At 43.1% G+C, this 72089-nt stretch overlaps 3 protein-coding genes across 5 annotated transcripts in view; 2 read left to right on the forward strand and 1 right to left on the reverse strand.

Annotated features, from left to right (window-relative positions):
- Nucleotides 1-1989: 1989 nt before the first annotated feature.
- On the forward strand, nucleotides 1990-24035 carry LOC124121713. Of its 2 annotated transcripts, none has more exons than XM_046484768.2 (7): nucleotides 1990-2221; nucleotides 2963-3139; nucleotides 3896-4070; nucleotides 5244-5526; nucleotides 8787-8891; nucleotides 9998-10237; nucleotides 23638-24035. In XM_046484768.2, exons 1-7 carry the CDS (start codon nucleotides 2068-2070, stop codon nucleotides 23947-23949), a joined length of 1446 nt encoding a protein of 481 aa, XP_046340724.2. In that variant the 5' UTR covers nucleotides 1990-2067; the 3' UTR covers nucleotides 23950-24035. The 2 variants fall into 2 exon arrangements, with proteins under 2 accessions (XP_046340724.2, XP_046340723.1); XM_046484767.2 differs by lacking the exon at nucleotides 23638-24035 and adding an exon at nucleotides 16672-17081 and having other exon boundaries at nucleotides 1992-2221.
- A 15-nt stretch (nucleotides 24036-24050) lies between these two features.
- Nucleotides 24051-40932, reverse strand: LOC124137987. 2 transcript variants are annotated; one of them, XM_048386204.1, is made up of 8 exons: nucleotides 40701-40932; nucleotides 37465-37533; nucleotides 33790-33888; nucleotides 32415-32485; nucleotides 29340-29480; nucleotides 28882-28996; nucleotides 28026-28098; nucleotides 24051-26719 (listed from the first exon to the last, which is right to left on the reverse strand). In XM_048386204.1, exons 1-8 carry the CDS (start codon nucleotides 40716-40718, stop codon nucleotides 26565-26567), a joined length of 741 nt encoding a protein of 246 aa, XP_048242161.1. In that variant the 5' UTR covers nucleotides 40719-40932; the 3' UTR covers nucleotides 24051-26564. The 2 variants fall into 2 exon arrangements, with proteins under 2 accessions (XP_048242161.1, XP_048242162.1); XM_048386205.1 differs by lacking the exon at nucleotides 40701-40932 and having other exon boundaries at nucleotides 37380-37533.
- Nucleotides 40933-45528: 4596 nt separating this feature from the next.
- Nucleotides 45529-72089, forward strand: part of LOC124121700 (prolyl 4-hydroxylase 1-like) — a 27651-nt gene continuing 1090 nt past the window's right edge. The window contains exons 1-6 of the mRNA XM_046484751.2: nucleotides 45529-45650; nucleotides 52349-52453; nucleotides 53750-53823; nucleotides 59208-59345; nucleotides 65383-65497; nucleotides 71041-71113. Of these exons, the coding sequence (XP_046340707.2) occupies nucleotides 52355-52453; nucleotides 53750-53823; nucleotides 59208-59345; nucleotides 65383-65497; nucleotides 71041-71113 (499 nt within the window). The 5' untranslated portion in view covers nucleotides 45529-45650; nucleotides 52349-52354. The remainder of the gene's footprint in view (nucleotides 45651-52348; nucleotides 52454-53749; nucleotides 53824-59207; nucleotides 59346-65382; nucleotides 65498-71040; nucleotides 71114-72089) is intronic.

Below are 72089 nucleotides of genomic sequence, written 5' to 3' on the forward strand. Positions count from 1 at the left end.
TGTATCATAGTCTCGTGTGTATCATAGTCTCATGTGTGTCATAGTCTCGTGTGTGTCATAGTCTCGTGTGTTTCATAGTCTCATGTGTGTCATAGTCTCGTGTGTGTCATAGTCTCGTGTGTATCATAGTCTCCTGAGTGTCATAGTCTCGTGTGTATCATAGTCTCGTGTGTATCATAGTCTCGTGTGTGTCATAGTCTCGTGTGTTTCATAGTCTCATGTGTATCATAGTCTCGTGTGTATCATAGTCAAGTGTGTATCATAGTATCGTGTGTATTGAGAAGCACGCCGGGATCCAGGTATGTAGATGAGACAAGCCGATATTGTTCGACTGGTTCTACGTGTCAATGACCACAGCGTATCTGGTGTCAGCATCTAGAACGATGTCCTTGCAACACCCACGTTCATGAGGCCACACTTTCACAATACACTTGTGTAATGGTGATCTTGCACTCCTAGTTTTGGTCTAGACTTACCTGTCACCTCTGAAATGCAAATAGCTTGTTGAAATATGTTTTGGTTAAAAGTTGTTTATTATTTCGTGCCGCTTATTAATATACCACTTATATTAATAACCACGTATTGCGCATATACCGTACCACAGGTTTATTCTTGTGTACGATGTAACCAATTAATTGATATACATGAACGTATAATATACATATACTTTACAGGTTAATACTGGTTTGATTTGTAACATTAATATACCATGAACGTTTAATATACATATTGCTTGATAGGTTAATACAGGTGTCCACTTAAATATACCATGAACGTATAGTGCATATACCTGACGCAGGGTAATACGAGTGTGCGATGTAACGCATAATATTCATATAGCTGTCACGGATTAATATAACCATCAACATATACAGTAGTGCATATATTTGACGCAGGTTAATACAGGTGTACGATGTAACCCTTAATATACCCTGAACGTATAGTGCATATACTTGACGCAGGTTAATACAGGTGTACGATGTAACCCTTAATATACCCTGAACGTATAGTGCATATACTTGACGCAGGTTAATACAGGTGTACGATGTAACCCTTAATATACCCTGAACGTATAGTGCATATACTTGACGCAGGTTATTACAGGTGTACGATGTAACCCTTAATATACCCTGAACGTATAGTGCATATACTTGACGCAGGTTAATACAGGTGTACGATGTAACCCTTAATATACCCTGAACGTATAGTGCATATACCTGACGCAGGTTAATACAGGTGTACGATATAACACTTTAATATACCCTGAACTTATAGTACATATACCTGGCGCAGGTTCATACAGGTGTACGATGTAACCCTTAATATACCCTGAACGTATAGTGCATATACCTGACGCAGGTTGAGACAGGTGTACGATGTGACACTTTGATATACCCTGAACGTATAGTGCATATACCTGACGCAGGTTAATACAGGTGTACGATATAACACTTTAATATACCCTGAACTTATAGTACATATACCTGGCGCAGGTTCATACAGGTGTACGATGTAACCCTTAATATACCCTGAACGTATAGTGCATATACCTGACGCAGGTTGAGACAGGTGTACGATGTGACACTTTGATATACCCTGAACGTATAGTGCATATACCTGACGCAGGTTAATACAGGTGTACAATATAACACTTTAATATACCCTGAACTTATAGTACATATACCTGGCGCAGGTTCATACAGGTGTACGATGTGACACTTTGATATACCCTGAACGTATAGTGCATATACCTGACGCAGGTTGAGACAGGTGTACGATGTGACACTTTGATATACCCTGAACGTATAGTGCATATACCTGACAACTGATTATTTTGACATGTAGTATATCATGTGACATATAAAAGTGCCGTTTTAAAAGAAATGGGTGTTTTAACCTTTACGCTATCGGATGTTTTCGACAATCTCAGACGACTAGGGAAACTAGGACGAATGTCCTCCGACAGATGTCTAATTACCCAGCCTTATCAGTTTACATAAGTAACACCTTCAAAAACATTGTGGCAAGCTCTTTCCGCTTCCCACATTGACTGGATCAGTTCCCAAGATGACGGCCTCTCTGTTGCTGCTGACTTCCGTCCTGGGCGTGGCCCTAGCCGTCACCCCTCACATCCTGACCCCCCAGGCCAAACCAGGCCCCGAGGCTGCCTTGATCATCGTGCCCGGGGCCTACGTGAAGGGAGAACAGTATATCCCACTAGGTAGGTCGCTAGCTGGGTCAGAAGACTAGTCTCTCATGGAAGGTCCCTCGAGGTGCCGTGAGCAGATGTAAAAAGGATGTAGATATATGTTATATATAATACCGAGGTCAGATATACAGATGTAGATATATGTTATATATAATACCGAGGTCAGACATACAGATGTAGATATATGTTATATATAATACCGAGGTCAGATATACAGATGTAGATATATGTTATATATAACACCGAGGTCAGATATATACATGTAGATATATGTTATATATAACACCGAGGACAGAATTACACATGTAGATATATGTTATATATAATACCGAGGACAGAATTACACATGTAGATATATGTTATATATAACACCGAGGTCAGAATTACACCTGAGATATATGTTATATATAACACCGAGGACAGAATTACACATGTAGATATATGTTATATATAATACCGAGGACAGAATTACACATGTAGATATATGTTATATATAACACCGAGGTCAGAATTACACATGTAGATATATGTTATATATAACACCGAGGACAGAATTACACGTGTAGATATATGTTATATATAAGACCGAGGACAGAATTGCACATGTAGATATATGTTATATATAACACCGAGGACAGAATTACACATGTAGATATATGGTATATATAACAACAAGGAAACATGTACTTGGGGCTGCATAAAATACTAATGCTAAGATCAACAACGTGTTTTAACATTCTTTGTCCAACACAGGGCAGGAAATACAGACGTCGTCTCCTCTGAAACTCTGGGTAGTTGTTCTGGCGGAGTTTATCGCCGATCTCCCAAACCCCCTACAACTGTCGGGGGCTGTCACGGACGCCATTGCGCAGCTCCGGAAGAAAGGAATGACTTCCGACAACGTCTTCCTGGCAGGACACAGTCTCGGAGGTATTTGGGTGGTCAACTTTTGCAGAATCACATATGTACATATTTGTTACAATAGTAATCACTCGCTCGTTAAACCAATTTTATTTGATAATCTTGAGTGATGTTGCGTTAAAACTAAAACACAGAGGCCAACTAAGGATTTGCAGAGAACTGAATTAGGCAATCAGTAAAATTGACAATACATGACTGAGTGAGTGAGTTGGGTTTAACGCCGCTTTTAACATTATTCCAGTTATATCACGGCGTGTCAACTTAATGTGGGAGGAAAGCCCGAAGTGATGCAGGTCTCAGACATTTACCACTTCGGTGAAACCCACGAGCACGGTTATGGTGCTGACAAACCTAGAAAAGTAGTCGGGGAGAATTTTGTCGGAATGTCTTGAAAGAAGCCTTCTTGAATCAAGAATGGCTTTGGAAGCTGGTAGGAATGCGATGCTTCCAAACAGTAATACAAACCACACGTAGCAAGTAGATTAGAAATAAGTGAGGTCGAAAAAGATCTCGAATCTCTCTCTTGCCGCTGCTTTAATGGTTCAGCCAGCCTTCGAGAAACTGTACATTACAGAAACTTCTCGAACGATTAAAACCATTATGGAAAGTTGACAGTTGTTCAAATTTGGCCACGACATCACTCGACGTCTCTTTTACGAGCAAGTCAATCATTTGCTGCCACGGACACTTTCTGCATTCATATTTACAACTGTTCTACTGAATGTAAAATCACTTTCAAATAAGAGTATCTCTCTCTCTCAACAGGCGTCTTCGTTGGGAACCATGGGAAATCTCATGCCAAACAGTTAAAGGGCATCCTGCTGTTGGCGTCCTACATCACCAAGGGGAATCCCCTGTCCCAGTACCCTCTTCCTGTCCTCACTATCTCCGGCGACCTGGACGGCAACACACGCATCACCAGGATCGCAGACACCTTCCAGTGAGTTCCATGCACTACGTCAACACCGTCTGCACTGATGATCTTTTTAACGACGAGTACTACAAACATGAAAATGCGACCAAAATCCCGCCCTGCTCTTTATCCTTTTCACATATGTACTTTTAATTTCTCGTCCTTTTCGTACCATTAATTGCTCCCCAATCTAGAACGTTTACAAATCATTGCAACAGACGTATACGTTACTAGCCCCAATGTGAGAATTTGCTTTATTTAGAGATTACGTCCTATGTTTAAAATCCCGTCATGTCAACCTGTTTATGTTTGTTGAGCCCCTCGTCACGTCATCCTGTGTATGTCTCTTTAACCTCTCGTCACGTCATCCTGTGTATGTCTCTTTAACCTCTCGTCACGTCATCCTGTGTATGTCTCTTTAACCTCTCGTCACGTCAACCTGTGTATGTCTCTTTAACCTCTCGTCACGTCAACCTGTGTATGTCTCTTTAACATCTCGACACGTCAACCTGTGTATGTCTCTTTAACCTCTCGTCACGTCAACCTGTGTATGTCTCTTTAACCTCTCGTCACGTCAACCTGTGTATGTCTCTATAACCTCTCGTCACGTCAACCTGTGTATGTCTCTTTAACCTCTCGTCACGTCAACGTGTGTATGTCTCTTTAACCTCTCGTCACGTCAACCTGTGTATGTCTCTTTAACCTCTCGTCACGTCAACCTGTGTATGTCTCTTTAACCTCTCGTCACGTCATCCTGTGTGTGTCTCTTTTTAACCTCTCGTCACGTCAACCTGTGTATGTCTTTAAACCTCTCGTCACGTCACCCTGTGTATGTCTCTTTAACCTCTGGTCACGTCAACCTGTGTATGTCTTTTAACCTCTCGTCACGTCACCCTGTGTATGCTTGTTTTACCACACACATACACACACACACACACACACGCACACACACACGCACACACACGCACGCACGCACGCACGCACACACACACGCACACACGCGCGCACGCACGCGCGCGCGCACGCACACACACACAAACACACCCGCCGCGTCACCCTGTGTAAGTTTCTTTAAACCCCCGTCACGTCACCCTGTGTATGTTTGCTTAAACCCCCGTCACGTCACCCTGTGTAAGTTTGTTTAACCCCTATCACCAGCCGGGTACTGTATGCACGACGTGCACGTAAAACTGATTCCAGGGAGTTGCAGAGCGACGTTGCTAAGGACGCCAACGCTATGTACCGCACCCCTGTCGTCATCATGTCTGGCATCAACCACGCCCAGTTCGCGTCAGGCACCATGCCCTCGGGGGTCGTCAAGGAGGACCTGGCCGCAGAGGTCACTGAATCAAGTGCGCACAAAGTGATTGCGCAGCACTGCAATAACTTCCTGGTAGCAACGCTTCAACAGCCGCAGACCGACGTCTCGAAGGCCAAGGTCGCGCTCAAGCAGGCGTATGCGGCTACAAGTCGCATCATGAAAGTAAACATTTAATGGTTCAGTCTTGTTGGACAAAGCAGTGGTCAAGGTATTTATTGTATGACGACACTGTGTTAGACACTGCTGTACATGGCGACACTGTGTTCGACAATACTGTACATGGCGACACTGTGTATGACACTACTGTACATGACGACACTGTGTTCGACACTACTGTACATGGGGACACTGTGTATGACACTACTGTACATGGCGACACTGTGTTCGACACTACTGTACATGGCGACACTCAGTACATGGCGACACTGTGTTCGACACTACTGTACATGGCGACACTGTGTTCGACACTACTGTACATGGCGACACTGTGTTCGACAATACTGTACATGACGACAGTGTGTTCAACACTACTGTACATGACGACAGTGTGTTCGACACTACTGTACATGACGACACTACTGTACATGGCGACACTGTGTTCGACACTACTGTACATGACGACACTACTGTACATGACGACACTACTGTACATGACGACACTACTGTACATGGCTACACTGTGTTCGACACTGCTGTACATGACGACAGTGTGTTCGACACTGCTGTACATGGCGACAGTGTGTTCGACACTACTGTACATGACGACAGTGTGTTCGACACTACTGTATAGGACAACACTGTGTTCGACACTGCTGTACATGACGACAGTGTGTTCGACACTACTGTATAGGACAACACTGTGTTCGACACTGCTGTACATGACGACAGTGTGTTCGACACTACTGTATAGGACAACACTGTGTTCGACACTGCTGTACATGACGACAGTGTGTTCGACACTACTGTATAGGACAACACTGTGTTCGACACTACTGTACATGGCGACACTGTGTTCGACACTGCTGTACATGACGACACTGTGTTCGACACTGCTGTACATGACGACAGTGTGTTCGACACTGCTGTACATGACGACAGTGTGTTCGACACTACTGTACATGAAGACAGTGTGTTCGACACTACTGCACATGACGACACTGTGTTCGACACTACTGTACATGGCGACACTGTGTTCGACACTACTGTACATGGCGACACTACTGTACAACACTTCTGTACAGGGCGACACTGTGTTCGACACTACTGTACATGACGACACTGTGTTCGACACTACTGCACATGACGACACTGTGTTCGACACTACTGCACATGACGACACTGTGTTCGACACTACTGTACATGGCGACACTGTGTTCGACACTACTGCACATGACGACACTGTGTTCGACACTACTGTACATGACGACAGTGTGTTCGACACTACTGCACATGACGACACTGTGTTCGACACTACTGCACATGACGATACTGTGTTCGACACTACTGCACATGACGACACTGTGTTCGACACTACTGTACATGGCGACACTACTGTACAACACTACTGTACATGACGACACTGTGTTCGACACTACTGTACATGACGACACTGTGTTCGACACTACTGTACATGACGACACTGTGTACAACACTACTGTACAGGGCGTCACTGTGTTCAACACTACTGTACATGACGACACTGTGTTCGACACTTCTGTACATGACGACACTGTGTTCGACACTACTGTACATGGCGACACTACTGTACATGGCGTTACTGTGTTCGACACTACTGTACATGATGACACTACTGTACATGGCGACACTGTGTTCGACACTGCTGTACATGACGACAGTGTGTTCGACACTGCTGTACATGACGACACTACTGTACATGGCGACACTGTGTTCGACACTACTGTACATGACGACACTGTGTTCGACACTACTGTACATGAAGACAGTGTGTTCGACACTACTGTACATGGCGACACTGTGTATGACAATACTGTACATGACGACACTGTGTTCGACACTACTGTACATGACGACACTGTGTTCGACACTACTGTACATAACGACAGTGTGTTCGACACTACTGTACATGACGACAGTGTGTTCGACACTAATGTACATGGCGACACTGTGTTCAACACTACTGTATAGGACAACACTGTGTACAACACTTCTGTACATGGCGACACTGTGTACAACACTACTGAACATGACGACACTGTAAACAACACTACTGTACATGACAACACTGTGTACAACACTACTGTACATGCCGACACTGTGTACAACACTACTGTACATGACGACACTGTGTACAACACTACTGTACATGACAACAATGTGTACAACACTATTGTACATGACGACACTGTGTACAACACTACTGTACACGACAACATTTTGTACAACACTACTGTACATGACAACACTGTGTTCGGCCCTACTGTACATGATGACACTACTGTACATGGCGACACTGTGTTCGACACTACTGAACATGACAACACTGTGTTCGACACTACTGTACAAGACGACACTATGTTCGGCCCTACTGTACATGATGACACTACTGTACATGGCGACACTGTGTTCGACACTACTGTACATGGCCACACTGTGTTTGACACTACTGTACATGATGACACTGTGTACAACACTACTGTACATGACGACACTGTGTTCGACACTACTGTACATGACGACACTACTGTACATGGCGACACTACTGTACATGGCGACACTGTGTTCGACACTACTGTACATGACGACACTGTGTTCGACACAACTGTACATGACGACACTCTGTTCGACACTACTGTACATGGCGACAATGCTTTACATGGCGACACTGTGTTCGACACTACTGTACATGACGACACTACTGTACATGGCGACACTGTGTTCGACACTACTGTACATGGCGACACTGTGTTTGATACTCAGTACATGACGACATTGTGTTCGACACTGTTGTACATGGCGACACTGTGTATGACACTACTGTCCATGACGACACAGTGTTCGACACTACTGTACATGACGACACTGTGTTCGACAATGCTTTACATGGCGACACTGTGTTCGACACTACTGTACATGGCGACACTGTGTTTGATACTCAGTACATGACGACACTGTGTTCGACACTGCTGTACATGATGATACAGTATTCAGCACTAATGTACATGATGGCCCATAAAGATCCCCGTACGAATTGGTCTTCAGCAACTCCTTGTCGTAAGAGGCGGGTGGTCAGGCTCGCTGACTTGATTGATGCATGTCATCGTATCTCATTTGCGTAGATCGATGTTTATGATGTCAATCAGTGGATGCTCTGGTCCAGACTCTATTTATAACAACAAACTAACTAACAAACAAGACTAACCCCACTCTCCTCCCGGCCACAGCCACTGCTGGACCTCAAGACCCTCGACGTGAATGACCAGAAGGTGTCCGGCTGGACCATCCGCGCCCAGCAACTGTTGCTAGGCGACATCGCCAAGACGCTGAAGGTAGGCGAGCAGTCAGAGAGTATATCAACTGGTTGTCTCTGTCTACTTTAACGAGATTGCTACAATTAGTAAGCTCCATACAGTTCAACTAGAGTGGTTTTACTGGTGTATATCCACGTGTATCACACTGAAGACGTTTTGCTGATGTATATCCATGTATATCATATGGGAGAGATTTACTGATGTATATCCATGTATATCATATGGGAGAGGTTTACTGATGTATATCCATGTATATCATGATGTACTTCTATGAAGTAGAAGAGGTTCCAATACTTGCACAATCTTTGCACATACTGATGAAATGAATGTCAGAAATCTTTAATTTCCTGAACGCGAGTAAGTGTAATGCATGAATTCTTGCTTGAGTTTCGTAGAATCAGTTTGACACACATGCGAGTGTTTTGATGTCATTATTAGCCATTATTTTTTAATCCTTTTGAACTCCATTTTGAGGTCATTCAGACATCATGTCACAATAAGGCTCGAATGACGTCAACGATGCCGTTCGGATGACGTAAGGAATACACTGGTGCGCGTGAAGTCATTCTTTGCACAACTGCAAATGCCATTTTTATTAAATCGGTTATTTCTAAAACTATGGGTATTAAACATGTACATCGTGTGATAAATGTTCACTCCCCCATATAATTTTATGTCTGTATCACACAAGTATACTGTGGTATGCTGTTGTATATCTGTGTATATCACACATATGTCAACTGTAGTATATCTGTGTATATCACACACAGGTTAACTGTGGTTTGCTGCAGTATAACTGTGTATATTTTACACATAGGTCAACTGTAGTATATCTGTGTATATCACACACAGGTCAACTGTGGTATAACTGTGTATATCACACACATATCAACTGTACTATATCTGTGTATATCACACAGGTCAGGTGTAGTAAATCGGTGTATTCCACACACAGGTCAACTGTAGTATATCTGTGTATATCACACACAGGTCAACTGTAGTATATCTGTGTATATCACACACAGGTCAACTGTAGTATATCTGCGTATATCACACACAGGTCAACTGTTGTATATCTGTGTATATCACACACAGGTCAACTGTAGTATATCTGTGTATATCAGATCACGAACAAGGAGGACGGCGAGGCTCAGTTTGTGCTGGCCAAGGCACAGACGGGCACCAACAACGTCGATACCGTCACCCACGTGGCCTTGCCCTTCAACCCCCTGGATGTCTCCACAAACAAAGCATCCCCAGACCAACTCGAGGCCAAGATGAAGACACGTGAAGCTGTCGTGAAATCTTTGTCGGGGGTCAAGGCCGGGTCCGCCCCTTCTATCACGTGCAAAGACATCAACGAGGTGAGAGATATACGTGTTCCTGTTTGAATGTGATCACGTGGGCCGCCCAGTTGACTTGTGGTAACAACTGTCTGTGAAAATCAGGACCCAAACCCGTCTTCTTCATGCTCATTGTGCGTGTCTCAACAATGTGCGTGTCTCTGTATGGAGATTGTTGTACATGGTGTGTCTCCGTGTGGAGATTGTTGTACATGGTGTGTCTCTGTATGGAGATTGTTGTACATGGTGTGTCTCTGTATGGAGATTGTTGTACATGGCGTGTCTCTGTATGGAGATTGTTGTACATGGTGTGTCTCTGTATGGAGATTGTTGTACATGGTGTGTCTCTGTATGGAGATTGTTGTACATGGTGTGTCTCTGTATGGAGATTGTTGTACATGGTGTGTCTCTGTATGGAGATTGTTGTACATGGTGTGTCTCTGTATGGAGATTGTTGTACATGGTGTGTCTCTGTATGGAGATTGTTGTACATGGTGTGTCTCTGTATGGAGATTGTTGTACATGGTGTGTCTCTGTATGGAGATTGTTGTACATGGTGTGTCTCTGTATGGAGATTGTTGTACATGGTGTGTCTCTGTATGGAGATTGTTGTACATGGTGTGTCTCTGTATGGAGATTGTTGTACATGGTGTGTCTCTGTATGGAGATTGTTGTACATGGTGTGTCTCTGTATGGAGATTGTTGTACATGGCGTGTCTCTGTATGGAGATTGTTGTACATGGTGTGTCTCTGTCTGGAGATTGTTGTACATGGTGTTTCTCTGTATGGAGATTGTTGTACATGGTGTGTCTCTGTATGGAGATTGTTGTACATGGTGTGTCTCTGTATGGAGATTGTCGTACACGGTGTGTCTCTGTATGGAGATTGTTGTACATGGTGTGTCTCTGTCTGGAGATTGTTGTACATGGTGTGTCTCTGTCTGGAGATTGTTGTACATGGTGTGTCTCTGTATGGAGATTGTTGTACATGGTGTGTCTCTGTATGGAGATTGTTGTACATGGTGTGTCTCTGTCTGGAGATTGTTGTACATGGTGTTTCTCTGTATGGAGATTGTTGTACATGGTGTGTCTCTGTATGGAGATTGTTGTACATGGTGTGTCTCTGTATGGAGATTGTTGTACATGGTGTGTCTCTGTATGGAGATTGTTGTACATGGTGTGACGCTGTATGGAGATTGTTGTACATGGTGTGTCTCTGTATGGAGATTGTTGTACATGGTGTGTCTCTGTATGGAGATTGTTGTACATGGTGTGTCTCTGTATGGAGATTGTTGTACATGGCGTGTCTCTGTATGGAGATTGTTGTACATGGTGTGACGCTGTATGGAGATTGTTGTACATGGTGTGACGCTGTATGGAGATTGTGTACATGGTGTGTCTCTGTGTGGAGATTGTTGTACATGGTGTGACGCTGTATGGAGATTGTTGTACATGGTGTGTCTCTGTATGGAGATTGTTGTACATGGTGTGTCTCTGTATGGAGATTGTTGTACATGGTGTGTCTCTGTATGGAGATTGTTGTACATGGTGTGTCTCTGTATGGAGATTGTCGTACACGGTGTGTCTCTGTATGGAGATTGTTGTACATGGTGTGACGCTGTATGGAGATTGTTGTACATGGTGTGTCTGTATGGAGATTGTTGTACATGGTGTGACGTTGTATGGAGATTGTTGTACATGGTGTGACGCTGTATGGAGATTGTTGTACATGGTGTGACGCTGTATGGAGATTGTTGTACATGGTGTGTCTGTATGGAGATTGTTGTACATGGTGTGACGCTGTATGGAGATTGTTGTACATGGTGTGACGCTGTATGGAGATTGTGTACATGGTGTGTCTCTGTGTGGAGATTGTTGTACATGGTGTGACGCTGTATGGAGATTGTGTACATGGTGTGTCTCTGTATGGAGATTGTTGTACATGGTGTGTCTGTATGGAGATTGTTGTACATGGTGTGACGCTGTATGGAGATTGTTGTACATGGTGTGACGCTGTATGGAGATTGTGTACATGGTGTGTCTCTGTGTGGAGATTGTTGTACATGGTGTGACGCTGTATGGAGATTGTTGTACATGGTGTGTCTCTGTATGGAGATTGTTGTACATGGTGTGTCTCTGTATGGAGATTGTTGTACATGGTGTGTCTCTGTATGGAGATTGTTGTACATGGTGTGTCTCTGTATGGAGATTGTTGTACATGGTGTGTCTCTGTATGGAGATTGTCGTACACGGTGTGTCTCTGTATGGAGATTGTTGTACATGGTGTGACGCTGTATGGAGATTGTTGTACATGGCGTGACGCTGTATGGAGATTGTCGTACACGGTGTGACGCTGTATGGAGATTGTTGTACATGGTGTGTCTCTGTGTGGAGATTGTTGTACATGGCGTGTCTCTGTGTGGAGATTGTTGTACATGGTGTGACGCTGTACGGAGATTGTTGTACATGGTGTGTCTCTGTGTGGAGATTGTTGTACATGGCGTGACGCTGTATGGAGATTGTTGTACATGGCGTGACGCTGTATGGAGATTGTTGTACATGGTGTGACGCTGTATGGAGATTGTTGTACATGGTGTGACGCTGTATGGAGATTGTTGTACATGGTGTGTCTCTGTGTGGAGATTGCTGTACATGGTGTGACGCTGTATGGAGATTGTTGTACATGGCGTGTCTCTGTATGGAGATTGTTGTACATGGCGTGACGCTGTATGGAGATTGTCGTACATGGTGTGACGCTGTATGGAGATTGTTGTACATGGTGTGTCTCTGTATGGAGATTGTTGTACATGGTGTGTCTCTGTATGGAGATTGTTGTACATGGTGTGTCTCTGTATGGAGATTGTTGTACGTGGTGTGTCTCTGTATGGAGATTGTTGTACATGGCGTGACGCTGTATGGAGATTGTTGTACATGGTGTGTCTCTGTATGGAGATTGTTGTACATGGTGTGTCTCTGTATGGAGATTGTTGTACATGGTGTGTCTCTGTATCGAGATTGTTGTACATGGTGTGTCTCTGTATGGAGATTGTTGTACATGGTGTGTCTCTGTATGGAGATTGTTGTACATGGTGTGTCTCTGTATGGAGATTGTTGTACATGGCGTGTCGTTGTATGTAGATTGTTGTACATGGTGTGTCTCTGTATCGAGATTGTTGTACATGGTGTGTCTCTGTATGGAGATTGTTGTACATGGTGTGTCTCTGTATGGAGATTGTTGTACATGGTGTGTCTCTGTATGGAGATTGTTGTACATGGCGTGACGTTGTATGTAGATTGTTGTACATGGTGTGTCTCTGTATCGAGATTGTTGTACATGGTGTGTCTCTGTATGGAGATTGTTGTACATGGTGTGACGCTGTATGGAGATTGTTGTACATGGTGTGTCTCTGTATGGATATTGTTGTACATGGTGTGACGCTGTATGGAGATTGTTGTACATGGTGTTTCTCTGTATGGAGATTGTTGTACATGGTGTGTCTCTGTATGGAGATTGTTGTACATGGTGTGACGCTGTATGGAGATTGTTGTACATGGCGTGACGCTGTATGGAGATTGTTGTATATGGCGTGACGCTGTATGGAGATTGTTGTACATGGTGTGTCTCTGTATGGAGATTGTTGTACATGGTGTGTCTCTGTATGGAGATTGTTGTACATGGTGTTTCTCTGTATGGAGATTGTTGTACACGGTGTGTCTCTGTGTGGAGATTGTTGTACATGGCGTGACGCTGTATGGAGATTGTTGTACATGGTGTGTCTGTATTGAGATTGCTGTACATGGTGTGTCTCTGTATGGAGATTGTTGTACATGGTGTGACGATGTATTGAGATTGTTGTACATGGTGTGACGATGTATTGAGATTGTTGTACATGGTGTGTCTCTGTATGGAGATTGTTGTACATGGTGTGTCTCTGTATGGAGATTGTTGTACATGGCGTGACGCTGTATGGAGATTGTTGTACATGGTGTGTCTCTGTATGGAGATTGTTGTACATGGAGTGTCTCTGTATGGAGATTGTTGTACACGGTGTGTCTGTATGGAGATTGTTGTACATGGTGTGTCTCTGTGTGGAGATTGTTGTACATGGTGTGTCTCTGTATGGAGATTGTTGTACATGGTGTGTCTCTGTATGGAGATTGTCGTACATGGTGTGACGCTGTATGGAGATTGTTGTACATGGTGTGTCTCTGTATGGAGATTGTTGTACATGGAGTGTCTCTGTATGGAGATTGTTGTACATGGTGTGTCTGTGTATGGAGATTGTTGTACATGGTGTGTCTCTGTCTGGAGATTGTTGTACATGGTGTGTCTCTGTATCGAGATTGTTGTACATGGTGTGTCTCTGTGTGGAGATTGTTGTACATGGCGTGTCTGTGTATGGAGATTGTTGTACATGGTGTGTCTGTGTATGGAGATTGTTGTACATGGCGCGTCTGTGTATGGAGATTGTTGTACATGGTGTGTCTGTGTATGGAGATTGTTGTACATGGTGTGTCTCCGTCTGGAGATTGTTGTACATGGTGTGTCTCTGTATGGAGATTGTTGTACATGGTGTGTCTCTGTATGGAGATTGTTGTACATGGTGTGTCTCTGTATGGAGATTGTTGTACATGGTGTGACTCTGTATGGAGATTGTTGTACATGGCGTGACGCTGTATGGAGATTGTTGTATATGGCGTGACGCTGTATGGAGATTGTTGTACATGGTGTGTCTCTGTATGGAGATTGTTGTACATGGTGTGTCTCCGTCTGGAGATTGTTGTACATGGTGTGTCTCTGTATGGAGATTGTTGTATATGGCGTGACGCTGTATGGAGATTGTTGTACATGGTGTGTCTCTGTGTGGAGATTGTTGTACATGGTGTGTCTCTGTATGGAGATTGTCGTACATGGTGTGACGCTGTATGGAGATTGTTGTACATGGCGTGTCTCTGTATCGAGATTGTTGTACATGGTGTGTCTCTGTATGGAGATTGTTGTACATGGTGTGTCTCTGTATCGAGATTGTTGTACATGGTGTGTCTCTGTATGGAGATTGTTGTACATGGTGTGTCTCTGTATGGAGATTGTTGTACATGCTGTGTCTCTGTATGGAGATTGTTGTACAAGGTGTGTCTCTGTATGGAGATTGTTGTACATGGTGTGTCTCTGTATGGAGATTGTTGTACATGGTGTGTCTCTGTGTGGAGATTGTTGTACATGGTGTGTCTCTGTGTGGAGATTGTTGTACATGGTGTGTCTCTGTATGGAGATTGTTGTACATGGTGTGTCTCTGTATGGAGATTGTCGTACATGGTGTGACGCTGTATGGAGATTGTTGTACATGGTGTGTCTCTGTATGGAGATTGTTGTACATGGTGTGTCTCTGTATGGAGATTGTTGTACATGGTGTGTCTGTGTATGGAGATTGTTGTACATGGTGTGTCTCTGTCTGGAGATTGTTGTACATGGTGTGTCTCTGTATCGAGATTGTTGTACATGGTGTGTCTCTGTGTGGAGATTGTTGTACATGGCGTGTCTGTGTATGGAGATTGTTGTACATGGTGTGTCTGTGTATGGAGATTGTTGTACATGGCGTGTCTGTGTATGGAGATTGTTGTACATGGTGTGTCTGTGTATGGAGATTGTTGTACATGGTGTGTCTCCGTCTGGAGATTGTTGTACATGGTGTGTCTCTGTATGGAGATTGTTGTACATGGTGTGTCTCTGTATGGAGATTGTTGTACATGGTGTGTCTCTGTATGGAGATTGTTGTACATGGTGTGTCTCTGTATGGAGATTGTTGTACATGGTGTGTCTGTGTATGGAGATTGTTTTACATGGTGTGTCTCTGTATGGAGATTGTTGTACATGGTGTGTCTCCGTCTGGAGATTGTTGTACATGGTGTGTCTCTGTATGGAGATTGTTGTACATGGTGTGTCTCTGTATGGAGATTGTTGTACATGGTGTGTCTCTGTATGGAGATTGTTGTACATGGTGTGTCTCTGTATGGAGATTGTTGTACATGGCGTGTCTCTGTATGGAGATTGTTGTACATGGTGTGTCTCTGTATGGAGATTGTTGTACATGGTGTGTCTCCGTGTGGAGATTGTTGTACATGGTGTGTCTCTGTATGGAGATTGTTGTACATGGTGTGTCTCTGTGTGGAGATTGTTGTACATGGTGTGTCTGTGTATGGAGATTGTTGTACAAGGTGTGTCTCTGTATGGAGATTGTTGTACATGGCGTGACGCTGTATGGAGATTGTTGTACATGGTGTGTCTCTGTATGGAGATTGTTGTACAAGGTGTGTCTCTGTATGGAGATTGTTGTACAAGGTGTGTCTCTGTATTGAGATTGTTGTACATGGCGTGACGTTGTATGTAGATTGTTGTACATGGTGTGTCTCTGTTTGGAGATTGTTGTACATGGTGTGTTGACCCTCTACACACAGGCTGCTTTCCAACTGGCTCTCAACTCGTCCTCCAGCGTGGCTAGGACTCGCTACCAGAAACGTGCAGTGAGGAGAATGGTTTTCAAAGACGACGTTAAAATTGGCACTGGCATCCAATGGGTAGGATGGAAGTTGGAGTTAAAGGAATCTGCGACTGAGCTGGAAGTAACTTCTGCCTCCCTTGTGACGAGTCTCAACACCTTCATCTCGTCTTTTGGGGGGATGTACTACTGCAAGCTCCTGGCTCCGTACCGCGCCATGGAGTGGATCTATGTGGACTCGCTCCGGGCCGTGAGCGCAGGGAAATCCCCCAGTCTAGTGGGGTGATGGAGAATGTGTTCACATTATCTGTGAAGAGTGTTTCATTCAAATTTAGTTGTCATATGCTGAATTAAATGTGTTGTACTGTTTTGCTCGAGTTTTTTCAAAGAAATGTTTCTAGCGATGGACAAGAATTATGTGTTGACTGTTCATTTATTGAATAGATCCATGTTGGTGCCCGTAACTTCACGTGCGCCCTGATCAAGCTGGGTTTACGCCATCCTTTTCGTGTGTCCAGCTTTGGTTAACTACGTGCCTCTCGTGGCGTCATCTAAGGTTAATAACATCTTCACAGTGGAGTCAGCTAGCCTGAGGAAGACAGGCAGTATATACACTTTATATGCAGTGTATTTTGTTGTTGAACAGTGATTGTAGCTGTGTTCCATTGTTTCTGTTGAGATTCGGTAGATGCTCGTTGTATTGTGTTTGGACAGTGATTAGTTGTCAGGAATGTAGTACTGTTTAATGAAAGCAGTTTTGAGGAAGTGTCTATATTTAGATGCTAGAATCGCGTGTAAACTTCCGGTGTACCGTGGACATAGGTGGAATATTCTGTGATGTTCTAGTGCCGCTACACTGGTGATGGCACTGTGTAGAAATGTCCAGAAGCTGGTGAGACTGTACATAAGGGGACACGACTGTGCCTCTCGTCTTTCTCATACATTTCGTCCCTCACACATTTCATAACATCAAGACCCGTGAAGATCCGGGGCAGAATAGGTCTTAACGAACCCATGCTTGCTGTAAAAGGCGACTATGCTTGTAGTAAGAGGCGACTAACGGGATCGGGTGGTCAGGCTCGCTGAAGTGGTTGATGCATGTCATCGATCCCAATTGCGTAGATCGATGGTCATGATATTAATCACTGGATTTTCTGGCCCAGACTCGATTATTTACAGACCGCCATTATATAGCTGGAATATTGCTGAGTGCGGCGTTAAACAACAAACAAACAAACATCAAGACTAGCGTCCGTGAGAAGATCCCCCACCCTGATTCCCTGCCAAGGCTCATCTCTGAAGTTTGACAACTGTCGCCGCTGGGTGAATATACTATTATTACTTTTGCTATTTTTTGAGTTGATACTGAACACTGCCATCATATTATATATTTGCCATTGAATATTGTATTACCTCTCTATTGTGTGAAGCCCATTTCTGGTGTCCCCCGTCGTGATATTGCTGGAATATTGCTAAAAGCGGCGTAAAACCAAACTCACTCACTCACTCACTATTGTGTACTGCCATTGTAATTGTTGTGCAGTAATTTGTAATTATTTGTAAACCTAGTGAATTTTGTAATACATTTGTAGATTGTGTATCAATTTGGGAATCGACACGTAACAGAAATTGGGGGCTCGTCCGGGATAGAAATTAAATATATCACAAAGTATTTGTACACAAATTTGGAGAAACATTTTATTGTCTTATATTGTGAGAAGCCAACAATCACTGTGGTATTTTGTGAATAGCCAACGAAACAAGCCTGTATGCTCAAAAAGTCTGAACTGGTCGAATTGGCCAAACATTACAAACTTGATATCAAATCGGGTATGCTTAAGGATGATGGCAAGAACATCTTGATAACTTACCTTATTGGGGAAAACATTTTGAATGAAGATGCTTTTGCCTTGCTTGAACAAAAGACTGATGTTTTGGCTTTGAAGAAATTACAATTTGAAAGAGAAAATTTGGCTATTGAAATTCGTCTTAAGAAATGTAAAGAAAGGAGAAGAATCGAAGTTGAGAATAAGAAAGAATTTTGGCTTAAAGAAATTGAGGTTAAGAATGAAAAAGAAATTTTGAAATTGGAAGCCGAGAAAGAAAAAGAAGACAGTGAATTTCCGAGTAAGCAAGTAGAAATTGAAACCGATAAAGAAATTAAGCTGAAGCAAATTGAATTACAGAATGATATCTCTCCCCGTATCTCAACAGGTGATGTGATGGATCGGTTGATCTTTCCAAGCAGATTAGACTTGTTCTGCAATTCTCTGAATGTGATGTGGAGAAGGCTTTCCTACATTTTGAAAAGGCAGTATACAGTTTCAAGTGGCCACAGGATCAGTGGACCATGTTGTTGCAAAGTGTGTTTAGGGTAAATGCTCAAGACGTTTATTGTACTTTACCCATTGATAGGCGTCCTGATTATCAGGTTGTTTATTTGGCTGAAGTTTTGAAGGCTTATGAATTGGTTTCTGAAGCTTACAGGCAGGAGTTACAGGCAGGGGTTACAGATAGGAGTTACAGACAGGAGTTACAGGCAGGAGTTACAGGCAGGAGTTACAGGCAGAAGTTACAGGCAGGAGTTACAGGCAGGAGTTACAGGCAGGAGTTACAGATAGTAGTTACAGACAGGGGTTACAGGCAGGAGTTACAGGCAGGAGTTACAGATAGGAGTTACAGATAGGAGTTACAGGCAGGAGTTACAGGCAGGAGTTACAGATAGGAGTTACAGGCAGGAGTTACAGGCAGGAGTTACAGGCAGGAGTTACAGGCAGGAGTTACAGGCAGGAGTTACAGATAGGAGTTACAGGCAGGAGTTACAGGCAGGAGTTACAGACAGGAGTTACAGGAGTTGATCTAGTTCTAACAAGTCTGGTTCTGAGTTTGTTGACAAAACATCTACTCCAGTTGGTCTAACGATACCTCTAGATTTACGCCTACTTGTAGATATTACCGTAAGCCAGGGCATATAATTTCTGAGTGTATAAAGCTCGCTTTCAAAAACAGGTATTCTTCCCCGAATGCTTTTGTGAATGTCAAGTCACAGCCTTTTAGGGTTCGGCTAATGATGAGTTAGCTGATGTAGACGAGTAATCAAAGTCTGTCGTTTGAGGTGTCTGTGGTGAGAGGAGTACTTACCTTATGAAAGTAAAGGTTTGTGTCAGATAAGCTGACAGTTCCACTGTTAAGCCCGTTACCGTTTTGAGGGATACTGGTGCTCTTCAAACTCTAATTTTGGATGGTAATTTACCACTTTCTGAGGAGTCATCAGATGACCCTGAGGTTTGGTTAGAGGGTTCTATGTGGCTATACCAGTGAACCTTTCCATTTTGTGAATTTGAAGACAGGTTTGGTGTCTGGGTTGGTCAAGGTGGGTGTTGTAGAACCCCTACCTGTTAAAGGTGTAGACAAGCTCATTGGGAATTATTTGGTAGGGGGGAGGTGGTTGGGGGATCCTGTTATTTGTCCTGAGCCAAGCACTTCGGAAGGTACTGAAAATCTTGAAAAAGAAATTCCAGTAATTTTTCCTTCGGGTGATGTTACTCGTGCTATGGCTAAACAAAGCTCTTCTGAGAATGATTCCAGTTCTGAGTTGGCTGGCACTTTTATGGTTCATTCTCTTTTTAAAGGAAAGTACTAAAAATTCTGACAGTTTGGCGCTTGAGGAACCAGTTCTGGGTAGGGGGCAGTTAGTTCAATTACAGTGGATATATTGGGTAATATCTGTCCCGTTTCTTATGGCCTCATTCGCGGCATGATGGGTCTGAATTTTGCAAAACGTGCCACGTTTGTCAAATGGTTATTAAACCTTATTAGCAAATCCAAGGCACACCTTTGAACCCATTCCAGCTTTGGGGTAACCATTCAATAAAGTCATCATTGATTGTGTTGGTCCTTTTGCCTAAAACTAAGTCATGCTCACTGTTATGTGTACTTTCACAAGGATTCCAGAGGCTATTCCTTTATGGAAAACTACAGCTCAAGTTATTATGAAGGCTTTTGTATAGTTCTTCACCACTCAGATTAAGTCTGGTGTATATCATCCTGAATCTCAAGGGGTTTTAGAGAGATTTCATCAGACTCTTAAGAATATGATACGGACCTACTGTTTTGAGACTGAGAAGGAATTTGATGAAGGCATTCATTTGGTGTTGTTGCTATGATGGAGTCAGTTCAGGAGTCCCTAGGTCTTTTGACCTTGCCTTTGGCCATACCGTGGAGCTTTAAGGCATTTGAAGGAGCATTGGCTGAAAGATGTCTGAAATGAGATTGTTGGAGTATGTCTCATCATTTCGGGCTAGGCTCTCAAAAACTTGTGAAGTTGCTAGGGAAAACTTGAAGGGATCCAAGGACAAAATACATTATGACAAAAAGTCTCACGCGAGAAATGTCAGTCCTAGCGATAAAGTCATAGTGTTTTTGCCAATCCCTGGTCAATCAGTACATGCTAGGTACAACGGTCTGTATGGTTTTGACAGAAAAATCAGTGATATTGACTATGCTGTACAAACACCAGGCCGTCGTAAAAAGACACAGCTTTGTCATGTCAATATGATTAGAAAGTATCATGAAAGAAATGACATTGGACCTACTTAGTGTGTTGCCACTGTTTCTCCTATGCATATTGCATCAGGCTGTGATGCTGATGATAACTGAGAGTTTGTCAAGTTTGATGGCATTGCTGATTATGCGAGCCCTAACTTAACATTTCTGAAGTGTTAGCTAACTTAGATGCTAAGTTAAGTCATTTGTCATCTGAGCAAAACATCCAAGTGTCAGAGTTAATTCAAGAGTTTGCTCACTTGTTAATGGATGTACCTGGCCGTACAGATGTGGTGTGTAAACATATTTCATGATGTAGATGTGGGTGACGCTGTGCCTGTGAAACAACATCCCTACCGGATGAATCCAATCTAGCTTAAAGTTCTGAAGAAGGAGATTCAGTACATGCGGGACACTGACATCACAGCCAATCTTGAGGGTGCCGAAGCCAACGTTGATGATGTCATCTATCATTCCATGGAGTGGAACGAACACCTGAAGAGGATCCGTGCCTTCTTCGAGAGACTCACTGAAGCCAAGTTGACTGTTAGAATTTGTACAGGCACATGTACAATGTTAAGGTCATGTTATAGGCCAAAGATGGAAGTTATTTCAAAATTCCTAGATCTACAAAACAAAAAGGAACTTTTGAGATTTCTGGGTATGGCTGGTTACTGCTGTCGATTTTGTCCAAATCTCTCACACGTGGTGGCCCCTCTCACTGATGTGCTGGGCACAAAGGTGAAATTTGTTTGGGACAGCAATTTTCAGTCTGCTTTTGAGAAAATTAAAGCCATTCTCATGAATTTTCTTGTTCTCAGGGCACCAAACTTTAAAAAATCTTTCAAAGTAGCTGTAGATGCAGGGACATTGGTGCTTGAGCAGACATCCCATAGCAGAAAGAAGCATAAGAGTTTCATTAGCCTGTTTGTTATTATTCACGAAAATTTGACAAACATCAGAGAAATTATTCCACCATTCAAAATGAACCTCTTGCTCTGTTGTAAGCTTTGCAACAATTTGAAGTGTACTCGGGTACGACAGATGTTTCCTATACAAATGTACACTGATCATAATCCACGGACTATTCTTCATAAAATGAACAACAAAAACCAAAGTTTAATGTACTTTGAAAGAATTTGATTTAGACACCAAGCGTATAAAGTGCAAGGCAACATTATTGCTGCTGCATCTCGAGTTGGTTGAATATGATTAGTTCTGACTGCAAACATGATTCGTATTTTTGTAAACATTTCTCATAATTATCATGTATAATGTTTGTTATTTACTGTACTCAGCATCATGGTGTGTCTTTGTATGGAGATTGTTGTACATGGTGTGTCTCTGTATGGAGATTGTTGTACAAGGTGTGTCTCTGTATGGAGATTGTTGTACATGGTGTGTCTCTGTATGGAGATTGTTGTACATGGTGTGTCCCTGTATGGAGATTGTTGTACATGGTGTGTCTCTGTATGGAGATTGTTGTACAAGGTGTGTCTCTGTATGGAGATTGTTGTACATGGTGTGTCTGTGTATGGAGATTGTTGTACATGGTGTGTCTCTGTATGGAGATTGTTGTACATGGTGTGTCCCTGTATGGAGATTGTTGTACATGGTGTGTCTCTGTATGGAGATTGTTGTACAAGGTGTGTCTCTGTATGGAGATTGTTGTACATGGTGTGTCTCTGTATGGAGATTGTTGTACATGGTGTGTCTCTGTATGGAGATTGTTGTACATGGTGTGTCTCTGTATGGAGATTGTTGTACATGGTGTGTCTCTGTATGGAGATTGTTGTACATGGTGTGTCTCTGTATGGAGATTGTTGTACATGGTGTGTCTCTGTATGGAGATTGTTGTACATGGTGTGTCTCTGTATGGAGATTGTTGTACATGGTGTGTCTCTGTATGGCAATAGTTGTACACGGTGTGTCTCTGTATGGAGATTGTTGTACATGGCGTGTCTCTGTATGGAGATTGTTGTACATGGCGTGACGCTGTATGGAGATTGTTGTACATGGTGTGTCTCTGTATGGAGATTGTTGTACATGGTGTGTCTCTGTATGGAGATTGTTGTACATGGTGTGTCTCTGTATGGAGATTGTTGTACATGGGGTGTTATTGTATGGAGATTGTTGTACATGGTGTGTCTCCGTGTGGAGATTGTTGTACATGGTGTGTCTCTGTATGGAGATTGTTGTACACGGTGTGTCTCTGTATGGAGATTGTTGTACATGGTGTGTCTCTGTATGGAGATTGTTGTACATGGTGTGTCCCTGTATGGAGATTGTTGTACATGGTATGTCTCTGTATGGCAATAGTTGTACAAGGCGTGACGCTGTATGGAGATTGTTGTACATGGTGTGTTGACTCTCTACACAGGCTGCTTTACAACTGGCTCTCAGCTCTTCCTCCAGCGTGGCTAGGACTCGCTACCAGAAACGTGCAGTGAGGAGAATGGTTTTCAAAAACGACGTTAAAACCGGTAATGGCGCCCAATGGTTTGCAAGGAACTTGGAGTCGAAGGAAACTGTGAATGCACTGGAGGTAACATCCCCCTCCCTCGTGACGACTCGCGGCACCTACGGGGGCGTGTACTACTGCAAGCTATTGGCTCCGTACCGCGCCATGGAGTGGATCTATGTGGACTCGCTCCGGGCCGTGAGCGCAGGAAACCTCATTCCGGTGGGGTGATGTGGAATGTATTCTCAATATCTGTGAAGAATTTTCACTTAAATTTAGAGACATACTGTGTTCAATATATTTACTGTTTTGCTTGATTTTTTCGAAGCCAAGTTTCTAGCGATGGACAAGGAGTACTTAGTTTCAGAGTGTCTTTGTCGACGGAAGTACATTTCATTGTTGTTATATATAGTGTTTGTTCACAAAAAGTGTTAGGCCGTAGGCCTATTACACAGAACTATTTACAGAGAGAGGGAGAAAAAAGAATTACCACTATTTAACATATATATCCATATCCATACACATTCATACACATACACATGCATATATACAAATAAATATTTAGACTGTATGCAATGAACGAAGTCGAAAAGCTTTGTAAACGTAGACTGCTAGATTTCGTATGACTTTAAAAATAGTGGATGACATAAGAGCGTTAAATTTATTTTTAGAAGGGGTTGTAAAATATTTATGAGGACTATATTCAGCTCTTAAATCACTATAAGCATTGCATATAAACACAAAATGATATTCGTCCTCAATAAAATTCTGGTTACAAATCAAACACAGTCTCTGTCCTCTAATTTCCTTAATATATCGACCGGTCTCAATTCGCAGCCGATGGGAGGAGCATCTCAACTGAGCAAGTACAGCTCTGAATTTTGAAACATTTACTACATTGATATAGCTTCCTAAGCCAAATGAAATTTTGTTAAGAGAGTAACTTTGGGATTTAGTGCTAGATGAAACAGCTGCATGCTAATCTTGCTCAGACGAGGCTTTTAAACGGTTTACAAATTCCAAGATAAAACTTCTACTATTATTACTAAATTGCATCTCCCGTATGTAGCCAAAACCAAACGAACAGAGAATGTGTTTGATTTTAGAGACCCAGTTGATCTTACCATTTTTAACATTAAGTACTAATAATCTTTAACATTTCTTAACTAATCTATTTTCAGGCAAATGTAAAATTCTGTACCAATAAGTAACTACACGCTTATAAGCACATATGTACATAGGATACCTTCCGCATTCCCCCCTAACCACATGATTTGATGAAGATTGTTTAACCCCAAGAAAGCGTTTACATGCTAGTACGTGGATTTGCTCTAATTCTTTGTAAGTATCTACACCCCAAATCTCGGCACCTTATAAAAGAATTGGAGATATTTTAGAATCAAAATATTTGAAAAACAAGTCATAAGGAAGAGGTTGAAGCATTTTTAGAGATTTGATGACACCAAATAGGACCTTTTTAGCTTGTAAAGCAGCACTATTAACATGCAAAGACCAGGAGAGAGTTTTTGAAAGAAGTGTACCGAGATATTTATAAGAACTTACACACTGAAGTTTTTGACCCTCGTAATACCACTTTTCATATTTTGATAAAATACCCCCATGTTTAAATACCACTACTTTAGTTTTATCCAAGTTGACTGTTAGATGATAGTTACTACAAAAACTTTCCAGAGCTTCTATGCGTTTTTGAAGGTCATACACAGTATCAGCAATAAATGCAACATCATCAGCAAACAACAATAGAAAAATCTGTACAGTGTCAGGGTGTAGCTGTACACCTGGAGTGCATGTTGATTCTATATACAAAGCTAAGTCGTTTATAAAAATAGAAAATAAAAATGGACTCATTACGCAGCCTTGCCGAAGTCCTAGAGGGCAATCAAAACATTCTGTAAAACAATCTCTGATCTTAACACAGCTTTTAACACAGGCATAGATGGATTCTAATGCATTTAACATTTTTGGGGACACCATTGTTTTTGTTAAATATTACAAACGTGTTTACTGTTTATATAATGACGAGCATGGCCTGCTCCATGCCTGACGCTTCACGTGCGCCTCTGCTGAAGACAAACAACTGATACTGCTGTAGCTGGCTACATAACATTCACTAAACTGTCAACAGGATGCACTAAACTGTCAACAGGATGCACTAAACTGTCAACAGGATGCACTAATGATGTCAACAGGATGCACTAAACTGTCAACAGGATGCACTAAACTGTCAACAGGATGCACTAAAGATGTCAACAGGATGCACTCAAGATGTCAACAGGATGCACTAAACTGTCAACAGGATGCACTAAAGATGTCAACAGGATGCACTAAAGATGTCAACAGGATGCACTAAAGATGTCAACAGGATGCACTAAAGATGTCAACAGGATGCACTAATGATGTCAACAGGATGCACTAAAGATGTCAACAGGATGCACTAATGATGTCAACAGGATGCACTAAACTGTCAACAGGATGCACTAAAGATGTCAACAGGATGCACTAAAGATGTCAACAGGATGCACTAATGATGTCAACAGGATGCACTAAAGATGTCAACAGGATGCACTAATGATGTCAACAGGATGCACTAAACTGTCAACAGGATGCACTAAAGATGTCAACAGGATGCACTAATGATGTCAACAGGATGCACTAAACTGTCAACAGGATGCACTAAAGATGTCAACAGGATGCACTAATGATGTCAACAGGATGCACTAATGATGTCAACAAGATGCACTAAAGATGTCAACATAAACTGGTATATCATATAATCCAATGTAAACTGCCGGGGAGTACTTCATCATGTCAGGGAGTTTACTTCATCATGTCTGGGAGTTTACTTCATCCTCGGAGAACTCAGGTGAATCTGTTAGTCGCTCTGCCGAGTACATGACGTCTGTCCTGATCGCGTACTTCAGTCCCTCCATCACCTCCGACCCCTCGTGGAGGATGTCGTGTTGGAATATCAGCGCTGACCCTGCAGGGGACGGTGACAGGCGTAAGGTCAAACATCAAAAAACAGCAACACATGTCAGCTAGTAGTTTACCAGCAACTTGCATCAAAGTCCCACAATGTTTTCTCACCGGCATCAATGGGTTTTTTTCAGTCTGCAACACTATAAGGCGCACAATACTGAAGCCAGAGGTCCAAGATACCCCTACGTCACAGGGCCATATGACACAGTTGAACCAATCAACTCAACTCGAAAGGGTGCACGGGAATCACGCACTCACGAATACGGTGTTAGCGTTGGGCGTCTCAACGTGCGTGATTCCCGTGCACCCTTTCGAGTTGAGTTGATTGGTTCAACTGTGTCATATGGCCCTGTGACGCAGGGGTAGCATTATGCAGATGGCTGTTTCAATGAATGCTCGTTCCACCCGTGACGAACAGGTCTGGTTGTTGATGAAATATAGTGATAGCTAAATAGACAGATTTTTTATTCATGCACCGATTGTCGTTAAATGTAATATCCAGTTATGTATGACTGTTTAATAATCTCATACCAACTTTGACTGGAGTAGGTCTAATAGTTTTTCAGATATTGTAGTAAACGTCGGTACCTTAAATTACCTTCCAGACTATACGTTTGTGATATTTTTACAAAGACTGAAAGATGGACCTGCTTGAATGTTTCATTGTGCGATGTTCATAAACCAAAGCAACTCTTTCACACCTGCGACTATCATGTGCTTCAGGCAGAAGAAGAAGACAATTTATTGTACATAAACACCCACAGGGGGCAGGGTACAACACATGAACATGACTAGTTATAATGAAAAGTTATAAACATTGACATACACAATGGAATACAAATATTGCTGTGATTAAGGTCTGGAGGGGAGATGCAAATTTTCTTTGCATGGACATTTTGTGAATGAAACAGGAAATAATTGTAGCAAAAAATATATAGTTCATACGTGTCGAACACATTCAGATGAAGCAAATGAAATCAAACGTCATGGACCATTCTGGCGTGGTAGGGGTGGGATAAGAGACAAGGAACTTCGATCCCTCTGGCACTGCTTCAAAACACGCATATATTTTGGACTTAACACTTATGTGTCAATGTATTTGTTCTAGAACAAATTTAAAAATTAAATACCAGTTTCTTTTTATTCGGAACTGTACAACGTGTGGTGTGGTGCGGTGGTGAGTGGAGGCGAGGCGTGGCGTGGTAATTTGATATTGATAAGTGTAGTCATTATGAAGAAGAAGACGAGTTTGTAGGTTTACAGCTAACGGACGGGTGGAATATTCTGTAAATATTGTACAACTGTACCTTTCTTTGGGACAACTGGCACCTTCTGTAAAGCATCACTGGAAAAGAACGTTGTGCATCCCCCTTGGAAGCCCTGTAAATTTACAACTGCAATGCTCGAGAATAACCGGTCTCAGTTTTTAATAGTCTCAATGTTAATAGCAGTAAAGTCTCCTGGATCTGAATCTAAGCGTAGTCAACACACGCTGCCAGCTTCTTAAAAACAGTGGTTTGAGAGGAGACGTCGAAAATGATGAAGCCATCCCACTCACCTCAGTACAGCTGTACGGTGATGTAGCAAAGCCACCCTCACCTCATTCAGATACAGCTGTACAGTGATGTAGCCACCCCTGCCACCTCATTCAAGTGCAGCTGTACAGTGATGTTGCCACCTCACCTCATCCAAGTACAGCTGTACAATGGTGTAACCATCCCACCTCATTCAGGTACAGCTGTACAATGATGTAGCCACCTCACCTCATTCAAGTACAGCTGTACATTGGTGTAACCACCCCACCTCATTCAGGTACAGCTGTACAGTGATGTAGCCACCCTACCTCATTCAAGTACAGCTGTACAATGGTGTAACCACCCAACCTCATTCAAGTACAGCTGTACAGTGATGTAGCCACCTTACTTCATTCAAGTACAGCTGTACAATGGTGTAACCACCCCACCTCATTCAGATACAGCTGAACAGTGATGTAGCCACCCCACCTCATTCAGGTACAGCTGTACAGTGATGTAGCCACCTCACCTCATTCAGGTACAGCTGTACGGTGATGTAGCCACCTCACCTCATTCAGGTACAGCTGTACAGTGATGTAGCCACCTCACCTCATTCAGGTACAGCTGTACAGTGATGTAGCCACCTCACCTCATTCAGGTACATCTGTACAGTGATGTAGCTTCGCTCCATGTTTTTCCTTGTGTAGATCCCATCCTTGTGAATCCTGAAATATTCTCCAGGTTCGTAGCGGAGGAAGCGAAGCCTAGAGACAGAGATGCTTATTACTCGACAGTAGACAATGAGGGTCGGCGTATTAATCCAGGACCCTATTATAAGACTGTGATTTTTATCGGGTAAACATGAAATGGCCTGCCACAAAAATACAGTGTTGTTTTTCTTTAAAAAAATTCAGGCTCAATTTTTTAGATAAACAAATATCTGATTTTGCAGCTGCAGGTAAAACATATCGACTCTCGACACACAGTCCTTGGTTCCTCCCCCTCCCCCCTAGACTATAAAATGGTCTGTCCCTTAGTAACCAACAGAAAGACAACACTGATATAATCAAAATACCCTTATGGGGAAGACACACAACTGCAATCTACCTTTCATTCAGACCCAAAGCCCTCCTCCCTTTGAACACTTCGGGGACATATGTCTTCACCCTGCTCCAGAGCTTCTTCGACACCTTCCTCGAGTCCCACATGTATCGGGAACTATTTCTCACCTCATGGGCCACTTCTTGACTGGAAAAAGCACATAATTAACTTCCATCTAAACATTTCCGGCATATAATGTATAATGTCACCTTCAATATATCAGAAAACTTCTCCCTCATCACCACCTACAGAACAACGAATTGTCACATGTTTCCTTAGTGATGTGTATTGTATCTGATATATCTACCACCTTCAGTACAAGGGACTGTCACATGTTTCCTTAGTGATGTGTATTGTATCAGATATATCTACCACCTTCAGTACAAGGAACTGTCACATGTTTCCTTAGTGATGTGTATTGTATCTGATATATCTACCACCTTCAGTACAAGGAACTGTCACATGTTTCCTAAGTGATGTGTCTTGTATCTGATATATCTACCACATTCAGTACAAGGAATTGTCACATGTTTCCTAAGTGATGTGTCTTGTATCTGATATATCTACCACCCTTCAGTACGAGGAACTGCCACATGTTTCCTAAGTGATGTGTCTTGTATCTGATATATCTACCACCTTCAGTACAAGGAACTGTCACATGTTTCCTAAGTGATGTGTCTTGTATCTGTACAGTGATGTAGCCACCCCACCTCATTCAAGTACAGCTGTACAGTGATGTAGCCACCCCACCTCATTCAGGTACAGCTGGGCAGTGATGTAGCCACCCCACCTCATACAGGTACAGCTGTACAGTGATGTAGACACCTCACCTCATTCAGGTACAGCTGTACAGTGATGTAGCCACCTCAACTCATTCAGGTACAGCTGGACAGTGATGTAGACACCTCACCTCATTCAAGTACAGCTGGACAGTGATGTAGACACCTCACCTCATTCAGGTACAGCTGGACAGTGATGTAGACACCTCACCTCATACAGGTACAGCTGGGCAGTGATGTAGCCACCTCACCTCAGTCAAGTACAGCTGTACAGTGATGTAGCCACCTCACCTCATTCAGGTACAGTGATGTAGCCACCTCACCTCAGTCAAGTACAGCTGTACAGTGATGTAACCACCCCACCTCATTCAGGTACAGCTGTACAGTGATGTAGCCACCTCACCTCATTCAGGTACAGCTGTACAGTGATGTAGCCACCTCACCTCATTCAGGTACAGCTGTACAGTGATGTAGCCACCTCACCTCATTCAGGTACAGCTGTACAGTGATGTAGCCACCACATCTCATTCAGGTACAGCTGTACAGTGATGTAGCCACCTCACCTCATTCAGGTACAGCTGTACAGTGATGTAGCCACCTCACCACATTCAGGTACAGCTGTACAGTGATGTAGCCACCTCACCTCATTCAGGTACAGCTGTACAGTGATGTAGCCACCTCACCTCATTCAGGTACAGCTGTACAGTGATGTAGCCACCTCACCTCATTCAGGTACAGCTGTACAGTGATGTAGCCACCACATCTCATTCAGGTACAGCTGTACAGTGATGTAGCCACCTCACCTCATTCAGGTACAGCTGTACAGTGATGTAGCCACCTCACCACATTCAGGTACTGCTGTACAGTGATATAGCCACCTCACCTCATTCAGGTACAGCTGTACAGTGATGTAGCCACCTCACCTCATTCAGGTACAGCTGTACAGTGATGTAGACACCTCACCTCATTCAGGTACAGCTGTACAGTGATGTAGACACCTCACCTCAGTCAAGTACAGCTGAACAGTGATGTAGCCACCTCACCTCATTCAGGTACAGTGATGTAGACACCTCACCTCAGTCAAGTACAGCTGCACAGTGATGTAGCCACCTCACCTCAGTCAAGTACAGCTGTACAGTGATGTAGACACCTCACCTCAGTCAAGTACAGCTGTACAGTGATGTAGCCACCTCACCTCAGTCAAGTACAGCTGTACAGTGATGTAGCCACCTCACCTCAGTCAAGTACAGCTGAACAGTGATGTAGCCACCTCACCACATTCAGGTACAGCTGTACAGTGATATAGCCACCTCACCTCATTCAAGTACAGCTGTACAGTGATGTAGCCACCTCACCTCATTCAGGTACAGTGATGTAGCCACCTCACCTCAGTCAAGTACAGCTGAACAGTGATGTAGCCACCTCACCACATTCAGGTACAGCTGTACAGTGATATAGCCACCTCACCTCATTCAAGTACAGCTGTACAGTGATGTAGCCACCTCACCTCATTCAGGTACAGTGATGTAGCCACCACACCTCATTCAGGTACAGTGATGTAGCCACCTCACCTCATTCAGGTACAGCTGTACAGTGATGTAGCCACCTCACCTCATTCAGGTACAGCTGTACAGTGATGTAGCCACCTCACCTCATTCAGGTACAGCTGAACAGTGATGTAGCCACCTCACCTCATTCAGATACAGCTGTACAGTGATGTTGCCACCTCACCTCACCTTATTCAAGTACAGCTGTACAGTGATGTAGCAACCCCACATCACCTCATTCAGGTACAGCTGTACAGTGATGTAGCGAGCCCATCCTCACCTCATTCAAGTACAGCTGGACAGTGATGTAGCCACCTCACCTCATTCAGGTACAGCTGTACAGTGATGTAGACACCTCACCTCATTCAGATACAGCTGTACAGTGATGTTGCCACCTCACCTCACCTTATTCAAGTACAGCTGTACAGTGATGTAACCACTTCACCACATTCAGTACAATAAATTGCCACAAGGAATTATCACATGTTTGCTTTGTGACGTGTCTTGCATCTGATATATGTACCATCTACAGTACAAGGAATTATCACATGCTTCCTAAGTGATGTATGTGATATATCTACCACGAAACTACAAGGAACTGTCACATGTTTTCTTAGTGATGTGTCTTGTATCTGATATATGTACCACCTAGAATACAAGGAATTATCACATGTTTCCTTAGTGATGTGTCTTGTATGTGATATATTTTCCATTGATAGAACAGTACAAAAATGAACTTGCTGCATTTTACATACCCACCGCCAAGTTTGATCAGGGCTCTTTTGTACCCTTTCTTCTCGGTCTTCTCGATGAACCACTGACATTCCTGAAGAAATAATTAATCTCCGCCAGTTGAGTCGAAACGTGGAGGGGTGGAGTGCAGTGGGGAAGGGTAGAGGTGAAACAGGGAGGGGTGGAGTGCAGTGGGGAAGGGTAGAGGTGAAACAGGGAGGGGTGGAGTGTAGTGGGGAAGGGTAGAGGTGAAACAGGGAGGGATGGAGTGCAGTGGGGAAGGGTAGAGGTGAAACAGGGAGGGGTGGAGTGGAGTGGGGAAGGGTAGAGGTGAAACAGGGAGGGGTGGAGTGGAGTGGGAAGGGTAGAGGTGAAACAGGGAGGGGTGGAGTGGAGTGGGAAGGGTAGAGGTGAAACAGGGAGGGATGGAGTGTAGTGGGGAAGGGTAGAGGTGAAACAGGGAGGGGTGGAGTGTAGTGGGGAAGGGTAGAGGTGAAACAGGGAGGGGTGGAGTGTAGTGGGGAAGGGTAGAGGTGAAACAGGGAGGGGTGGAGTGTAGTGGGAAGGGTAGAGGTGAAACAGGGAGGGGTGGAGTGGAGTGGGGAAGGGTAGAGGTGAAACAGGGAGGGATGGAGTGTAGTGGGGAAGGGTAGAGGTGAAACAGGGAGGGATGGAGTGTAGTGGGGAAGGGTAGAGGTGAAACAGGGAGGGGTGGAGTGGAGTGGGAAGGGTAGAGGTGAAACAGGGAGGGATGGAGTGGAGTGGGGAAGGGTAGAGGTGAAACAGGGAGGGGTGGAGTGTAGTGGGGAAGGGTAGAGGTGAAACAGGGAGGGGTGGAGTGGGGAAGGGTAGAGGTGAAACAGGGAGGGATGGAGTGTAGTGGGGAAGGGTAGAGGTGAAACAGGGAGGGATGGAGTGTAGTGGGGAAGGGTAGAGGTGAAACAGGGAGGGATGGAGTGTAGTGGGGAAGGGTAGAGGTGAAACAGGGAGGGATGGAGTGTAGTGGGGAAGGGTAGAGGTGAAACAGGGAGAGGTGAAGTGCAGTGGATATGGATGGAGTGTTATGACGAAGGGGGGTGGGGTGGTGAATGGGGATAGATGGAGTACAGTGACGTTTGGGGTGGGGTGGATGAAACGGGGGTGATAGAGGTGTAGTGGGTGTGGTTAGAGGTGTAGTGGATTGGACAGAGATAGATTGTATCAAAAGTTGACGGAGTCACAGTAGGGAAGGGTGACAAATACTTGTCATAATTACATGAGCTTCCTGATAATGGTTGTGACAAATACTCTCTAAGTATAGGTAAGGTGGTCCTTTTTGGTTGTGGTTGTAAAAAATACTCATTATGTATTGTTTCGGTGGCCTGAATGTTATTTTCTACACTGTTGTATGTTTCTTACCTCTGGAGACAGGACATTTTCCAGGACAAACGCAAGTTTGTGTTTGGAGTCCTCAGGAAGATCGACTTTCTTGTACACTAGCTCTGGCTTGTCACTGATCTGGATATCAATAAAACATACTGTGAACTAGAAATAAAATTATTATTTAACTGTACCAATATTCTGATGTTTTTACACTTTTTAGGATTTTGAAGTTTTTGAAACGAGTAGAATTAATACCATGTAAATCTTCAAAGGAACTGCTTGATTTTTGCAATGTATGAAATGAACCACGTACAGTTATGGCTTGTGTTTTGTCAACTGTGTACACCCTTCTCCCACAAGGGAAACTTATCAACGGTGCATTTGTCCCTGAACGTGGTCTTCATCGATAACACCCATGTGTTTTTTGTGGGTTTTTTGTTCGTTTGTTTGTTTGTTTGTTGTTATTCCAGCAATATTCCAGCTATATGATGGCAGTCTGTAAATAATGGCAGTCTGTGAATGAATATAGATCTGTGGTAAAAGACGCGTGAGAGAGACCGCTGAGAAGCAGCATCTAAATAGCATTGTGTAAATATAACATTTGTTTCATTTGACCACTTTCTAAATGACATTGTGTATTCATAGCTCTCGGCCATGGGAGCCGTGCCAATTCACACTAGTCAGAGGGGTACACAAAGTACGTGATCTAGACTACCAGTTTTCGGACTTTCATTTTTGTGGAAGCCTCGGTGGCTGAGAGAGGTGATAATAACATTCCTGAAAGCTTAACAGCTGCACCAGACACCAACCTACACAATACGTAATGATCGAAGTGAAAAGTTTAATGTGCATATGCGGAAAATATATTCCATAATGCACTTGATGGTTGGTTAGTTGTTTTACGCCGCACTCAACAATATTCCAGCTATATGACGGCGGTCTGTAAATAATCGAGCCTGGACCTTACAATCCAGTGATTGATATCATGAGCATCGATCAACGCAATTGGGATCGATGACATGCATCAACCAAGTCAGCGAGCATGTCATTGTATCCCATTTGAGTGGATCGCTCTCCATGATATTAGTCACTGGATTGTCTGATTTTATATTTAATCATGTACTGGCTGGTTGACAAGGTGTAGTTAAGGAAACAGGTTGTGAAGGATTTTATATTTAATCATGTACTGGCTGGTTGACAAGGTGTAATTAAGGAAACAGGTTGTGAGGGATTTTATATTAAATCATGTACTGACTGGTTGACAAGGTGTAATTAAAGAAACAGGTTGTGGGGGATTTTATATTTAATCAGTACTGGCTGGTTGACAAGGTATAATTAAGGAAACAGGTTGTGAGGGATTTTATATTTAATCATGTACTGGCTGGTTGACAAGGTGTAATTAAGGAAACAGGTCTTGGGGGATATTATATTTAATCATGTACTGGGTGGTTGACAAGGTGTAATTAAGGAAACAGGTTGTGAAGGATTTTATATTTAATCATGTACTGGCTGGTTGACAAGGTGTAATTAAGGAAACAGGTTTTGGGGGATATTATATTTAATCATGTAGTGGCGAGCTGACAAGGTGTAATTAAGGAAACAATGTGTGAGGAATTTTATGTTTAATCATGTACTGGCTGGTTGACAAGGTGTAATTAAGGAAACAGGTTTTGGGGGATATTATATTTAATCATGTAGTGGCGAGCTGACAAGGTGTAATTAAGGAAACAGTGTGTGAGGAATTTTATGTTTAATCATGTACTGGCTGGTTGACAAGGTGTAATTAAGGAAACAGGTTGTGAGGGATTTTATATTTAATCATGTACTGACTGGTTGACAAGGTGTAATTAAAGAAACAGGTTGTGGGGGATTTTATATTTAATCATGTACTGGGTGGTTGACAAGATGTAATTAAGGAAACAGGTTTGGGGGGATTTTATATTTAATCAGTACTGGCTGGTTGACAAGGTGTAATTAAGGAAACAGGTTGTGAGGGATTTTATATTTAATCATGTACTGGCTGGTTGACAAGGTGTAATTAAGGAAACAGGTTTTGGGGGATATTATATTTAATCATGTACTGGGTGGTTGACAAGGTGTAATTAAGGAAACAGGTTGTGAAGGATTTTATATTTAATCATGTACTGGCTGGTTGACAAGGTGTAATTAAAGAAACAGGTTGTGGGGGATTTTATATTTAATCATGTACTGGGTGGTTGACAAGATGTAATTAAGGAAACAGGTTTGGGGGGATTTTATATTTAATCAGTACTGGCTGGTTGACAAGGTGTAATTAAGGAAACAGGTTGTGAGGGATTTTATATTTAATCATGTACTGGCTGGTTGACAAGGTGTAATTAAGGAAACAGGTTTTGGGGGATATTATATTTAATCATGTACTGGGTGGTTGACAAGGTGTAATTAAGGAAACAGGTTGTGAAGGATTTTATATTTAATCATGTACTGGCTGGTTGACAAGGTGTAATTAAGGAAACAGGTTTTGGGAGATATTATATTTAATCATGTAGTGGCGAGCTGACAAGGTGTAATTAAGGAAACAATGTGTGAGGAATTTTATGTTTAATCATGTACTGGCTGGTTGACAAGGTGTAATTAAGGAAACAGGTTTTGGGGGATATTATATTTAATCATGTAGTGGCGAGCTGACAAGGTGTAATTAAGGAAACAGTGTGTGAGGAACTTTATGTTTAATCATGTACTGGCTGGTTGACAAATACCTGCATCATGAAACTGCGGGGGTCACTCGCGATTTTCGCAGCACTTTCCTGCTCGCACAACTTTCCAGATTCCGATGACATCATGAGCATGTGCTTATGAATCACCACCAACTAGTGCATACCATGAAGCATTCAGATAAAGGAATTCATGTTTATTTTGAAGCATTTAGTTTAAGGGATGTGGGCACACGTTATCAATATATTACTTCGGCTATACACATCTCCATACGTTCTTGTACGTACACATGATTCTATGCATTTAGCTTATTGCTTCATATAAAAGACTTAAAGCTTCCAAATATTCATACTTCCATTTGACTAAATACTTCAGGAGATACTCTTTAACATAAATGTTTCAAGATATGGCATTAGTTAACGGATTGTAAGCATATCTTGAAGCATTAGTTAAAGGATTGTAAGCATATCTTGAAGCATTAGTTAACGGAGTGTAAGCATATCTTGAAGCATTAGTTTACGGAATGTAAGCATATCTTGAAGCATTAGTTTACGGAATGTAAGAATATCTTGAATCATTAGTTAACGGAGCGTAAGCATATCTTGAAGCATTAGTTAACGGAGCGTAAGCATATCTTGAAGCATTAGTTAATGGAGCGTAAGCATATCTTGAAGCATTAGTTAACGGAGTGTAAGCATATCTTGAAGCATTAGTTTACGGAATGTAAGAATATCTTGAAGCATTAATTAACGGAGCGTAAGCATATCTTGAAGCATTAGTTAACAGAGTGTAAGCATATCTTGAAGCATTAGTTCTCGGAATGTAAGCATATCTTGAAGAATTAGTTAACGGAGTGTAAGCATATCTTGAAACATTAGTTAACGGAGTGTAAGCATATTATGAAGTATTTAGTCAGACAAAAGTAAGTATACCTTGAAACACTTATTATATGTACCTCGAAGCATTGGGTAAAAGATATTTATGTTAACTGAATGTTTGAAGCTGTGGGGAAATTACGTGTAGCTGACGGCGGAATACGGAGAACTTGGACTGGTTGTGCCTGTAAGTCAGGCATGCTCTGCCAACCTGAAAGTCAAGTAATATAATGAACAGTCATCTATAAGTACGTCTCTCCGTCTTGTTTGTTTCATGTTGTTTAACGCCGCACACAGCAATGTTCCAGCTATATAACGTGTCTGGACCAGACAATCCTGTGATTGACATCATGAGCATCGATCCACGCAATTGAGATACGATGACATGCATCAACCAAGTCAGCGAGCCTGACCACCCGATCTCGTTAGTCGCCTCTTACGACAAGCATAGTCGCCTTTTACGGCATGCGTGGGTTGCTGAAGACTTCACGGGTCTTATGTCTCTCAGATGTATGAGACATTGTAATGAAGAACTGGAACAATGTAAACGAACATCCTCTAGACAGACTGAACCTGATGCCGAACACTCACAGACAACTAGACCTAGACAGAGGAACGCGCAACACAACCAGATCTAGACAGATGGAACTGCTGAACACTCACAGACAACTAGACCTAGACAGAGGAACACGCAACACAACCAGATCTAGACAGACGGAACTACTGAACACTCACAGACAACTAGACCTAGACAGAGGAACACGCAACACAACCACATCTAGACAGACTGAACCTGATGCCGAACACTCACAGACAACTAGACCTAGACAGAGGAACACGCAACACAACCAGATCTAGACAGATGGAACTGCTGAACACTCACAGACAACTAGACCTAGACAGAGGAACGCGCAACACAACCACATCTAGACAGACTGAACCTGATGCCGAACACTCACAGACAACTAGACCTAGACAGAGGAACACGCAACACAATCACATCTAGACAGACTGAACCTGATGCCGAACACTCACAGACAACTAGACCTAGACAGAGGAACACGCAACACAACCAGATCTAGACAGACTGAACCTGATGCCGAACACTCACAGACAACTAGACCTAGACAGAGGAACACGCAACACAACCAGATCTAGACAGACTGAACCTGATGCCGAACACTCACAGACAACTAGACCTAGACAGAGGAACACGCAACACAACCACATCTAGACAGACTGAACCTGATGCTGAACACTCACAGACAACTAGACCTAGACAGAGGAACACGCAACACAACCACATCTAGACAGACTGAACCTGATGCCGAACACTCACAGACAACTAGACCTAGACAGAGGAACACGCAACACAACCACATCTAGACAGACTGAACCTGATGCCGAACACTCACAGACAACTAGACCTAGACAGAGGAACACGCAACACAACCAGATCTAGACAGACTGAACCTGATGCTGAACACTCACAGACAACTAGACCTAGACAGAGGAACACGCAACACAACCACATCTAGACAGACTGAACCTGATGCCGAACACTCACAGACAACTAGACCTAGACAGAGGAACACGCAACACAACCAGATCTAGACAGACTGAACCTGATGCCGAACACTCACAGACAACTAGACCTAGACAGAGGAACACGCAACACAACCAGATCTAGACAGACTGAACCTGATGCCGAACACTCACAGACAACTAGACCTAGACAGAGGAACACGCAACACAACCAGATCTAGACAGATGGAACTGCTGAACACTCACAGACAACTAGACCTAGACAGAGGAACACGCAACACAACCAGATCTAGACAGACTGAACCTGATGCCGAACACTCACAGACAACTAGACCTAGACAGAGGAACACGCAACACAACCAGATCTAGACAGATGGAACTGCTGAACACTCACAGACAACTAGACCTAGACAGAGGAACGCGCAACACAACCAGATCTAGACAGACGGAACTGCTGAACACTCACAGACAACTAGACCTAGACAGAGGAACACGCAACACAACCAGATCTAGACAGATGGAACTGCTGAACACTCACAGACAACTAGACCTAGACAGAGGAACGCGCAACACAACCAGATCTAGACAGACGGAACTGCTGAACACTCACAGACAACTAGACCTAGACAGAGGAACACGCAACACAACCACATCTAGACAGATGGAACTGCTGAACACTCACAGACAACTAGACCTAGACAGAGGAACACGCAACACAACCAGATCTAGACAGACGGAACTACTGAACACTCACAGACAACTAGACCTAGACAGAGGAACACGCAACACAACCAGATCTAGACAGACGGAACTGCTGAACACTCACAGACAACTAGACCTAGACAGAGGAACACGCAACACAACCAGATCTAGACAGATGGAACTGCTGAACACTCACAGACAACTAGACCTAGACAGAGGAACACGCAACACAACCAGATCTAGACAGATGGAACTGCTGAACACTCACAGACAACTAGACCTAGACAGAGGAACACGCAACACAACCAGATCTAGACAGACGGAACTACTGAACACTCACAGACAACTAGACCTAGACAGAGGAACACGCAACACAACCAGATCTAGACAGACGGAACAGCTGAACACTCACAGACAACTAGACCTAGACAGAGGAACACGCAACACAACCAGATCTAGACAGATGGAACTGCTGAACACTCACAGACAACTAGACCTAGACAGAGGAACACGCAACACAACCAGATCTAGACAGATGGAACTGCTGAACACACAACACAACTAGACCTAGACAGAGGAACACGCAACACAACCAGATCTAGACAGACGGAACTGCTGAACACTCACAGACAACTAGACCTAGACAGAGGAACGCGCAACACAACCAGATCTAGACAGACGGAACTGCTGAACACTCACAGACAACTAGACCTAGACAGAGGAACGCGCAACACAACCAGATCTAGACAGACGGAACTGCTGAACACTCACAGACAACTAGACCTAGACAGAGGAACACGCAACACAATCAGATCTAGACAGACGGAACTGCTGAACACTCACAGACAACTAGACCTAGACAGAGGAACACGCAACACAACCAGATCTAGACAGACGGAACTGCTGAACACTCACAGACAACTAGACCTAGACAGAGGAACACGCAACACAACCAGATCTAGACAGACGGAACTGCTGAACACTCACAGACAACTAGACCTAGACAGAGGAACACGCAACACAACCAGATCTAGACAGACGGAACTGCTGAACACTCACAGACAACTAGACCTAGACAGAGGAACACGCAACACAACCAGATCTAGACAGACGGAACTGCTGAACACTCACAGACTGTTTGATGCCCATGCTGCCGCTGCCTCACCCGATGATCAGTATGTCGAAATTTCACCTCCTGTCTTTCTTCTGGGAAATCCCCTTTTCCTATTTATAGCATCAGCTGCGCAGAATATTTGCCACCATTTCACTGGCTGCCGTAGTCCTGCACCATGACCGTGGAATATATTTATTTTATGAAAAAATAATAATCTAGAAATGCATACAAAAGCAAGTCTAGCCAGCTCAAGCTAGCTCTATTCCTGAAATCAGCATAGGGATTTTTTTTATTTTTAGAGTCAAGAAGGATATTGTGTAATATAAGATTTCAGAGACTAAATGTTAGTCTATGGCTGCCGCTGTTTCGTAGAATCTGCTGATGGTTCGGGTACCTTATCGATTAGTTTGTCTCACATTCCCTGAACCCCAGTATTTCCCTCCCTCCCTGCCTCCTCTGTAATGCAAAAGCTGTAACTGAAGAAAGTCTAGATTTTCATCAGGTTCTGAATCTCACCTCACTTCCTGGGGCACCTTTTCAATTTAAATTAAAGGAGTTATTTCAAAGGCGGAACTAGAATTTTGCATCCTGCAACATACTACATTATGATTTCTCACGCCACTCCACCACTCCACCGTTCCCCTACTCGCCCCCCCCCCCCCCCCCCCCCCCCCCCCCAATCGGCTCCTTATCTTCCCGGGTATCGGCTCCTAAACTAACTGAGTATCGCCTCCTTATCTATCCGGGTATCGCATCCTTATCTACCACGCTATCGGCTCCTTATCTACCCGGGTATCGGCTCCTTATCTACCCGGTTATCGGCTCCTTATCTACCCGGGTATCGGCTCCTTATCTACCCGGGTATAGCCTCCATATCTAAATGGGTATCGCCTCCTTATCTACCCGGGTATCGCCTCCTTATCTACCCGGGCATAGCCTCCTTATCTACCCGGGTATAGCCTCCTTATCTACCCTGGTATCGCCTCCTTATCTACCCGGGTATCGCCTCCTTATCTACCCGGGCATAGCCTCCTTATCTACCCGGGTATAGCCTCCTTATCTACCCGGGTATCGCCTCCTTATCTACCCGGGTATCGGCTCTGGGTATGGGTGGGTGCACAACTGTCATGTACAGTGAGGATAATATTTTACACTCTTCAAAAAAAGAAAGTAGTATGTAGTTTATTGAACCTGACTACACAAAAAATTCGGTATATAAATTGGATATATGTTATTGGAAAATGTTGGTGGTCTGATATTCGACAAAAGGTGCGTCAAAACGCAGGCATTGTCGATTTGCAATGTCTTAAACGGCACTGTTTTCCCACTTGTTCAAAAATATCATGGAGGAAAACAGTAAAGCAAAATGCACGTGCAAGTTACGAATGCCATAACTCGTGGTAGTGGCTATAAAAAGGCAAGCACAAGCCGGTAATGTGTCATTCAATTGTCAACATTTTTGAAGTTCGAAAATGCCAAGACTCAGCGCTGCCGATCGGTACATCGCAGTAGGACGTATCCAAAGAGGTGAATCGCAGTCTTCTGTTGCACGCCACTTCAACGTCCACCACAGCACCATGTGCCGCCTTTGTGACCAGTACACACAGTTCAATTCCACTGCGGACCGTCCGAGAACCGGCCGACCAAGAGTTACCACCCCTGCACAGGATCGCTACATTCGACTGTTCCATCTACTTCATCGCAATGCCACAGCTACGGAGTCTGCAGGACGCATCCCTGGTTTGAGGAGGATATCGGACCAGACTGCCAGGAACCATCTTTGCGAGGCTGGAATCCGACCCAGAAGACCAGTTATCGTCCCTGTTTTGCAACAGATGCATCGACAGCGACGCTTGCGTTTGTGCCATACCTTACATGCAGCCTTGGAATTTGAGAAACTGGAGACGAGTGTGGTTCAGCGATGAATCACGATTTCTTCTTCACCGGTGAGATGGAAAACAATGTGTTTATTGTCGTCGGAATGAGCGTTTTGCCCCACATTGTGTACGTGAATTCGACAAATTCGGTAGCAGTAGTGTCATGGTGTGTGTGTGTGTGTGTGTGTGTGTGTGGGGGGGGGGGGGGGGGGGGGGGTCTGACTTGGTTGTGGTTCAGGAAAATTTGACAGCAAATCGCTACATGAATTAAACTCTTCAACATCATCTACTTCCAATCATTGACCGCCAGAGCGAGCTGTTTTGACAGAACAACGCTCCACACAATGCTCGCACACAGCTCGTGTCACGGTAGAGTACCTTCATAATGTCAACATCAACGTCTTGTGCTGACCGTCGAGATCTCCGGATCTCAACCCAATCGTAGATGAACGTCTACACGGTCACAGGGGATACTGAGTTCAGCGCCACCTTGTGACTTATGTGACATGACAATGAACAGTTTTCAGTGCCTTTGTACAACGACATGTGACTATCGAGCTCCAAAATGTCATATTTGTGTCTATGATATTAAATTAAATATATCGGCTTTATTAGGTACAATAAATTTTCTGAAAATCTACTGCTGCGTTTCTTTTTTTTTGAAGAGTGTAGATGGTTATTCTACCGTTGTTTCAACTGGGGCAAGAATTTACACGTAGAAACGTGGAAATTAGGGAACTCCGTGTAATCTCACCAGGGGAGTATATAGTGAGGTGAAATGGGGCTTAATGTCGGACATATATTATATATAAGATATTATTATTACATATTTATTTTTAATAGTTGACTTCAATATGTGTTGCGTTTATGGTGTTACAGACGTAAAACCAACTACACACACCTGTTTTCAACACCAACACGCACACGCACACGCACGCGCACGCACACGCACACGCACAAGCACACACAACCCCACCCCAAAAACAAATGCTGTCTGCACCACTGTAGACGTGCTTGACGGTGGTTTCCTGTCAAAATGGGACGTCTGGTGGGTCTTTTGGTGACAATCCCTGCACATCTGAGGCGACGACGTACGGTTTGTGAAGATATTCGTCGAAGGCCAGGGATGCTTCTTGCAGTCACTGTTGCTGGCTGGAATCGAGTTCGTAAGTGTGTTGTTCGAATCCAGTTGTCTTGTCGATTATTGGTTACGCGTGGCCTGCCACTCCGAGGATGGTCTCTGACTGCATTCGTCTGTTGCCAACGTTGCCATAAACACCAAATGGTGTTTCTGTGGACGTTAAATTGTCTTGCAACATCACGTTGACTCGATCCTGCTTCAAGCATACCAATGCCCCCAGACGCACATTTTCGGATAGGCGGCATTTCGTAATGTTGAATAATTGCGTAATTTTGTTGTTTTTCTGAGTGGTTGTTGTCAGCACAATGCTAAACAATGCAAATGGAAATATGGAATCCCGTTAACGCACATGTTTTTATACCCATATTTGGGTAGTGAAATGCATGGGGCTTGCATAAAAGTCAACTTTTGCATGGAATGCATGCTTTTCTGTAGCAGCTGCGTTTTTGTGACTTGATTCCATACACGTACTACAATATTGAAAACCAAACTTTACTTGTTTGAAAAATACACTAAAATATTGGTGTCACGGGAACGTTTGTTGTTGAGTATATATATACCAGTTTATAAATTCCACAGTCATAGCGAAGGACTACACTCCCTCATACAGGGGCTTAACGGATTAGATCCACTAATCCCGAAAATAATTAGTAAAATGATGATATTTGATTAGTTTCAGTTGGACATCTGCTTCATCCACGGGATTATGTTTAGCGAAATTCGAGTATCAAATTTCGCCTGGAGTGGGGAGGTTCACGAGTATGCATGATGAGCGTCCCTGGGCCTGGGGTGGAGAGGTTCAAGAGTATGCATGATGAGCGTCCCTGGGCCTGGGGTGGGGAGGTTCACGAGTATGCATGATGAGCGTCCCTGGGCCTGGGGTGGGGAGGTTCACGAGTATGCATGATGAGCGTCCCTCGGCCTGGGGTGGGGAGGTTCACGAATATGCATGATGGGCGTCCCGCGCCTCGTCTGGCTGTGACACCATGTCTAAATCTGTCGAGGACACATAGGAACAAACTGTACCAGTTCTTAGGACGGCAAGCATAAAACACTTCATCTGTCAACGTCTGTTGGCATACATATATTTTGGCATTGAACATCGTGTCCGAGACTAAAAAACGAGGCGACAAATGCTGAGATGTCATTTGACTTACATTACACGATCGTACGAAAATAAATAGTAACTCAGATGTTAGTTTGACCATTTTTATAAATTTGTTTGTTGATCTTATTTATTACATTATTTCAATTTATTTACGATTTGTTTAAAAGGTCTTTAAATTCCGCTTTAACCATTTCAGGAAATGATATTGGAAAAATATCACAACGGGTATGTATGAAACATGTCAATCTTTTTCAAATTTATCGATAAAATAATTAATTTGAAATAAAATACGTATTTTCAGACATTTAGAAAAGCGAAACATTTAATATTTGAATGATATGACAGGTAGGTTCATGAACCTATATATATTATTTTGACCCGGCTACGGTGTGGCCGAGGTACAACCTGTATCAGTTCTGAGGACGGCCAACACCAAAACGCTTCATCTGTCATCGTCTGTTGGTGTCACGTGCCGAACAACGTATGTATGCAGTCCCACCCCATGATACTATTATTCATATTATCACTCGCAACCGAAAAATATTTATCAATTTGTGTTTCGGCGTAATAATGTTCTATTTTGTTTCAAAAATAGATATGTATTATTATTTGCTTCGCACCCTTCCCGTGACGTTTTATACCACACTCCGGCGTAGTGGTGACTCAGCATGGCTGGCTGACTGGCTGCCGGCCACATGGACCAATCAAATGGTCTAAAATATTTTGTGCGTATTATACTAAAAATAGGTTTTGGGATTTCCTCAGCAAATAGGAAGTAATGACAGGCACACATTGACGGTGGACGTATTTTACCGTCTCAGAAGGCAGTGACACACAACTGGTGAGTATGTGTTTGTATGCTCTGCGGCAAATTGACACAAACATGACAAGGCATGACACAATCCCCAGGTTGAGATATCATGTCATGTTTCGCGTCCTGACTTGTCAACATTGGAGGTTCCGCGCCCGTTTGACTGTTTGGTTATGTATAGTGAGACGCCCAGCTAACACATAACATTTTCAAAACATTTCCGAAAGGTTTCATTGTAGTTTTTTCAAAAACTTTTCGTCAAAACATTTTATTAACGTTTTAGAAATGTTTTAGAACTATTCAAAATGTTATTGAAATGTTTTCAAAATGTTATTCAAGAACATATAATGCTATAACATAGGCGAAACTATATCATAACATGTTATAGACCCGTGAAGATCCGGGGTAGGATAGGTCTTCAGCAACCCATGCTTGCCATAAAAGGCAACAATGCTTGTCGTAAGAGGCGACTAACGGGATCGGGTGGTCAGGCTCACTGACTTGGTTGATGCATGTCATCGATCCCACATTGTGTGGATTGGTGTTCATGATATTAATCACTGGATTGTCTGGTCCAGATTATTTACAGACCGCCGTCATATAGCTGGCATATTGCTGAGTGAGGCGTTAAACAACCAACCAACCAACCAACCAATCATAACATGTTATTACAATGTTTTCAACACGTTGCAGAAATGTTTTGCCAGAACATATTTAATGAAATGTTATCATCATGTTTTAAATACATCGTGCACACATATGTAAAATCATCCGAATAAGGTGTAAATGTTTTATAATTATTCAAAATGTTATTGAAATGTTTTTAAATTGTTTTTCAAGAACATCATGTTGTAACATAGGAGATACTGTTTCATAAAATGTTATTGCAATGTTTTAAACACATTGCAGAAATGTTATGCTGGAAAAAAAAATTCATGAAATATTATCGCCATGTGAGTACTGATAACGACCCCAACAGCCTTTAGTTGGACACAAGTTCGCCAGCTGGCACACTCTGTTTTCATAATGCTGTGTATTGGAAATACAGTAATAGAACATTTTCACAACAGTTACAGTTTAATCTGTAGACTAAATGTCTAAAGAAAATATAGCAGATATGAGTAAGACAAAACTTCACATGATTTGTTTGTTGCTGATCACAAATAGTGTCACACGCAATTACAATTAGTCGCGCATAATTTGCAGGGGCGTGCGAGAGACACCGTTGAGAAGTGAATAAATATAGATCTATGGTCAAAGACGCATTCTCTCACATTTAATTATTTTCATGACTAGTTATTAAAATGTCTTAAAACGTTTTTGAAAATTACCACAAAAATTTTAAAAAGCGTTTCGAAAACAATTGAAAAAATGTCGTGACAAACTGCCATTTGTCTCGTGAAATGACTTCAGAATGACATCACATTATTACGTCATATTTGGCACCCGCCATCATCAGTTCAAGTTTACTCTACATGCAAGTGACATTGTGCAGCAAGAGCTGGATCGTCGAAGGGGGTAAGTTCATTTTCAAAACCAGTATCCACTTATCTAAGCAGTATCTAAATGGCATTGTGTAAATATAACATTTGTTACATTTGACCACCTTCTAAATGTCATTGTGTATTCATTGCCTTCGGCCATTGGAGCCGTGCAAATTTACACTTGTCAGAGGGGTACACAAAGTACGTGATCTAGGGGTGCTTTGCAAAGTGCGAACTGCTTGCAAGCTGTGATTTGCCTTACAACAGTGTGCTAACGTTTAGCCGCTTGCAAGCAAAACAATCGCTGGCTGAGGATGCTTCGTTCTCAAACCAAAATGGCGGCTGACTTTGACAGCGGAGCAAGAGATTCTTGACTGGATTAACGAGGAAATGAGCAAAGGTAGCTAACATCCCATCATCCTCAGTCTGCTCCACATCATCAAAGTAGTCATAAATTTCATCAGCTTTCATCAAGTCTCTTTTGTTATGTTCTTCTTCGTCAAGACAACCAAGTGGTAGTTGCGCTGCCATTTTGGAAGAGTGCGCATGCGCCTCGACCTGTTGCAGCAATTAATTTGCTTTCTCTAAGCGATTCATGGCTTGCAACGTGCCCAAAGACTACCAGTTGTCGGATTATCATTGTTGTGGAAGCCTCGGTGGCAGAGGGGATTAGGCAATAACATTCCTGAAAGCCGAACAGCTGCACCAGACACCAACCTACACAATACGTAATGATCGAAGTGAAAACTTCAATGTGCATATACTTGAACAGTCATCAAATTCACATCAGCAATGAATGACTTTTACCCATGTTGAATGCAGAGCGTAACGTGTATTTATAGCGTAGTCAAGAGGTCAGCATATCGAGTTGTGTAGAAATACAGAGGGACACTGTTGTACTTAAGTTGGCGAATACAACCGTTATGGTAATGTCACGGTTTGTTTGATACCAAGTTCTTTTCAACCATGATCTGTAGTTGCAATCCATTGTTAGTTATATCCGCATTATTAAATAGGGCATTGAAATGAAGTTCACAATGCATAAAGGCCGTGGTGTAGACAACTATGATAATACTTGTAGCTGCGCATGGACTTGCACTTGTATTGAGGAATACACCAGAGACTGAAAATGATGCAAACGTTAGTGCAGAAACTGTTGTTAAATACCATGAGCTACTACATCAAGTATCTTTTGATGGTTTTGTGGCTTTAAATTAATGCTAAGAATTGGATTTGTATCTGCACTCAGCCACAGAGTGTTGAGTTGGTTTGGGTGTTCCTGGTGTTCCTGGTGTCAAGTGATGCATGATACTGTTATACTATTACAGTTACCACAAGACTTTATCTGTCTCTGAATGAATATTAAAATATGTTTCCACCAAACACCTACAAATAGGTGAATGTAAGATTACTGATAAAACTTATCTTAAATGGAATATTGTCTCTTCAGTTGGATGTATCTATACTATATATATATTAATGACTGCATTAGATTTATTCAGAATGTGTTTTTGTTTCAGAAAAGTGGATCAAGTGGACCAATGAAAGAAGATTCTGACAATCAATAATTTAGAAAGATGTAAAAGTTTTCTAGAAATATTAAAATGTCCACAGAACTGAGTCTTGAAGCTCTTTGTTGACTGAATGTTGAAGACATCATGGCTGAAGGGTGTACTGTCCCTGACTAGTTGTCCTCATCATTTGCATCTTGTTACCAGTGAGTGGGTGTTGTACGTTTTGAACATTGGCAGCATAACTGCTTTTCCAACGCCCTGGTTTCTTTTCAAAACATTTTAGAAACGTTATAACCAAATGTTCACAGAAAACGTTCCTTAAACGTTTCCGGAGCCATACAAATTCAGGCGAATAAAACATTTCCAAAAGCATTTCTGGAATATTTTACAGAAACATGTTAGAATCGTTATGATCAGATGTTCACAGAAAATGTTTCTAAATCGTTTCTGGAACCATACAATATCAAATGAATAAAACGTTTCCAAAAGCATTTCTGCAATATTTTACAAAAACATTTTTGAAACGTTTAAACCAAATGTTTCCGGAAAATGTTTTTAAAACATTTCTGGAACCATACAAAGTCACGTGAAGAAAACATTTTTTTAAACATTCCCGGAACGGTTGGTAAACTGTTTTAAGGAGGTTTTTTATAACATTTTCGTGTTAGCTGGGTGGTGACTGCACGGACAATCCTTACCCAAACTGTTTGGGCGGACTCGTACCCAAGTGTTGGACAATCCGTACCCACTCGTACCTAATCAACTGGATGACTCGTACCCAAGTGTTGGATAAGCCGTACCCACTTGTTCCTAATCAACTGGATGACTCGTACACAAGTGTTGGATACCCGTACCCGCTCGTTCCTAATCAACTGGATGACTCGTACCCACATGTTGGACAACCCGTACCTACTTGTTCCTAATCAACTGGATGACTCGTACCCAAGTGTTGGATAAGCCGTACCCAGTTGTTCCTAATCAACTGGATGACTCGTACCCAAGTGTTGGATAAGCCGTACCCAGTTGTTCCTAATCAACTGGATGACTCGTACCCAAGTGTTGGATAAGCCGTACCCACTTGTTCCTAATCAACTGGATGACTCGTACCCAAGTGTTGGATAAGCCGTACCCACTCGTACCTAATCAACTGGATGACTCGTACCCAAGTGTTGTACAACCCGTACTCACTTGTTCCTAATCAACTGGATGACTCGTACCCAAGTGTTGGGCAACCTGTACCCACTCGTTCCTAATCAACTGGATGACTCGTACAAAAGTGTTGGATACCCGTACCCACTCGTACCTAATCAACTTGATGACTCGTACCCAAGTGTTGGACAAACCGTACCCACTCGTTCCTAATCAACTGGATGACTCGGACCCAAGTGTTGGACAACCCCTACCCACTCGTTCCTAATCAACTGGATGACTCGTACCCAAGTGTTGGATACCCGTACCCACTCGTTCCTAATCAACTGGATGACTCGTACCCAAGTGTTGGACAAACCGTACCCACTCGTTCCTAACCAACTGGATGACTCGGACCCAAGTGTTGGACAACCCGTAACCACTCGTTCCTAATCAACTGGATGACTCGTACAAAAGTGTTGGATACCCGTACCCACTCGTTCCTAATCAACTGGATGACTCGTACCCAAGTGTTGGACAAACCGTACCCACTCGTACCTAATCAACTGGATGACTCGTACCCAAGTGTTGGGCAACCTGTACCCACTCGTTCCTAATCAACTGGATGACTCGTACAAAAGTGTTGGATACCCGTACCCACTCGTACCTAATCAACTTGATGACTCGTACCCAAGTGTTGGACAAACCGTACCCACTCGTTCCTAATCAACTGGATGACTCGTACCCAAGTGTTGGATACCCGTACCCACTCATACCTAATCAACTGGATGACTCGTACCCAAGTGTTGGACAAACTGTACCCACTCGTACCTAATCAACTGGATGACTCGTACACAAAAAAGCGAATCTGTACCAAGTGAAAATAAATAATTTGAAACATTAAACATTAATAGGAATAGACAAGTTTCAATGAATATGTAGAATTTGTTTGCTTTGTGTTACGTATAACGCCACTTGAGTTGTCCTATCACTGACTCTGTAAACTTATTGTTACGCTTCCATGCCCTGTACCTAAGTCTTCAACTGCAGATCTATACCAGGATGTTAGCAAGGATATTATATGAGTGTTCTTGTTTACGACAAGAGTGTCTTAATTCTGGTTTCGCTAGAGAAATACCGGAATTTATCCACAAGTGACGTAAACTTAGTATGACATGGACACGAACATAATGTTCTATTTATTATATATTTATTACATGTCTACACACACAGACGAGTTTCCATAATCCAATCTTCAGCAATGACGTCGTTTCTAGTGTGTGTTTATTTTTTCTTTTGGTTTTTAATTTGGAACTTTTTAGCATGTTGTTTATAGTGGAAGTTTAGGGGATATTTTTGTATCGATGTGTTTATAGCTACATTTCTTACTTCTCTCATAAATAGGTTGTGATTGGTTGTGTACACTCTATCCCATCTTGGTTTTACTTGGCCTACAATATGTTTTATCTGTACAAGCGAGACTATTAGGAGATATACATACTGTGTTTTCAATGTAGAGTAAGGTTACCTGTAGATTTAACTGTGCAAAACTGAATTTGGAACCAAATGTGCAGTGTTAAATTTAGCGCGGTTAAATCTACGGGTAACCTTGCACTACATTGAAAACACAGTATGTATATCTCCATTCTACCATGACTAAATAAAACATGCACTCCTTGGTGTTTGGAAATATATTGAGTGAAGCAGTTCAGTGTTTTGAGAGTGTTGTTGATCTGAATTATGGAATCACCAACAACAGCCTGGAAACAAAATAAGGCGCTGTACATGCTCAAACAGTTTGTTTACACCATTATACTGCACTCACAGGTATGACAGGCATTGAAGGCATATAGGCACTTTGGAAAGCTAACATGAGGCGGGCACCCCTAAAGAAAACTAAACAAGCTTTGTAAAGCTTTAGTTCTACGTGGCACCAATCTCATTAAAATCAGATCTTTGTTCTCGCTTCTGCTGAACAAAGATCTGTGGACATCCCATTACGGGTCACGTCAGGCTGACCTTGCGCGAACTTTGACCGACCAATGGAATGACCAATCAGAAGGCAGTTTCTCGTGCTTTACGGCACAAATTTCAAATTGGCGACTACGCTTCAAAACATATTTTGACAAATTCTCGATTACAAATTTGAAACCTGAACAAAAAAACATTCTTGAATGGCAACTAGATGGTCTAGATTGTAAGGATTCAGTCGTTAAACCCGTAACTATATCGTTCGGAATACACCATGTTAAAGTTTTCGAGATTGCATGACTAGAAATCACATTCCGACTGTCACTTTCATAATCTGGTAAGCGACGTACTGATTGGTCAGATGAAAGGTCGTTCTGACGTGACCCCTAATGGGATGTCTTCAGATCTTTGTTTAGCAGTAGCGAGAACTAAGGTCAAATTTTAATGAGATTGACGTCGCACATCACCGTTATGATGACATAACGCTTATTGTGACGCAAAAGATATGACGTCACAGTCGTGTCCATCCTGATCCAAATCAAACTCGCTGCCTTTAAATTGTCAGGAACAACAGAAGAAAGTATATAGAAAATGTAGAATGTCCATAATTATATTTTTTTCCTATATCCAGATCAGGATGAGTGACAAGTCAGAGATTGTGTACAAGAAACTCGATCTTCCAGAAGACTCAAAGCACAAACTTGCGTTTGTCCTGGAAAATGTCCTCACACCAGAGGTAGCGTGTCTAGAATGTGATGATGCAATAGTCATATATATGTTGTGATGATAGCCTAGTGATGTTGTGTTTGTTTGTTGTTTAACACTGCCCTCAGCAATACTCCAGACGGTTGCCTGTAAAAAATCGAGTCTGGACCAGACAGACCAATGATTGATATCACAAGCATCGATCCACGCAATTGGAGTCAGCGAGTCTGACCACCCGATCCTGTTTGTCGCCTCTTACGACAAGCATGTTTTTGAAGACCTATTCTAACCCTGGTCTTCACAGGTCTAGCGATGTTGAGTTGAAATAAGTGATGTTGTGATGAAATTAGTGATGTTGTGATGAAACTGGTGATGTTGTGATGAAATTGGTGATGTTGTGATGAAACTAGTGATGTGATGAAATTAGTGATGTTGTGATGAAACTGGTGATGTTGTGATGAAATTGGTGATGTTGTGATGAAACTAGTGATGTGATGAAATTAGTGATGTTGTGATGAAACTGGTGATGTTGTGATGAAACTGGTGATGTTGTGATGAAACTAGTGATGTTGTGATGAAATTAGTGATGTTGTGATGAAATTAGTGATGTTGTGATGAAACTGGTGATGTTGTGATGAAATTGGTGATGTTGTGATGAAACTAGTGATGTGATGAAATTAGTGATGTTGTGATGAAACTGGTGATGTTGTGATGAAACTGGTGATGTTGTGATGAAACTAGTGATGTTGTGATGAAATTAGTGATGTTGTGATGAAACTGGTGATGTTGTGATGAAATTGGTGATGTTGTGATGAAACTAGTGATGTGATGAAATTAGTGATGTTGTGATGAAATTAGTGATGTGATGAAAGTAGTGATGTTGTGATGAAATAAGTGATGTTGTGATGAAACTAGTGATGTTGTGATGAAACTGGTGATGTTGTGATGAAATTAGTGATGTTGTGATGAAACTGGTGATGTTGTGATGAATTAGTGATGTTGTGATGAAACTGGTGATGTTGTGATGAAGTTAGTGATGTGCGAGTAGCAATTGATGTTGTCATATCAATGATAACTGAGAAGTTATGTTGTGATGATATCAGTGATATTACTGATGTAATGATATCAGCTGTAAACCAAAAGTGACATGACGATATGAATCATATCTGAGAAGAGATGTTCTCGTAATAGTAGATGAATTTGTATTTTAATGTTTGTTCTTACCATGAAATGTGTGGTTTTACAATATGAATCTGTAAACTAAATACTACTAACTTGTACATTGGGCTGGGTATGTATGTACTCCTCATGTTTGTTGTTTTTGCAGGAGTGTGAGTGGTACATCGCGGAGACGGAGAGGAAGGGGTACGAGCTGGCCCAGGTCAACACAGGGATTGGACAGTACGTTGGTTAACACACTGCATCCTGGGGGTCTGTGGAGATACGGGGTAGAAAAGGTCTTCAGCAACCCCTGCTTGCCGTAAGATCCGGGGTAGAATAGGTCTTCAGCAACCCCTGCTTTCCGTAAGATCCGGGGTAGAATAGGTCTTCAGCAACCCCTGCTTGCCGTAAGATCCGGGGTAGAATAGGTCTTCAGCAACCCCTGCTTTCCGTAAGATCCGGGGTAGAATAGGTCTTCAGCAACCCCTGCTTTCCGTAAGATCCGGGGTAGAATAGTTCTTCAGCAACCCCTGCTTGCCGTAAGATCCGGGATAGAATAGGTCTTCAGCAACCCCTGCTTTGCGTAAGATCCGGGGTAGAATAGGTCTTCAGCAACCCCTGCTTTCCGTAAGATCCTGGGTAGAATAGGTCATCAGCAACCCATGCTTGCCGTAAGATCCGGGGTAGAATAGGTCTTCAGCAACCCCTGCTTTCCGTAAGATCCGGGGTAGAATAGGTCTTCAGCAACCCATGCTTTCCGTAAGATCCGGGGTAGAATAGTTCTTCAGCAACCCCTGCTTGCCGTAAGATCCGGGATAGAATAGGTCTTCAGCAACCCCTGCTTTGCGTAAGATCCGGGGTAGAATAGGTCTTCAGCAACCCCTGCTTTCCGTAAGATCCGGGGTAGAATAGGTCATCAGCAACCCATGCTTGCCGTAAAGATCCGGGGTGGAATAGGTCTTCAGCAACCCATGCTTGCCGTAAAGATCCGGGATAGAATAGGTCTTCAGCAACCCATGCTTGCCGTGAAGATCCGGGGTGGAATAGGTCTTCAGCAACCCCTGCTTGCCGTAAGATCCGGGATAGAATAGGTCTTCAGCAACCCCTGCTTGTCGTAAAGATCCGGGATAGAATAGGTCTTCAGCAACCCATGCTTGCCGTGAAGATCCGGCGTGGAATAGGTCTTCAGCAACCCCTGCTTTCCGTAAGATCCGGGGTAGAATAGGTCTTCAGCAACCCCTGCTTTCAGTAAGATCCGGGGTAGAATAGGTCATCAGCAACCCATGCTTGCCGTAAAGATCCGGGGTGGAATAGGTCTTCAGCAACCCCTGCTTGCCGTAAGATCCGAGTAGAATAGGTCATCAGCAACCCCTGCTTGCCCTAAGATCCGGGATAGAATAGGTCTTCAGCAACCCATGCTTTCCGTAAGATCCGGGGTAGAATAGGTCTTCAGCAACCCCTGCTTTCCGTAAGATCCGGGGTAGAATAGGTCTTCAGCAACCCATGCTTGCCGTAAAGATCCGGGATAGAATAGGTCTTCAGCAACCCATGCTTGCCGTGAAGATCCGGGGTGGAATAGGTCTTCAACAACCCCTGCTTGCCGTAAGATCAGGAAAGAATAGGTCTTCAGCAACCCCTGCTTGTCGTAAAGATCCGGGATAGAATAGGTCTTCAGCAACCCATGCTTGCCGTGAAGATCCGGCGTGGAATAGGTCTTCAGCAACCCCTGCTTTCCGTAAGATCCGGGGTAGAATAGGTCTTCAGCAACCCATGCTTGCTGTAAAGATCCGGGGTAGAATAGGTCTTCAGCAACCCCTGCTTTCCGTAAGATCCGGGGTAGAATAGGTCTTCAGCAACCCCTGCTTAAAAAGTGACTATGCTTGTCGTAAGAGGCAACTAACGGGATCGGGCGATCAGGCTCACCTACTTGGTAGATGCATGTCATCGTATCCCAATTGCGTGGATTGATGCTTATGATGTCAGTCACTGGATTGTCTGGTCCAGACTTGATTATTTATAGATCCTTGTCATATAGCTGGAATATTGCTGAGTGTGGCGTTAAACAGCCATGAAACAAACAACATTCTGGGGGAAATGTCAGTGTGAAAATATCTTCCTTGTGAATAAGGGGAGATTATATGTTCGAGTGAAAATAACTACTAATCGTGTCAAATGTATGATTGTCTGCTAGCTATTTTTTTGTGCTGAGAAAACATTATATATCTCCGTGACTATTGTTGAATATTTAACTTGTTTAACTAATGTACAGAAATACATCTCTCTAATGTCAAATGAAAACCCTCTATCACATGCTGTCTTGCTGTCGTGTATTAATGAATGATTGATGAAACTGTGTATCTAGTGCCTCATGGATGCGGGGAATTTTAAACTTGTACATTTGTATATGTTTTCACCTGTTTATAACATATTATGGCTGTACGTGAAGTTACGGCTTAGATAAACAGCCAAACTGACAGCTTAAAGCAATAATGATTCAGTACATAGCTAATCCCTTGTCACTTCTACTAAACATGCTAAATGTAAATATTTAAGTTTTTTCCTATCTTAAAATCTTAACCATGTTTGGTTTTGCTAGATAATAGATACCCATAAAAACATTACTGTTCCACCTTCTAAATGCCTCACAAGGACATAAAACCTTTTTGATAATATGTACGGTAGATGTTAATTAATATTCTTCTCTTCTAGTCCCTTCTCTTGGGTCTGTTCGTGTAGAACTTCACTGATGTAAAATACCTTTTTGGAGTGTCATTAGTGGTAGACAGTGCTTGTGTGTGACTGACTGACATGTATTTACAAGTAACATTTGTTTGTGGTGTTTGGAAGCACCTCCCATCACAAAAGGAAACAGAAAACCAAATATGAAATGTTCATCATCAAGTTCATTGAGGTCAAACATAACAAATGATTTAAAGTTTTTTAAGTTAAGGTTTTAATAACACGTTGACTGGAAAAATATTATACATATCTGCACATTGACTGGCAACAATGCAGTTTACTGGGCACAGCCTGAGCTATACCATCCTCTCAATTACCACGCTATAGTGCCACTGTTGTCTTGCTATACCTTTACTGTGTCTCACACTCCGGTGACTCTCACTTCATGATCCATCACCCCTTTTTGGTCTTAGGGAAACTTACACGTCTTTATGATCCAGCACCTCTTTTCGGTCTTGGGGAAACATATGCGTCTTTATGATCCAACACCTCTTTTCGGACTTGGGGAAACATATGCGTCTTTATGATCCAACACCTCTTTTCGGTCTTAGGGAAATGTATGCGTCTTTACGATCCAACACCTCTTTTCGGTCTTAGGGAAACGTATGCGTCTTTACGATCCAACACCCCTTTTTGGTCTTAGGGAAACTTACACGTCTTTACAATCCAACGCCACTTTTCGGTCTTAGGGAAACTTACACATCGCTACGATCCAACACCTCTTTTCGGTCTTAGGGAAATGTATGCGTCTTTACGCTCCAACACCCCTATTCGGTCTTAGGGAAACTTACTCGTCTTTACGATCCAACACCCCTTTTCGGTCTTAGGGAAATGTATGCGTCTTTACGATCCAACACCTCTTTTCGGTCTTAGGGAAACGTATGCGTCTTTACGATCCAACACCCCTTTTTGGTCTTAGGGAAACTTACACGTCTTTACAATCCAACGCCTCTTTTCGGTCTTAGGGAAACTTACACACCTTGACGATCCAACACCTCTTTTCGGTCTTAGGGAAACTTACACATCTTTACGATCCAACACCCCTTTTCGGTCTTAGGGAAACTTACACACCTTGACGATCCAACACCCCTTTTCGGTCTTAGGGAAACTTACTCGTTGTTACGCTCCAACACCCCTTTTTGGTCTTAGGGAAACTTACACGTCTTTACGATTCAACACCCCTTTTCGGTCCTTAGGGTTAGCTTGTTTGGGAAAGGGTTAGCCATAAATTCTTACCTTTTCAAGCATTAATCCGGTTAATTAGATTGGTCGGTCATGTTGACATAAACAACTGCGGGTGTGGTTTCAAGAAAAGATGAATGGGAGAGCGGACCGTGACACGCATGCGCAATTCATTGTTTACTGAATTACGCATGCGTGTTAATGGGGTGCTAATGACCCGTAAACGAGCACTAAGTACATGTGATAGCACTCGTGGTCCAGTGGTAGAGCGTCAGCTAATTAACGCATTAATTAGCCAAGCCAGTGAGCCGGCAAAACGCGTTCAAGCCCCAACAGCCCTAATTGGATCTGAAATTGTGCGCCTGGTGAAGTGCACTACTCCCCATTGACTTATCCCCACATTAAATATATATATAAATAGTTGAACTTGTCCAGATAAACAAGGATTCTTACCAAGTCTGGTCATCTTTGACATAGAAGGCATGAACTGTTTGAGTTCATACAGAGAAAGGGAGCACGGGTGGCCCAGTCGTCTAAGGTGCCGCGATTCGCTGTGCAGAGTTGCGTCCCTTGGACACGCCAGAAACCTATTATTGTGGGTTTGAATCCCGGTTCGTCCAATTATGTTTCTAGGTTTGTCAGCACCATACCTGTGCTCCTGGGTTTCAACGAAGTGGTAAACGTCTGGGACCTGCATCACTTTGGGCTTTCCTCCCACATTAAACTGACACTGCGATATAACTGGAATACTGTTAAAAGCGGCGTTAAACCCAACTAGCTGGGTACTAACTGTTTATTTATTTAAAATTGGATATGTTGAATCGCCAGTTTGCTCATTATGTAATGAACCATCTGAAACAATTACTCATGTATTATGTAATTGTCACTATGCTGCTGATATATGGACGAAACTTTCAGATTGGCTTGGAAACTATACAGAAGGCAGAGTTAATTTTAATAATGAACACATACTGTTTGGATTTAAAGGGAAGAATAACAATTCACTCAATGCAGTAATTATGGTAACAAAATCTATGCTGTACACAGTTAATAGAAAATAAGTCAAACCAATCTTTTTACTAATTCAAAAAGAAATACTTCAATATTATGAAATTACAAAATGTATTGCAATTTCAAATTGTAATTATGCAAGTTTCCATGCAAGTATTATTTAGAGACTCTGTATAACTATGATATCTGATCTGTCCATGCTACAAACATGCCAATAATGTCACAATAAATCCATGCACTCTCTATGTATGATATTGAAATGTAAAATATGATGAAAATGGGATAAAAAAAAAAATGAAAAAAAATAAATGGTACACATTGGAAACATCTCTTCTTAATGTACATACTTCTCTATATGTTTCTATGATTCGCCTTTCCTTTGTCGGTGAATAAATATTAATTCAATACAGGTAATCTAATGAAAGGATACAAAGATTAAGTGATTGTTTTTCAGAAACAAATGCAGCATATTTATCCTTTGTCATGTTTTGTTTTGAATATACATGCCAGAAAGAGTTGTCAGGGGAGACAACTCTGTGTAATTTTCCTTAAGGGTTTTTAATAGACCCTATACGCTCAATCTGTGCACCAGAGAGGTAATCTGTGTATGTGAAGATATCTAACATATGCATGTAAGTCAGGGGAGGTAACCTGTGAGTCAGGGGAGGTAACTGTCATTTTTCTCTCTCCAGGGTGACAAGGACAGACATCAGAAACAGTTCACGACATATCTGGGACTCAGAACTAGAGGCCAACAAAATCTGGGACAGGATTAAAACCTTTGTCCCCGAAGTATTCAAGCAGAGAAGAGTCATGGGTTTAAATGAAAGGTAATATAGTTAGCTGTTGCTTTACGTGAGTTCTTCCTAATCACTCCGGAGATAAACAACTGATTACTCAGTTTAGTTAAATGTAGATTTGATTAATAAACCCGAACATTTAATCAAAACCACACGTTAGTGTACAATACTGTACTCTGTAACCTGTTTGCATGTCCTGGGGTAGAATATTGTACTCTGTAACCTGTTTGTGTCTCCTGGTGTAGAATACTGTACTCTGTAACCTGTTTGTGTCTCCTGGTGTAGAATACTGTACTCTGTAACCTGTTTGTGTCTCCTGGTGTAGAATACTGTACTCTGTAACCTGTTTGTGTCTCCTGGTGAAGAATACTGTACTCTGTAACCTGTTTGTGTCTCCTGGTGTAGAATACTGTACTCTGTAACCTGTTTGTGTCTCCTGGTGTAGAATACTGTACTCTGTAACCTGTTTGTGTCTCCTGGTGTAGAATACTGTACTCTGTAACCTGTTTGTGTCTCCTGGTGTAGAATACTGTACTCTGTAACCTGTTTGTGTCTCCTGGTGTAGAATACTGTACTCTGTAACCTGTTTGTGTCTGCTGGTGTAGAATACTCTACTCTGTAACATGTTTGTGTCTCCTGGTGTAGAATACTGTACTCTGTAACCTGTTTGTGTCTGCTGGTGTAGAATACTCTACTCTGTAACATGTTTATGTCTCCTGGTGTAGAATACTGTACTCTGTAACCTGTTTGTGTCTCCTGGTGTAGAATACTGTACTCTGTAACCTGTTTGTGTCTCCTGGTGTAGAATATTGTACTCTGTAACCTGTTTGTATCTCCTGGTGTAGAATATTGTACTCTGTAACCTGTTTCTGTCTCCTGGTGTAGAATACTGTACTCTGTAACCTGTTTGTGTCTCCTGGTGTAGAATACTGTACTCTGTAACCTGTTTGTGTCTCCTGGTGTAGAATACTGTACTCTGTAACCTGTTTGTGTCTCCTGGTGTAGAATACTGTACTCTGTAACCTGTTTGTGTCTCCTGGTGTAGAATACTGTACTCTGTAACCTGTTTGTGTCTCCTGGTGTAGAATACTGTACTCTGTAACCTGTTTGTGTCTGCTGGTGTAGAATACTCTACTCTGTAACATGTTTGTGTCTCCTGGTGTAGAATACTGTACTCTGTAACCTGTTTGTGCCTCCTGGTGTAGAATACTGTACTCTGTAACCTGTTTGTGTCTCCTGGTGTAGAATACTCTACTCTGAAACCTGTTTGTGTTTCCTGGTGTAGAATACTGTACTCTGTAACCTGTTTATGTCTGCTGGTGTAGAATACTGTACACTGTAACCTGTTTGTGTCTCCTGGTGTAGAATACTGTACTCTGTAACCTGTTTGTGTCTCCTGGAGTAGAATACTGTACTCTGTAATTGTTTGTGTCTCCTGGTGTAGAATACTGTACTCTGTAACCTGATTGTGTCTCCTGGTATAGAATACTGTACTCTGTAACCTGTTTGTGTCTCCTGGTGTAGAATACTGTACTCTGTTACCTGTTTGTGTCTCCTGGTGTAGAATACTGTACTCTGTAATTGTTTGTGTCTCCTGGTGTAGAATACTGTACTCTGTAACCTGTTTGTGTCTCCTGGTGTAGAATATTGTACTCTGTAACCTGTTTGTGTCTCCTTGTGTAGAATACTGTACTCTGTAACCTGTTTGTGTCTGCTGGTGTAGAATACTCTACTCTGTAACATGTTTATGTCTCCTGGTGTAGAATACTGTACTCTGTAACCTGTTTGTGTCTCCTGGTGTAGAATACTGTACTCTGTAACCTGTTTGTGTCTCCTGGTGTAGAATATTGTACTCTGTAACCTGTTTGTATCTCCTGGTGTAGAATATTGTACTCTGTAACCTGTTTCTGTCTCCTGGTGTAGAATACTGTACTCTCTAACCTGTTTGTGTCTCCTGGTGTAGAATACTGTACTCTGTAACCTGTTTGTGTCTCCTGGTGTAGAATACTGTACTCTGTAACCTGTTTGTGTCTCCTGGTGTAGAATACTGTACTCTGTAACCTGTTTGTGTCTCCTGGTGTAGAATACTGTACTCTGTAACCTGTTTGTGTCTCCTGGTGTAGAATACTGTACTCTGTAACCTGTTTGTGTCTGCTGGTGTAGAATACTCTACTCTGTAACATGTTTGTGTCTCCTGGTGTAGAATACTGTACTCTGTAACCTGTTTGTGCCTCCTGGTGTAGAATACTGTACTCTGTAACCTGTTTGTGTCTGCTGGTGTAGAATACTCTACTCTGAAACCTGTTTGTGTTTCCTGGTGTAGAATACTGTACTCTGTAACCTGTTTATGTCTGCTGGTGTAGAATACTGTACACTGTAACCTGTTTGTGTCTCCTGGTGTAGAATACTGTACTCTGTAACCTGTTTGTGTCTCCTGGAGTAGAATACTGTACTCTGTAATTGTTTGTGTCTCCTGGTGTAGAATACTGTACTCTGTAACCTGATTGTGTCTCCTGGTGTAGAATACTGTACTCTGTAACCTGTTTGTGTCTCCTGGTGTAGAATACTGTACTCTGTTACCTGTTTGTGTCTCCTGGTGTAGAATACTGTACTCTGTAATTGTTTGTGTCTCCTGGTGTAGAATACTGTACTCTGTAACCTGTTTGTGTCTCCTGGTGTAGAATATTGTACTCTGTAACCTGTTTGTGTCTCCTTGTGTAGAATACTGTACTCTGTAACCTGTTTGTGTCTCCTGGTGTAGAATACTGTACTCTGTAACCTGTTTGTGTCTCCTGGTGTAGAATACTGTACTCTGTAACCTGTTTGTGTCTCCTGGTGTAGAATACTGTACTCTGTAACCTGTTCGTGTCTCCTGGTGTAGAATATTGTACTCTGTAACCTGTTTGTGTCTCCTGGTGTAGAATACTGTACTCTGTAACCTGTTTGTGTCTCCTGGTGTAGAATACTGTACTCTGTTACCTGTTTGTGTCTCCTGGTGTAGTATACTGTACTCTGTAACCTGTTTGTATCTCCTGGTGTAGAATATTGTACTCTGTAACCTGTTTGTGTCTCCTGGTGTAGAATACTGTACTCTGTAACCTGTTTGTGTCTCCTGGTGTAGAATACTGTACTCTGTAACCTGTTTGTGTCTCCTGGTGTAAAATACTGTACTCTGTAACCTGTTTGTGTCTCCTGGTGTAGAATACTGTACTCTGTAACCTGTTTATGTCTCCTGGTGTAGAATATTGTACTCTGTAACCTGTTTGTATTTCCTGGTGTAGAATATTGTACTCTGTAACCTGTTTGTGTCTCCTGCTGTAGAATACTCTACTCTGTAACCTGTTTGTGTCTCCTGGTGTAGAATACTGTACTCTGTAACCTGTTTGTGTCTCCTGGTGTAAAATATTAGACTCTGTAACATATTTATGTCTCCTGGTGTAGAATACTGTACTCTGTAACCTGTTTGTGTCTCCTGGTGTAGAATACTGTACTCTGTAACCTGTTTGTGTCTCCTGGTGTAGAATACTGTACTCTGTAACCTGTTTATGTCTCCTGGTGTAGAATACTGTACTCTGTAACCTGTTTGTGTCTCCTGGTGTAGAATACTGTACTCTGTAACCTGTTTGTGTCTCCTGGTGTAGAATACTGTACTCTGTAACCTGTTTGTGTCTCCTGGTGTAGAATACTGTACTCTGTAACCTGTTCGTGTCTCCTGGTGTAGAATATTGTACTCTGTAACCTGTTTGTGTCTCCTGGTGTAGAATACTGTACTCTGTAACCTGTTTGTGTCTCCTGGTGTAGAATACTGTACTCTGTTACCTGTTTGTGTCTCCTGGTGTAGTATACTGTACTCTGTAACCTGTTTGTATCTCCTGGTGTAGAATATTGTACTCTGTAACCTGTTTGTGTCTCCTGGTGTAGAATACTGTACTCTGTAATTGTTTGTGTCTCCTGGTGTAGAATACTGTACTCTGTAACCTGTTTGTGTCTCCTGGTGTAGAATACTGTACTCTGTAACCTGTTTGTGTCTCCTGGTGTAGAATACTGTACTCTGTAACCTGTTTGTGTCTCCTGGTGTAGAATACTGTACTCTGTAACCTGTTTGTGTCTCCTGGTGTAGAATATTGTACTCTGTAACCCTTTGTGTCTCCTGGTGTAGAATACTGTACTCTGTAACCCTTTCTGTCTCCTGGTGTAGAATACTGTACTCTGTAACCTGTTTGTGTCTCCTGGTGTAGAATACTGTACTCTGTAACCTGTTTGTGTCTCCTGGTGTAGAATACTGTACTCTGTAACCTGTTTGTGTCTCCTGGTGTAGAATACTGTACTCTGTAACCTGTTTGTGTCTCCTGGTGTAGAATACTGTACTCTGTAACCTGTTTGTGTCTCCTGGTGTAGAATACTCTACTCTGTAACCTGTTTGTGTCTCCTGGTGTAGAATATTGTACTCTGTAACCTGTTTGTGTCTCCTGGTGTAGAATACTGTACTCTGTAACCTGTTTGTGTCTCCTGGTGTAGAATACTGTACTCTGTAACCTGTTTGTGTCTGCTGGAGTAGAATACTGTACTCTGTAACCTGTTTGTGTCTCCTGGTGTAGAATATTGTACTCTGTAACCTGTTTGAGTCTCCTGGTGTAGAATATTGTACTCTGTAACCTTTTTGTGTCTGCTGGTGTAGAATATTGTACTCTGTAACCTGTTTGTGTCTCCTGGTGTAGTATACTGTACTCTGTAACCTGTTTGTGTCTCCTGGTGTAGAATACTGTACTCTGTAACCTGTTTGTGTCTCCTGGTGTAGAATACTGTACTCTGTAACCTGTTTGTGTCTCCTGGTGTAGAATACTGTAGTCTGTAACCTGTTTGTGTCTCCTGGTGTAGAATATTGTACTCTGTAACCTGTTTGTGTCTCCTGGTGTAGAATACTGTACTCTGTAACCTGTTTATGTCTCCTGGTGTAGAATACTCTACTCTGTAACCTGTTTGTGTCTCCTGGTGTAGAATATTGTACTCTGTAACCTGTTTGTGTCTCCTTGTGTAGAATACTGTACTCTGTAACCTGTTTGTGTCTCCTGGTGTAGAATACTGTACTCTGTAACCTGTTTGTGTCTGCTGGAGTAGAATACTGTACTCTGTAACCTGTTTGTGTCTCCTGGTGTAGAATATTGTACTCTGTAACCTGTTTGAGTCTCCTGGTGTAGAATATTGTACTCTGTAACCTTTTTGTGTCTGCTGGTGTAGAATATTGTACTCTGTAACCTGTTTGTGTCTCCTGGTGTAGAATACTGTACTCTGTAACCTGTTTGTGTCTCCTGGTGTAGAATACTGTACTCTGTAACCTGTTTGTGTCTCCTGGTGTAGAATACTGTACTCTGTAACCTGCTTGTGTCTCCTGGTTTAGACGATTGTACTCTGTAACCTGTTTGTGTCTCCTGGTGTAGAATACTGTACTCTGTAACCTGTTTGTGTCTCCTGGTGTAGAATATTGTACTCTGTAACCTGTTTGTGTCTCCTTGTGTAGAATACTGTACTCTGTAACCTGTTTGTGTCTCCTGGTGTAGAATACTGTACTCTGTAACCTGTTTGTGTCTCCTGGTGTAGAATACTGTACTCTGTAACCTGTTTGTGTCTCCTGGTGTAGAATACTGTACTCTGTAACCTGTTCGTGTCTCCTGGTGTAGAATATTGTACTCTGTAACCTGTTTGTGTCTCCTGGTGTAGAATATTGTACTCTGTAACCTGTTTGTGTCTCCTGGTGTAGAATACTGTACTCTGTAACCTGTTTGTGTTTCCTGGTGTAGAATACTGTACTCTGTAACCCTTTGTGTCTCCTGGTGTAGAATACTGTACTCTGTAACCTGTTTGTGTCTCCTGGTGTAGAATATTGTACTCTGTAACCTGTTTGTGTCTCCTGGTGTAGAATACTGTACTCTGTAACCTGTTCGTGTCTCCTGGTGTAGAATACTGTACTCTGTAACATGTTTTAGTGACCTGGTGTGGAATACTGTAGTTTGTAACACGTTTGTGTCTCCTGGTGTAGAATATTGTACTCTGTAACCTGTTTGTGCAGACTCCGCTTCCTCCGGTACAACCCAGGAGAATATTTCAAACCTCACGAAGATGGCGAATATCGAAGAGACAACGGGGAAAGGAGCCTCATCACAGTACAGGTGTACCTGAATGAGGTGGGTCAACTATATCACAGTACAGGTGTACCTGAATGAGGTGGGTCAACTATATCACTGTATGTACCTGAAACCGTGAAGATCCAGTTTAGAATAGGTCTTCAGCACACCCATGATTGCTGTAAAAGGCGACTATGTTTCTCGTAAGAGGCAACTAATGGAATCGGGTGGTCAGCCTCATCATGATATCAATCACTGGATTGTCTGGTCCAGACTTGATTATTTACAGGCCACCGTCTTATAGGTGGAATATTGCTGACTGCTGGGTGAAATGTCAGTGTGAAAATATCTACCTTGTAAATAAACAAACAAAGAAGCAGCTGAACCCGAATGAGGTGAGGTGGCTACATCACTGTACAGCTGTACCTGAATGAGGTGGGGTGGCTACATCACTGTACAGCTGTACCTGAATGAGGTGGGGTGGCTACATCACTGTACAGCTGTACCTGAATGAGGTGAGGTGGCTACATCACTGTACAGCTGTACCTGAATGAGGTAGGGTGGCTACATCACTGTACCTGAATGAGGTGTGGTGGCTACATCACTGTACAGCTGTACCTGAATGAGGTAGGGTGGCTACATCACTGTACAGCTGTACCTGAATGAGGTGTGGTGGCTACATCACTGTACAGCTGTACCTGAATGAGGTGAGGTGGCTACATCACTGTACAGCTGTACCTGAATGAGGTAGGGTGGCTACATCACTGTACAGCTGTACCTGAATGAGGTAGGGTGGCTACATCACTGTACAGCTGTACCTGAATGAGGTGAGGTGGCTACATCACTGTACAGCTGTACCTGAATGAGGTGTGGTGGCTACATCACTGTACAGCTGTACCTGAATGAGGTAGGGTGGCTACATCACTGTACAGCTGTACCTGAATGAGGTGAGGTGGCTACATCACTGTACAGCTGTACCTGAATGAGGTGAGGTGGCTACATCACTGTACAGCTGTACCTGAATGAGGTGAGGTGTCTACATCACTGTACAGCTGTACCTGTATGAGGTGAGGTGGCTACATCACTGTACAGCTGTACCTGAATGAGGTGTGGTGGCTACATCACTGTACAGCTGTACCTGAATGAGGTGGGGTGGCTACATCACTGTACAGCTGTACCTGAATGAGGTGAGGTGTCTACATCACTGTACAGCTGTACCTGAATGAGGTGGGGTGGCTACATTACTGTGCAGCTGTACCTGAATGAGGTGTGGTGGCTACATCACTGTACAGCTGTACCTGAATGAGGTAGGGTGGCTACATCACTGTACCTGAATGAGGTGAGGTGGCTACATCACTGTACAGCTGTACCTGAATGAGGTGAGGTGGCTACATCACTGTACAGCTGTACCTGAATGAGGTAGGGTGGCTACATCACTGTACAGCTGTACCTGAATGAGGTGTGGTGGCTACACCACTGTACCTGAATGAGGTAAGGTGGCTACATCACTGTACCTGAATGAGGTAAGGTGGCTACATCACTGTACCTGAATGAGGTGAGGTGGCTACACCACTGTACCTGAATGAGGTAGGGTGGCTACATCACTGTACCTGAATGAGGTGGGGTGGCTACATCACTGTACAGCTGTACCTGAATGAGGTGGGGTGGCTACATCACTGTACAGCTGTACCTGAATGAGGTAGGGTGGCTACATCACTGTACAGCTGTACCTGAATGAGGTGTGGTGGCTACACCACTGTACCTGAATGAGGTAAGGTGGCTACATCACTGTACCTGAATGAGGTAAGGTGGCTACATCACTGTACCTGAATGAGGTGAGGTGGCTACACCAGTGTACCTGAATGAGGTAGGGTGGCTACATCACTGTACCTGAATGAGGTGGGGTGGCTACATCACTGTACAGCTGTACCTGAATGAGGTGGGGTGGCTACATCACTGTACAGCTGTACCTGAATGAGGTGGGGTGGCTACATCACTGTACAGCTGTACCTGAATGAGGTAGGGTGGCTACATCACTGTACAGCTGTACCTGAATGAGGTGTGGTGGCTACACCACTGTACCTGAATGAGGTAAGGTGGCTACATCACTGTACCTGAATGAGGTAAGGTGGCTACATCACTGTACCTGAATGAGGTGAGGTGGCTACATCACTGTACAGCTGTACCTGAATGAGGTGAGGTGGCTACACCACTGTACCTGAATGAGGTAGGGTGGCTACATCACTGTACCTGAATGAGGTGAGGTGGCTACACCACTGTACAGCTGTACCTGAATGAGGTGGGGTGGCTACACCACTGTACAGCTGTACCTGAATGAGGTGGGGTGGCTACATCACTGTACAGCTGTACCTGAATGAGGTGTGGTGGCTACACCACTGTACAGCTGTACCTGAATGAGATGTGGTGGCTACACCACTGTGCAGCTGTATCTGAATGAGGTGTGGTGGCTACATCACTGTACAGCTGTACCTGAATGAGATGTGGTGGCTACACCACTGTGCAGCTGTATCTGAATGAGGTGTGGTGGCTACATCACTGTACAGCTGTACCTGAATGAGATGTGGTGGCTACACCACTGTGCAGCTGTATCTGAATGAGATGTGGTGGCTACACCACTGTGCAGCTGTACCTGAATGAGGTGGGGTGGCTACACCACTGTACAGCTGTACCTGAATGAGGTGTGGTGGCTACATCACTGTACAGCTGTACCTGTATGAGGTGTGGTGGCTACACCACTGTACAGCTGTACCTGAATGAGGTGTGGTGGCTACATCACTGTGCAGCTGTACCTGAATGAGGTGTGGTGGCTACACCACTGTACAGCTGTACCTGAATGAGGTGTGGTGGCTACATCACTGTACAGCTGTACCTGAATGAGGTGTGGTGGCTACACCACTGTACAGCTGTACCTGAATGAGGTGTGGTGGCTACACCACTGTACCTGAATGAGGTGTGGTGGCTACATCACTGTACAGCTGTACCTGAATGAGGTGTGGTGGCTACACCACTGTACAGCTGTACCTGAATGAGGTGGGGTGGCTACATCACTGTACAGCTGTACCTGAATGAGGTGGGGTGGCTACACCACTGTACAGCTGTACCTGAATGAGGTGTGGTGGCTACATCACTGTACAGCTGTACCTGAATGAGGTAGGGTGGCTACACACACTGTACAGCTGTACCTGAATGAGGTGAGATGGCTACATCACTGTACCTGAATGAGGTGGGGTGGCTACACCACTGTACAGCTGTACCTGAATGAGGTGGGTTGGCTACATCACTGTACAGCTGTACCTGAATGAGGTGAGATGGCTACATCACTGTACCTGAATGAGGTGAGATGGCTACATCACTGTACAGCTGTACCTGAATGAGGTGTGGTGGCTACATCACTGTACCTGAATGAGGTGGGGTGGCTACACCACTGTACAGCTGTACCTGAATGAGGTGGGGTGGCTACACCATTGTACAGCTGTACCTGAATGAGGTGTGGTGGCTACATCACTGTACAGCTGTACCTGAATGAGGTGAGGTGGCTACATCACTGTACCTGAATGAGGTGAGGTGGCTACATCACTGTACAGCTGTACCTGAATGAGGTGGGGTGGCTACACCACTGTACCTGAATGAGGTGTGGTGGCTACATCACTGTACAGCTGTACCTGAATGAGGTGTGGTGGCTACATCACTGTACAGCTGTACCTGAATGAGGTGTGGTGGCTACATCACTGTACAGCTGTACCTGAATGAGGTGGGGTGGCTACATCACTGTACAGCTGTACCTGAATGAGGTGTGGTGGCTACATCACTGTACAGCTGTACCTGAATGAGGTGTGGTGGCTACACCACTGTACCTGAATGAGGTGTGGTGGCTACATCACTGTACAGCTGTACCTGAATGAGGTGTGGTGGCTACATCACTGTACAGCTGTACCTGAATGAGGTGTGGTGGCTACATCACTGTACAGCTGTACCTGAATGAGGTGTGGTGGCTACACCACTGTACCTGAATGAGGTGTGGTGGCTACATCACTGTACAGCTGTACCTGAATGAGGTGTGGTGGCTACATCACTGTACAGCTGTACCTGAATGAGGTGTGGTGGCTACATCACTGTACAGCTGTACCTGAATGAGGTGTGGTGGCTACACCACTGTACAGCTGTACCTGAATGAGGTGGGGTGGCTACATCACTGTACAGCTGTACCTGAATGAGGTGGGGTGGCTACACCACTGTACAGCTGTACCTGAATGAGGTGTGGTGGCTACATCACTGTACAGCTGTACCTGAATGAGGTAGGGTGGCTACACACACTGTACAGCTGTACCTGAATGAGGTGAGATGGCTACATCACTGTACCTGAATGAGGTGGGGTGGCTACACCACTGTACAGCTGTACCTGAATGAGGTGAGATGGCTACATCACTGTACCTGAATGAGGTGAGATGGCTACATCACTGTACAGCTGTACCTGAATGAGGTGTGGTGGCTACATCACTGTACCTGAATGAGGTGAGATGGCTACATCACTGTACAGCTGTACCTGAATGAGGTGTGGTGGCTACATCACTGTACAGCTGTACCTGAATGAGGTGTGGTGGCTACATCACTGTACCTGAATGAGGTGGGGTGGCTACACCACTGTACAGCTGTACCTGAATGAGGTGGGGTGGCTACACCACTGTACAGCTGTACCTGAATGAGGTGTGGTGGCTACATCACTGTACAGCTGTACCTGAATGAGGTGTGGTGGCTACATCACTGTACAGCTGTACCTGAATGAGGTAGGGTGGCTACATCACTGTACAGCTGTACCTGAATGAGGTGTGGTGGCTACATCACTGTACCTGAATGAGGTGGGGTGGCTACACCACTGTACAGCTGTACCTGAATGAGGTGGGGTGGCTACACCACTGTACAGCTGTACCTGAATGAGGTGTGGTGGCTACATCACTGTACAGCTGTACCTGAATGAGGTGTGGTGGCTACATCACTGTACAGCTGTACCTGAATGAGGTGTGGTGGCTACACCACTGTACAGCTGTACCTGAATGAGGTGTGGTGGCTACATCACTGTACAGCTGTACTTGAATGAGGTAGGGTGGCTACACACACTGTACAGCTGTACCTGAATGAGGTGAGATGGCTACATCACTGTACCTGAATGAGGTGGGGTGGCTACACCACTGTACAGCTGTACCTGAATGAGGTGGGGTGGCTACACCACTGTACAGCTGTACCTGAATGAGGTGAGATGGCTACATCACTGTACCTGAATGAGGTGTGGTGGCTACACACACTGTACAGCTGTACATGATGTGCAGTGGGATAAAATTTGTTTGATATGCTGATAAAACATTTTGTTCGGTATTACCATTATCCTAATTAGTTTTATACAGCCCTGCCTTGTTTTAACGCCATGTTCTATGACATGCTAGATGTAACCCCCATGTTTTATGGCTGTTGCCGCCAGGTCCCCTTCTGTGATAGATACGTCAGAGGTTGACCACTCTGAGAGTGTACAGTTATCTCAGGAAGTCTATATATTCCCTGGAATCATCATTTCAAGCGTTTTGTTTCAGGGTTTTGTTGGGGGAAGCACAACGTTCTTCGGGTACAGCACAGACACCATCGTCCCAGTGGTACCCAAAACAGGTAGAGCTGTTCACAGTCTCTTAGACTTACATCTAGTCTCTGAAATTAACATATTGTACAGAAGAAAACATGTGTTAAAATATATTTAATAAAAAGGAGCCCAGAGACTCTCTTTATTTTCAGATACTTCAGTAATCTAGACTTGCCAAATATTATAGACTTGCATGGGCTGTATTTGATATATTTGTATCAGACTCAGACCAACTAGCAAGTTGGATGCGGGGCCTTCAACCACCAACTTGTTGTTATATACCAGTGAGTGAGTGAGTGAGTGAGTGAGTGAGTATGTTTTATGCCGCTTTTAGCAATATTCCAGCAATATCACGGCGGACACCAGAAAATGGGCTTCACACATTGTACCCATGTCGGGTCTTCGGCGTGACGAGCGAACGCTTTCACAGCTAGGCCACCCGACAGCCCCTTGTTATAGACCAGTCTGTTATAAGTCTATGTATTACCTACGATGTTTCAGTATGATTTCTCAACATTTGCCAACAACTAGCACTTGTATGTTGACATACCATCACAAAATATTGAACTACTTTCCAAACAGCTGGATCCTTGTATCCAATATTCGGCAATAGCTTCTGAGCCCCGTTCCACAAGGTGATCTTAACAAAGTAGATCAGAACTCCTAGGGCTGGGACGGGTAACTCAGGTACCCGGTTCGGGTGGGTACTGAGTAGGACCCGGGTACCCACAGGACTACCCGGACCCGTGGTTAGTCACTGGACATATTGTTTAATGACACAAATTATCTGGAACTCTATGGTTACACTACAAGTCATTAATGTTCGCAATTCTTTCTGACTGTGCACCCATTCCTTCTGATTTTTCATATGGTTGAATAAAGATATAACTTAAATCAAATTCAGTGTATGAATGACCAGATTGTTTAATACATGTATCTAAATATGTTTGCCAGGCTTATGCTAAAACTGTTCCCAGTCGGACATTTTGAGACATCTCCTGAGAC

This window comes from Haliotis rufescens, unplaced genomic scaffold, assembly GCF_023055435.1.
Source record: "Haliotis rufescens isolate VD_foot unplaced genomic scaffold, xgHalRufe1.0.p SCAF_6, whole genome shotgun sequence".
Classification (NCBI taxonomy): domain Eukaryota; kingdom Metazoa; phylum Mollusca; class Gastropoda; order Lepetellida; family Haliotidae; genus Haliotis; species Haliotis rufescens.

Excerpts from the sequence above, each read along its gene's own strand:
- LOC124121713 (XM_046484767.2), top strand. The coding sequence starts at position 2,068 with ATGACGGCCTCTCTGTTGCTGCTGACTTCCGTCCTGGGCGTGGCCCTA. Across the intron at positions 3,140-3,895 it reads GGCAGGACACAGTCTCGGAG|GCGTCTTCGTTGGGAACCAT; the intron begins GTATTTGGGTGG and ends CTCTCTCAACAG. Across the intron at positions 4,071-5,243 it reads AGGATCGCAGACACCTTCCA|GGAGTTGCAGAGCGACGTTG; the intron begins GTGAGTTCCATG and ends AACTGATTCCAG.
- LOC124137987 (XM_048386204.1), bottom strand. Across the intron at positions 28,997-29,339 it reads GCTTTGGGTCTGAATGAAAG|GCTTCGCTTCCTCCGCTACG; the intron begins GTAGATTGCAGT and ends CTCTGTCTCTAG. Across the intron at positions 26,720-28,025 it reads GCCAGTTGTCCCAAAGAAAG|GGTCAGCGCTGATATTCCAA; the intron begins GTACAGTTGTAC and ends CGTCCCCTGCAG.